Genomic DNA, 72,089 nt, shown 5'->3' on the forward strand with positions numbered 1-72,089 from the left:
TTATTGATTTGACTAAGATCATATCATTTGACATGACTCTACAGAATACTGAATTATTTCCATATCTACTCTCATTACCCTCCAGTTTCCACTATAGTCTAAATGCGCTGGTTTAATACTCTGTTGATTTAATTTTTAAACTCATCCACAGGCAACAGTGAAATAAGTTGTTTCACTTAATTAAAAGTAGCAATACTGCTGTGAAAATACTCTGTTACAAGTAAAAGTCCAATTCAAGATTTCATCTAAGTAAAAGTACAAAAGAATTAAAAGCGAGTATTAAAGTAAAAGTACTTGTTGGGCTGAATGGTCCCTTTCACATAGTTGTATTATTATATATATCATATTATTGCGATATTATTACTGATTCTTTAACACATAAGCAGCATTTTAATGTTACAGCTGGTGGAGGTGGAGCACATTTTACCTACTTTATATACTGTTGGATAGTCTAAGTACCTCAAAATTGTACTGAAGTACAGTACTTAAGTAAAAGTACTTTCCACCACTGCCCCCAGGTCATCTGAATGAATCACATCACCCAGACTGCAGTGTAATAAAATGCATCAGAATAGCTAACTGAAGAAAATACCAGCAAACAAAGTTTCGAAGGATTTCTTTGAACCTTCTGTTTAACATTGCACATCCTGAGAAACACCTGACAGTATTCAAATATTTTCAGTGTTGCTTTATACATTACAATCCATTTATCATGGCATATGTATTCACTGCCATTCATTTTAAAAGCTGAAGGGATCAAATCTTTGGAAGAAACCTGTATCCAATATATGTCATATATACTGTATTTTGTATCCCTCACATTCCCATTATTCTCCTAATGTTTCCCTTGCAGATTACCTTCCCAAGATACCTCACACTCAGACATCATTTCCCACCGGTGGTCTTGTGGAAAGCGAGAGTGTCTCTATTTAAAAAGTATTATTCAACAGAGTGTTACATAAGAAGCTCCAAACAGGAGTCAGGCCTCGCAAATGAATCATCAGCTCAGTCATCATGCCAAACAATGATCCTATGGCACTTACAGCACTTTATGACATTTTACACAATCTAAAAAGACTCATACACACCTAAATACAGGCACAAGTATCACTCAGACGAATATTAACACATTTTACTCTCAGCTTTATGTGTGGACATGCAGGAATGTCAATACTGAGAGCAGTAATTGTAAGCAACCCATTGTGGTAAAAGAAAATTGATCTGGTTTAGATTTGGTTATGGTACTTGGATAATGAGTATGCTTTTAACTACACTTAATATATATAATATGTTTTTCCTCCGGAAGACGGCCCACATCAACTGAACTAGATGTTAAGATCAACAGTTAGTCAATCAATCAAGTTTCTGAGGTCAAATATCTAGTTATAACATTGGACCCTCACCTGAAACTTGATAAACAACAATAGTAGAACTGTAAAGATCAACCTGGATACATTTAGGCTAATCAGAGACTGTCTGGTTTATCAGGTTTATCGGTGACTAAACCCCTAAAGAGGTTATACAATCGAACAAAAAAATATTGGACAAAAGGCCAATAAGATCACACCACTGTCACATCCTGGAAAACCTGAACATACTAAGTTTTGACACCTACATTGCATTTGCATTTGCAGATCTTATCTGCAAATGTTTACATGGCCAGAGGGTAGATGGGTGTTTTATATTTGTTATTTTAAAGGCCCTTCTAGGGACGGGCATTGGAAATTAGCAATAGCTATAAATGCTGTGATACATTGCATTAGAAAAGTGCTGTGCAATACTCTATGTAAATGTATTTGTCCTTATCAAATAAACATGAAATGAAAAAAAATTAAACTACTTCAAAAACATAAAAAATAATTTAGAGTGGGAAATGTAGATGCCATGATATTAGAGATCACAGACAAATAAATCCTGTTACTGAACTTGAAATATTGTATTGTAGACAATATGATGATTTTGGATCACTTTTCATTAATTAGAATAACATATTAGCATATCTTATCATTTACCTAATTAATTATGCTTTTTAATAGCAAAAAAAATGTATCTTACCATACAGATTTTGAAATGTAATTTATACAATAAACTAACAGACAGATTTGCAGACAATTTTCTTGTGTCTCCATGTTTAAAATGAAATAATAATCTGCCTCTGAAGACGGTGTTTGACTGCTCTGATTTCTGCAAATGTTTTGGACTGTGTATCCGGCCATCTGATTGGCTTTGAGAGGTACGTCACTCCGAAAAATGCTGCCATCTACTTTCATCTAAATAGACCGGTGAGATCAGCCAGCACCACTCCAGCAGTTGCAATAAAACAATATTACTACACTGACTTACCAGTTTATTAGGCCTGAATCACCTTAATACTTATTTTTGAAGTCATTAGTATTGAAAGGTGTTTCTAATGTTCAGTCCACCAGCAATAAAACATACAACAGGGGGACAGAATATTATAAACTCATCTTGTGTAGTTAATACAATATAATGAAGGCCTCAAATTCAGCTGAGCTGAAAGAAATGAAAGTCCTACAATCTCAATCTGTCATTTGAAACAAGAGTGAATGATTGGTGACGATGATAAGAGCAGAAAGTAAGGTCCGTCTCGTCTCTGCAAGATGTCTAACAACACACAATTCAATAATAAAAAACAAACTTTAAAGTCCTCAAGTGTTTGGTGAGAATTAGTACATCATTTAAAGAATAAAATAATTTAAAATGCACCAGGCTTTCAATTAACTACAATGTAAACCCATTCTGTGGTGACTGTGGTGATGTAGTTTAAAGCGCGAAAAACACACACAGGGCAGGCGGGAGGGGAGGTGGATGAGCCCAACAACACAAGGCCAGAAGACCGCTGTTCGTGTCCCGTGCGTTAAGTTTCACTTTCACGTTACAATCAGCTGTTCGTTCGTGTCCCGTGCCCACAACCTCAAGACACTTTTTCACTTTACAAACATAGTAATTTTAAGCCCAACCATATTGTTTTTTCCTAAACCTAAGTGGTTTTGTTGCCTAAACCTAAGCAAGTGTTTTTGTTTAATTCACAACATTGAGCACGTGTTTACTGTGACCCAAAAGTGACGCAGAGGGGTCTGACAAAGCATCAGTACACGATGAGTTCGGATGAAAAGGTTTTCATTATTCCTGTCCTTTCATACAAAGGTGTAGGCAGTTAAAACACACCTGTAGTTGTAACTTACGTTTTTGTATATAAAAAAAGTCATGGGAGCGACTGCAGGTGAAAAACATAAACACAACGAGCAAGAAAGCCTTGTTCGAGACAAAATGAGAAAAAGCCATTTGGTGTCAGGGGTGATGGGGTACATTTTTACAGTCAGGGGCAAACTTTATGTTATATGTTAAATTAATGGATAACCTGCACAGGCAGGAGATGATCATGATGGAGAAACCAGCCCCATATTGCCTTATATGTCCATAAACCACACCTTTGTGTGTTCTAGAGATATGGCCAATGCTGCAGGTCAAACACAGATTAATAAAGATATCATCATAATGGTTCTCTTCTCTGTCATGTTATGAGGTGAATGGAGTTTGACGTTGAATGTAAAGACTGTTGTCATAAGAGAAGTAGTTACACAAAAAAGTTGGCAAAATTTCCATATAAATACATTTTTGATGATGTAACTTCAAAGTACTGTATAATCACATACAAGTTTTGTTTCTCATCTGATTATAATTATATTGAAGGCTGTAACCTTATTGGAAAACTTCATGCTCTCTGAGTTTCATGCTAAGGACTTAATTGTACATAATTATTCATGAAAGGTTATGAGGAAAGATTTCCATTTGAAACACTTAATTTATATTAATTTGAACAATTATAAAATCTAGATTATCAGATTAATCTATTATTTGGTTTTATCATTTTGCAATTGAAAAGCCCTGTATACTGATTTTTCGTTGTCTGTTTCGAATGGAAGAAATTAACAACCAGAACGACTACTAACATAATATGATATTTTTCACTGGAGAATTATATTAATTGTATTAATTATATAAACTTTGTTGTATTTCAACATTTTACCATCACATTTATTTTGTTTAAATGTTGTGTGTCAATTTCAAATACAAAACAAAAAACTAATATATTTGTTGCCCCATTTTCTAATAAGACAGCACAACATTCTTACTGTACACTGAGCACATTATAGACCAATACTGTAAATAACTTTCATTAGTATCTCCCTCTGCAGGCTGTAAACATCCCAACCACGAACACTACACACTGAGCAGTGTCACCTATAATATTGAGAACAATTTAATGTAAGTTCCTCACTATTTGTTGGCCATTTATCAAAGGTTTTCTTAGAGATAACATTTAGAGAAAGATTTTTTAATCCTGTCCAGAAATGTAAAATCAGTGGCAGGAGGGATAGCTAATATGACAAATAAGATAAGCATTTTTTTTTTTATTGTTCTTTTTTTTGTATTTTTTGACTGTAGCCACAATAAAATGTATTTAAATCCTCAGTTTAAGCGTATGAATGCTGAGGAAAAAACATTTTCTATCAAAACTCCCTAATACAAAAATTCACATTCTCTGGTTTTAAGAAATTCTAGGATTCATGAGATTAATCCCATATTTACAGTTTTCAATAATCCTCTTTGGTGCATTATTTTATTTCCTCGAATAACATATTTAAGAATAAAGCTGCTACATGTTGCATTACGTCCTGGCGTCAATAGGAGCTCAATTACAGTTCAGCATTTTAACTTGTGACTGCTTTGTTGAGTCCACATCTTTTCTTTCATTGGTGTTGAAAGCACGCTGCAGCATTAAATTACATCTGCACAATGGACTCATATTAGTTTTTATTGTGCTGTCATTCTCCTCTTGCTCCCACTTCACAACACTTTGCTGACGGTTGGAGGTACGACGGAGGAAAGCGATGAGAAATTGCTCATCTTGCCGTCTCCGCTTCAGGCGCAGAGGACGTTAACTGTGTGCACAAGTTCAGGATATTTGGTGTTGTTTTGTCACAGTGATGTCGGAGGGTCACATGGAGGAAGGGAGCCATCAACAGAGGCAGATTTAGTATCGCCTCCCAGCAGCTGCCTCTGTTGCCTCCGGCTATAACGGTGGCTCTCTCCTCTAAACTTTCAATACTTCGCTTTGTGGTTTCATTTAAATTTTGGCAGTATTTTAATACATTTGAATGTCTAAAAATATAATCAGGATTTACCAGATTCTATTTTTTCATCTTTTTTAAATGTCTACTTAAATTAAATTAAATTTTATTTTAATTTTGATTTGTTTCCTTCAACAGCTTTTGAAATATTCACTTGTTCTTACATTTGTTTTACAATCTTTGCTGGAATTATTCTGATGATTTTTATAATAATAACATTTTATAAATGTACATTGTATTTTTTTTTTATATGTTTAACCTTAAATAGACTTTGCTGTTAGTGTGTTTTTACCAGTTTTAAATAAAGATAAATACAAATTTTACATTATTAAATTAAATATCCTTTATTACTATGTGGATAATTAATCCTTGGCCTTCTATTAAATATTTTCAGTGACCGTGTTCTTTCAGGCGAAAAATTAAAAAAACAAACTGAATAATCAGAAAAAATACAAATAGATTTAAATAGTTTATAATTTATAAAATGTATAATTTTTCATTATTTTTAATAAATGTTTTATCTTGAGAGATTATCCTACATTTCATCTCCGCAAGGTTAGGGGTTGTGAACATTTAAATAGTTACATATTTATTTGAAAAAATATAGCCTCATCTTTCAAAATTATATCATTAAATCATTAAATAAAATAAATTAAAAATATCTGATTATTATTCGGATGTAACCAGCTGTAGTTATAGAGGAATATTAATATTAGAAAAGTAATTGTGTGTACAGTATGTGATTTCTCAGGTTTACATTGAAAGGCTACTGTATTGAACACAAAATCAAATTCGTGAACAAAAGAAATTCATCCTCTTGGTGACAATCATAGTAATGATAAAACTGATTTTTATAGATTTACAATTTTGTCATTTAAAGCTGATATTGTCTGAATTACTGATTGAATATAACCTTTTTATAAACAACTGAAATGATATTTCGGGTTTAACAGACACTTCAGCAGTTTAGGAGGAGAACTGACGGAAGGCATATCTTACAGATGTTATAAATAATGTGCATTTGTTTTTGTGTGTGTGTGTGTGTGTGTGTGTCTGTGTGTGTGTGTGTGAATAAGGCAAAAGTCTAAATGTGCATGTTTTTAATCAGTCCCGGTATAACCTCTTGAAGCACGGAAAAATGGCAGAGGCATTAAAAACATAAAAGGGAAAAAGGGCAGTAATGAATTTAGAGGAAAATGGACATTAATGGTATTAGCATTACTCATGTTCCATATAACAAATTATTGGAAATTTGACAAGCACACCAAATTATCTCCTCATGCCTGACGGGAGTGTGGTGAAGTCCTCTCTACCTGCTGAGGAAAGACAATTTCTGCTCATTTTACTATTTTTAACAATAGAACCAACCCATTAAGACAAATTAATGTCATTATCAAGTCTCTATGAAAATGACAAATACCACCGTTTCGAGCAGCTTTAGAGGCTATTGACAATAATGAAATTCGCTGTACAGGTACTGAAAAGAAACACTCCAGGTAATTATTTTCTAGTAGCTTGTTTGTCTGCCATCCGTTCATTTGCTTTCAGCTCAATTATCTGACTCTGTGAGCATGTGGAGGCGCATAGTGCTCTGCGGCCCACAGAGCGAGGGCCCTAATTGGGCAATTACCGTTCTGTTTCGGGGCTTTTAGCTCCAGTGGAGAGTGGAGGTAGACCGCGGTGTGTAAAACCATGAGGACCTTACATGCACAAAACCACACATATACACTGTTTAAACAAAAACAAAACCCCACGTCCTCCATACACATAACACAGACGGACCTATACGGTGCAGCTTTAGTGCAGCTTGTGCAGTAACACTAAAAACATAGAAAGTGACAGGAGCTGCAGGCCAAAACACAGTCCTTTCAGCGACACGTAATGCAGGTGCAACACTGAATTATGTGCAACTGTTCTAACATGTGATTATGATCATGTACATATGCATTCTTCCAGATTTCCCCTTAAAACAACACCACATCTGGGTAACCAGCAGCTATAAATAGCTGAGAGTGCTTACTGTATAACCCTGCTGAGTTTTGGGGGTGGGGGTGGGGGTTCAACAGTGGGTACCACTTAAAAGTGTTGTGCAACATCAGAAAGCTGGAAACTACAAGACTCATTTCACAGCTTAATAATCAGGTTGCAGCAATGCTTTGGCCATCTGCAATAACTTCAACTGCATGGTAAAAAGTCAAGAAACTCTACGACGGATTCCCCTGTCACCACGTCAAAACTGCACAACTTTTTGGACACCACAGAAAAAATACAGAGAGATGGACAAATTAAAGGAAAGACCTGAATAATTGAGTGGAGAAACATAACGAATGCAGACGCTTCCACACAGGGAACAAGGGGTCATGAAATGGTTTAATGAGTATGGAAATGATGTGAATCAGATGCTATAGCCTTCACAGTCTCCAGATCTCAACCCAACTGAACACCTATGGAAGATTTTAGCCCAATGTGTTAGTAACTCTCCACCATCATCATTAAAACACCAAATGAGGGGAATATATTTTGTCCATCCCTCCAGTTGTGATCCACAGACTTAAAAAATGCAGCTCACGGTGGCTGAACACTTACTTTTGAACAATATGTTTAAATTAGGGCTGTCAATCGATTGAAATATTTAATCATGATTATTGCAAATGAATTGCACATTTTTTATCTGTTCAAAATGTACCTTAAAAGGGAGATTTGTCAAGTATTTAATATTCTTATCAACATGGGAGTGGACAAATATACTTTTATTTAGTGTAAGTTTGGAGCCTTATTTGTATTTTCACTCCAGCTATAAAATTGAGCCCGCTACAACCTAAAAACCACACAAATTGCGTTAATGCGTTAATGCGAAATTAGTGGCGTGAAAACGAATTTGCGTTATTATCGCGTTAACTTTGAAAGCCCTAGTTTAAATGTTTCCTTTAATCTCGATCTTTGGCCTTCTCATTGAAAGTGAGTTATTTGCAGGAACATTCACAGAATCTTTCTGTGCAAATAAAAAAAAAATGCGACAGGAAAATGACCACAAAAAACGGTCCACACAACCGTACAAGCGGTTGTTAGTTGACTTACAGCAGTAACAATTAATATACTTATAATAATATAATAATACTTAAATATGCATATTTCTTCGATTTACGAAAAAAATAAAACTTAAGTTAGCTTCTCTTACAGCGTCCACGTTGGCTGGAAATGGCATCTACAAGATTGAACATAAAGTCTGACTGATGACTGACGTGAAACAAATTGGTAATCCAGTCTGATCATCAGACCAGAGAAATTCAGCAGTTTTTGTTCATAATTTGCATTTCTCTAAAGTTCTGAAATAAATCAGATGCAAATTTCATCAGTGGCTCCTGAGCTGTTTTGAAGGGGAATAAAAAGGATTTTGATTTGATTTCACTTCATCATCAAGTCAAATATTGTAGGTTGTCAAAGTTAACGCGATAATAATGCGATAATGACGTGAAAATGATGCAATAATGACGCGATAATAACGCGATAACACGTTAATGCAAATTCCTTTTAACGCCACTAATTTCTTTAACGCATAAACACAATTTGCGATTATAGGTTGTTGCGGGCTTGTTGGGCTTGAGTTTGCCATGTTGTGATTTAAGCATATTGTTTTATGCTAAATGCAGTACCTGTGAGGTTTTTGGACAATATTTGTCATTGTTTTGTGTTGTTAATTGATTTCCAATAATAAATATATACACACTTTTGCATAAAGCAAGCATATTTGCCCACTCCCATGTTGAAAAGAGTATTAAATACTTGACAAATCTGCCTTTACGGTACATTTTGAATAGATAAAAAAAGTGTGATTAATTTGCGATTAACTATTGGCAATCATGCCATTCATCTCTATTAAATATTTTAATCGGTTGACAGCCCTAATAAATATGCATTTTGGTATTATCAAATTACATTCTGGTTCTAGCTGGCTTCATGATGATGTTTGTGACACAGACGCTCCTGCATGTGTAGTGATGTGTAAAAACAGACTTTAAACCTGTGAGATAAAAGTTGGCACCCCGACCCCCCTTCCCTCCCCATCTCACCCTCCTCCTCCTCACTAATTTTCATATTATCCCTGTGCTGTGCGCTCTCCCCCTCACTTTAGCATTCTGTCACGCGCTCCCTGGATCATGTAGCTTGTGTTAATTAAACCCTCTTTCAGATCATTTTCTTGCTCAAGTGGCCTCAGTGCAGCACCCATTAGGCAGAAAGCTCTGTTATCTGAATTTCCAAATGTAGCTCAACATTTATTAAAGTGAAATTCATCCAGTAATTGCCCGCCTCGGTATGCCCCATGTCTCCCTCTTACCTCCAGGGCCACCTGCTCAGAGACACCTCCAACTATTTACCAGCATGACGCAGGGTAATTAGACCTCTCTGACCCCGTCCACTAAGAGCCCGGTAATTGCGTTAATAAAAAAATTAACAGCAGCAGCATGAGGATCATTCTGCAAAAAATACCCAGTAATGAAGCATTAGCCTTGATTTTATTTGGATTAAAAACAGCTATAGGTATTTAAAGGTTACAGTGTCTGCTAAAACAATATCAGAGGAGAAAGTTATTATTTTTTCTTTTCATTAAATCTCTGTGTAACGAAGGAGCGGACGAGGTGAGATTTTAGCACAAATATTTAAGATTTCCACGCAACTCTGCAATCATGGCATCATTTGATATGTTTTTTCAGACATATGAATGACATGTTGTTATTTTACTGCACCCTACAATGCATCATCTTAGCGGCAGAAAGTAGGCAGCATATGACATATGCAGGTGGTCAACTAAACTATCAAGATGGTAGTATTAACCTGGTCGGGTGCGTCTATCAATACAGTTTGGATATCAACAGCCTGCACTTTATTTTCTTGAAGAAATTTGTCCCTTATCTGCACGACTTTTTCACAAAACCTCATACGGTGTCATCAGCCCACTTTTTTAGAATGACTAAATAAAATCACTTTCTATTGTAATAATAGCATCATTTATCTACAGTACCAGCTTTATGTCCACTCACACAAGTGAAAACCATTAAACAGAAGGTTCAGTATCCTTCAGTTTAAGTTTCATATTCTCAGGAATTTGTTGATTTTCTCGGCTGTTTTCTTGCTAAATCAACAAAGGGGTCTCGGATGAAAGATGCAATTAGGGCAAGGGCTATTTGCTGTTCTCATTATGTTCTTTATTTTGACAGAAAGGTGTATTATCAGGGACCGATATAACTGTGGGTTTAGTGGTGTTGGATGTAACTATTTGTTATGTTTTCAACATATCAGTGAACTTGTACAAAAGCTACATGGTCTGTTATGTAACATCTCTTTCCCTGGTTATTTCCCTGCACTTTGATGGATGATCAGTTGTGTAGAAAAAAACAGTTTCGAGGAATATAACATCATTATTTTAAAAGTGCCACTAATACAATATGGTGCTTAGTGATACAGGAGAAGTTATTTTTGATTATTTCACCGAAGTGCTATTTATTTCTAAATTGAATCAGAGTTAAGACTAGATTGTGCCATAAAGCATTGTACATGTAAATATGTAAATGTGAATAAGTTTCTCACTTGTTGTATGTATTGTAAAAAAGGTATGAATTGACTTGGTGAGAAACTACCAAGTTTGATCAGCACTACATGAATTTGCCAGACAGAAAAGATGTTTTAAGATAATCATCTATATAGTGACATCCGATGGGCAAATAGTGCAACTGCAGTTACTCAGTGACAAACCTGATTACTGATAGAAAGTGCCGTCATTTGCTTAATAGTTTAACAGACTAACTCCAAACTGATACACTGTTTGGATCCTCCAAGACTGCTGCCTGAGTTGTTTTTGACTGCACTTCACATCTGTTATTACAATGTTGGAGTAACACAAAGCGATGCAGTGTTTTGTCAAACCCATTGCACTGTAGCATGTCAAAAAAGATGAATTCTAGCAAACTTTCTCAGAATAAGCTTTTGGTTATTTACAAGTCTGGTTTTATATTTAAATCTCCTCTGTCAATGTGTACTCGTTATGTTAAGCTCTGTTTTGACAAGACTAAGCTGCATGTCGTCCTGGTTAAATCCTGTTGTCTGCATGACCATCTGAGGTCTCTGAGAGGTTCAGCTGTTCAACACAACTTTAAGTTTCTTTAAATACCTGGTAATGAAGCATGCCTGCAGCTAAATAACCTATATCTGCTTTTTTTAAAAACCCAGATAAAATCAAGACGAATGCTTCATTAGCATATGAAGGTATTTGTACATGAGCCTCACACTTCATTTAACATCAGTCCTGCAGATCTCCACAGGCTGCCTGCGGTTTTGTCACATCAAAATGAAAGCTCAAGTGCTTCAACATCAAAGCTCCACCCACGACTGTTTCCTCTCACCCAAACAAGACATTCATTCACTATCTTCTGTCATATCCCAGAAAGTCGTCTTAAATTCACTTTGAGTCATGGATAGTTTACAGTTTTGAGAGGCAGGAAAGGTAGAGAGAGAAAAAAATTGGGGGATTAACATTAGAGACAAAAGGTCACAAGTCAGGCAAAGCTGCTGAATTCCATTATTCCTTGTGTTGATGCTCAAATAGGCTGCTGTTGTGAAATAAAGAACAATCATGTTGTTGCCCCTTTTTGCTCTCACCTTTCTCTCATACACAGTCATCATAGTAATGAGGACCCTGACCAGGAACAAAGGGATCCATGGTTGCCTGTCTTCATTCAGTTTTCATATTGATTTTTTTAAATTATATTCAATTGTAATTAATTCTCTGACTTGCAATATATAAACTAGGACACAAAGTCTGTTTGGTGTTGCAAAGAGCAGGACAAACACTTTTAGGTGAGGCAGCTTTTACTTTTTATGCTCCAAGCCGGAAGAGCAGACTGCCCAAGGATCTGAAATTAGCTATAAGTCATTTAATTATATTCTTGTTTTAAATATTTTTTATTGCCACTTATCTATTTTTAGCGTCTTATATCTATCATTTAATTTATTTACTGTTCATTTTCGTACCGCCTTATCAGCTTGTCAGTCACCTGTAAAGCACTTTGAATTGCTCTAATTTGTTTGAAAGATGCAATACAAGTAAAATTTGTTTGATTGATTGATTGATGTTTTGTTCAGTCCATTGCCATATACAGGACACAGTGGCTTTGACCATGCAAGTTTTTTGGTGGCCTTGTTGTAGGTGGCTATAGAAAATATATCAGGTAAACTTATCTGCAACATCTCATTAAAGATGTGGTGATGACATAACGTATAATAAATATAAATATATAGATTTTTTATCCTCATCGTGATGTCAACTTGCGTGATAAGCACATGGCGAAAGACTGAGATTTTGCACTCGGAGATTTTTTGATGATCAGATAGGCAGAATTAAGTACACTTTAATATCTGTTTATTTATCGCAAGTAATATCGTTATTGTGATAGTCAACAACGTTAGCGCATATCGCATATTTTCCTCATATCGTGCAGCCATAGCTTTGCTACAGTAGCCATAAATTTAAGTTTAAGGGTGAAAATCATCGAGTCCACAAACCCACTGATATAGCTATCCTTATATAAATATTGACTTGTAAATTTGCATTAAAAAAGTCAAATAAGTGTTGTCAGTTACCATTTGCAACAAGCCTATTATACATGATGATTTATTTTCTTTTAATGCCTTATTATTGAACAAACACTGACACATTTTTCCCATCACATTCTTGATGTGATAATATATCACATCCAATTAAACCGCAGGCTTTTATTATAGAAAAATGTAATGCGCCAGCTGTGAACAATTCAAATATTATTTAATTATGTATTAATGTATCTTGATGGGGTTATCTGCTTGTCTTGGTCACTTTATTGAAAACTACTTATAAAATCCCAGCAGCTGAAGTTACAGAGAAGATTAAAGTGAGATCAATGATAATTACTTTCTCATTTTGTCTTTTGTAAATATATCTCTTTTTCTGTGTATCTTTGTTAAGGAACAACACTGTTCTCTGTCCAGTTTCTTTGGTTAAATGGTTGAATAGAGAGCTGGGCCGCGGTCTCGCTCATTACCAACTGGTCCTGTTAGTATTTACAGCATCATGGCGGGTTGACCTCACACCCATTCACTGTTAGAAAATAAACACAGGCTGCATTGGCCCCCCAATAAAGAACCGTTTCCTCTGAAAAGATACAGAAGGTTCTGTGGCTTAACTCAACTTATTTGTTGGTTTGTTGCGTCAATGTGGGATGCTGCACGAGGAAGCAGAATCCAAACGCTAATTGGGAAATGAGGAACATCGCCTTTCCCATCTTGAATGCTCTTTCGGGCATCTTTTTATTTCCGATCGGTCAACCATGCACAATCATCCACCTGCTACATCTAAATGATGGACTTTTTTTCAGATTCTTCCTTAAAGAATTCAAATGGGTTTTCAAAAATGTGCACTTTGTGCCCAACAACACGGGAAGCCCTGCCAGGCCACTGGGGTGCTGGATCGTTGTGTTTGGCGGCCTACAAAAACTTGCCAGTGTAAACGCTTTAGTGTGTGCTCTTCATTACGAAGTTGCTTTGATGACCAAATTAAAAGCTTACAATTCAAATAGTCTAGACAATTTGGAGCGGATACAGAACGCTTGGAACAAAATGCTTAATTTGGTTTAAGTCTAACATTTGGAAATAATTCACATATGCTATTATTTAAGTATCCTGTTACTAAAGAAACATAAAAAGATACTCTGAAATTAGAAACAGACTCAATAAAGGAACCTACAATTAACCATAATGGAAATATATCAGTTGATTTATGGCTGTACTGAGAACAAACACAAGTCTGATGCTATCTGAGCCTCAAACCAAACTTCTCTACAAGCTCCAATCTAAATTTTAAACAAACTATGAAGCAAAACTACGAGGAGAAACTGAGAGGACACCTGTGTGACGAGCAGGTGACGGCGCTTTATTTAAAACAGTTGTTTAAGACACTCCACTCCACTGCTTGGCGCTGAGGTTAAAGCCACAGAAGAAAGCAAAGATTAGACTACCTTTGTGCCGAGCAGCATTAAACATATTAATCTTTTGCTGTTCATTTGACTGTGAAATCTTTGGAATCACAGCTTCTAAAGACCAATGAGTGAGGCTTATCATTTAACCTGCCTCATGGAAAGTTTACTGACATTTGGAGTTCGGTAAAAGTGGCAAAATTACAGCCCAGCGTATTACAAATCAACTTTAAATTATTTAATAAGATACAGTTTTTAAATGTTTCAAAACATCTAAGTTAAATTAACAACAATAGCCTCTTCATTCAAGCCTTTAAAAAAGGCTTTTCCTTTGAAGGCCGGGCCGAGAGAAACAATTCTGTCAGACCCCCAACCTCAGCAAAGGCCTACAAAGGGCCATTTCTGAAAGGACGAGGAGTTCGGAGAAATAATAGAAAAGCAAATGTTGAGAAATGAGAGCTTAGAAGACTAGAATTTTTTTATAGAGTCTGTAGGGATAGTATTAAATGCAATTCCCAGGAGTGAACGTGAAAACAAAAAGCCAGCAGAGAGGGGTATCAGCCGAGGTCAAATTGTGTCAACCTGAGTTACGTTCAGATGAGCGCACTGAAGCTGACCTGTGTACCAAGTGTAAGCCTGCACCGGCCTGTTTAAAAAGCCCGCTTTCATTGCACTCCTTGATGTCATTATATCTCCAGTGGGCCATGTGCCTTCAGTTGACAGCCTCCTGGTTTGACGACATTATTTTTTCACAGCCACCCATTGGTGAAAGCGTTCCCAAATCGGCTGCATTTGTGATCTGGCAACAAATTAGGCCTTTCATAAATGCGGAACAATGACAAGAATTCCAGTGTTTGGACTATAACTTTCAATGGCCTGTTTCAGTGAAAGGGCGCAGAAATGACTGTCACCTGTGTATGAAATAGTTGAGTTTATTATTACAATTTACAATAATTTACAATTATTGTTGCCTTATAATAATGAATTTCTTCAATGATGATTAAGTGTTATGCGATTGAAAGTGTAGCTCAAACTGATTTTTAGTGTTCAATTAAGATCATATTGGTGTTCAGTCAAGATCCACAATAACTGTCAAACTCCAGTCTATCACCTGATATATACAGACAGCTGCTGTTGTACCTCATCAAAACATTATGCAATAAGGTACTCTTTGGTTAGAGAACCAAAAATAGATCCAACTGCCAAAAATAAAGAAAACATGTGCAGAATGACAGATACCAAGTATAGTAGAAGCAATGGCTTGCAGACAGGGGTTGTAGTACCTGTGATAATTAATCTGTTGACATCTCATTATTGTAATGGTCATGTATAAAATGCCAAACACTCTCAGCTGCTGTTATTTATTGCTACCTTGGCCCAAAGAGGAGACGAGGGCCGCTTGCCTAGAATATTTGGCAGGAGCTTCAGTGACAAAGATGAATAACTTGCTGAAGACATTATGATTGCATGTGTAAGTGTAGGATATCGTCTCATAGCCCAATTACATTTATATATATTAAAATATTTAATCACGATTAATCGCATGATTGTCCATAGGTAATCATGATTAATCGCAAATTAATTGCACAATTTTTACCTGTTCAAAATGTACCTTAAAGGGAGATTTGTCAAGTATTTAATACTCTTAACAACATGGGAGTGGGTAAATATGCTGCTTCATGCAAATGTATTTATATATTTATTATTGGAAATCAATTAACAACACAAAACAATGACAAATATTGTACAGAAACCCTCACTGGTACTGCATTTTGCATAAATATATGCTCAAATCATAACATGGCAAACTCAAGCCCAACAGGCAACAACAGCTGTCAGTGTGTCAGTGTGCTGACTTGACTATGACTTGCCCCAAACTGCATGTGATTATCATAAAGTGGGCATGTCTGTAAAGGGGAGACTTGTGGGTACTCATAGAACACATTTTCATTAACAGATCTTGAGGTCAAGACGTTTTCCGTCACCAAAATTTAGCGTCACTTTGGAGTTTTATTTAACCTCCTTCATTACATGGTTGGTACCAATGGATTCCTTAGGTTTTCTAGTTTCATATGATACCAGTATCTTCACTCTACCTTGACAACTGAGCCCGCTACAACCTAAAAATCGCAAGTTGCGTTTATATATATATACACACACTATATATTATTATTATTATTATTATTATTATATCATATATTATTATATAATTATATTATATATTATATATTATTATATATTATTCTTCATACTGTCCATAGTTAAAATGAAAAACAACACAAATGCAGCTCTGAATCCGCTGACTGCATGTGTCAACCCAACCTCAGAATTTACTCTCAGGCAGTTTCTTCTAAATTGTTCATTGTGGACTTCACAAAGAGCTTCACTTTGCTCATGTTGTGGGAAATAAAACTATTATCATGCATAATAAATCACGTTTGCTATAGACTAGAGAAGCATTCGCTGAATGCCCAGAGATCTGACACTAATGACTAGGGCTGTCCTCCACCAAAGTAATTCTTAGTCGACTAGCACTCATGCGATTTTGTTGAGTAATCGATTAGTGGATTTAATCGACAGATTTGTAAAATTGAGTTTCTGAGTTTTTCTTGTGTTTACCACAGATGTGCTCATAAGTTTCTTTGAAATAAGTCATTCAGCATGAAAAAAGCATAAAAAACGACTAAACAACTAAAGAAATCTTAGTCAACTAAGACCAAAACAACCGATTAGTCGATTAGTCGACTAGTCGACGATGGGCAACAGCCCTACTAAAGACATATAGTCATATTTTCTCTTCATCAAGAGAACGGAGACTAGAAGGCCTGAATCTAGCATAGATATACACAACGAAGGACACTGTGTGAAAAGGAAAGGCCTTAAAGCCCACATGTCCTGTATGTATTTCACACTCATACCACATACTCTGACTTTTTTCCTCGTGGTAAACAGATTTTGGTGCCCAGTCAGACATAAACAGTAAATGTGACAGCACATAATAGAGACAATATCAAGAGTCTGTATCAGGAGAGAGTTGAGCGGCTGGCAATGTCCATATCCCTTCCATGAGATGTACGGGCATTGTATTTCAACTGAAACTTTCACTGAAACCCTAAACTGGCTGTTTAGTGCAAGAGATATAACATATCATAGTTTGCATTCATATTGACCGAGGCCTCTTTATGACTTCAGTAGCAGAGGTTCACATTAACTGACAGATTATCTTAAATACCAAAGATTAAAGAAAGAGCTTTGTTTGCATGAAGGCATGAACAGTATCCACTGACAATTAAGTGTTAGGGTGTGACTCTTAAATATATTCCTTGTATATAAGTCTAAAAAATAAGTCTTGCAAAAAATGTAAAAGTAAAAAGGATAACTGCATTAACTCTTACTATTATTAGTACATGTTTCTGAATCAACAGGTATTACAAGGAGCCAGAAAGTGATTGTATAATAAAGAAACATTTCCACCTTATCATGATGCCCAATTCATTTAGTTAGATATCCACCTTGTGGTGAAAAAGTAGTACTACACCATTTACTGTTTTTATGAGCCTGCATGTGTCAGCATGTTGCATGCATAACTTCATCACTCCAACAAACTAAATTCTTGTTGAATATTGCCAACAAAAAATAATACTAAATTAATTATCAGTGGCTGCCAGCTTGTAATATATTATAGTAGATGGATTTAAATACACAATTCAATGAGGAAGATATAAAATGACATGAACATTACTGTTGCCTCTGGGCATAACAGATCAGCAACGCATCTTCAATCACAGTTATTTTACATCATTGATCTATTCTGCTGGTTTACCATGGAACTGGACTTTATATAAAGTCTGTAGTGTTCTATCAGTAAGATAAAGAAAAAATGGCTCTCATATTAATGTGGACAATAGAAAGCATCAAATGCTAATGAAGCACATATATAGAGATCCTGCTCTCTGGTTTAATGTCATTTTCCATCCGACATGGAATTTGGTTAATAAATGTTAAACATTTCATGATGACACATACGGCACTCAAAAACCAGGTTAACGCAGGATAAACTGAAAGGAAATGGCCCCTTAGTTTCATGTATAACAGTCAATTATGAGGTTGATTTGCTTTGGTGCTGCTTTTATTGGTACAATTTTAAATTATTGAGGTAAAATACACATGTGAATGTTGTGATTACTATTGTCTTTGGCTGCAAGAAGCCTCTGGGTGTTGCCCCCCACCCCCCGTCTCTTGGGGGGGAAAGCATTTCATTTGTTAATAGTCCTTAGAGAGAAGATGCTTTGGGGCTCAGGAAACCAGTCTGAAAACGTGGTGGCTGTTCCAGATTTCCTTTTGTTTTATGACTGTGTGAATACAGCCAAAGTTTACCTGCCTAAACTAATCTGGATTGGGCATCAAATAAAACTGGCTGCTCATTCTCTCCTCTTTATATCTCTATTAGAATTGAAGTGCTGAAAACTCTCAGAAGCCTCGCGTGGCTGCACTTTATGGCCTCGTCTACTTTGCAGAGATATTGTCCTTTCTTCCTACCACCCAGCACACACGATGAGATTCCTCGGCGCACACAGTCACACAGGCTTTTAGACACTCATTAGCCCCTACTAATACAATAAGTGTCACCTTCCATTACATGGTGTAGGGTTGGATATCAGGATTGGAAACCCACCAAATCTCCACACAAGGGGCGCTACCCCCTCATGCACGGCATTGTCTTTCAGCCACAATGTCGAATTGTTTTCTCTTAGCTCTTTCATGCCTAAAATATAAATATGTACATTCAATATAGATATGCACAAACTGAAAGTTTTCACAGACATATAAACAATCTTGTAGACTATCTTTGAGGGTAAAAGTAAAGTGACACGCATTCCTTCATCGTGTGGATCTTCATGTTTAACTTTGGGTTTTGTTTCAGAGCAGGCAGCTGTTTAAGGATCCACCGCACCCCGCCCTATACAAGCCCGTTGTCTCGCATATGGACAGCACATGCGGAGTTGTAAAAAATCTTAATTAAGACTCCTAATTCTCCGTGCCGTCGCCTGACAGAGGCTGTGCGCTCACGTGAAGCGTTGCTGAACACAGCGTGAGAGAAGATGTTGTTGGACAGGGACCGTCACTTTCCTGGCTTTCACAAAACAGGGTTTAAATTAGTTAAGCTGATATTTCATTGGCTGTGTAGATATTTGGCTTTATATGCAGTAATTGTTGTGCTGCTACTGTTGTGCAAAATTGTGTTGGTTTCTGTAAACTTTACAGCCAAAGAGCCATTTGAGTAAACATTTTTTTTCAAGAAAATATGGAATTTGAGTAAGCATGTTTTTCATTTGTGGTGTTGAATTTCTCTTAACAACAAACATGATCTTTCACTTCTAGAGTCTAAGAGAGTCAGATTAATAGTCTTCATGCACATGTTCCTCATTATACCGACACGCTACAGTATGCTGTACATCACCACATGTGTAAAAATGTGAAGTGACAAGTGTTTGCCACTGTAAAGGTGATTTCAGCTCTGGGTTTTGTATGTAGCCCTTTGGTTCGGAGGCTTCTCCCTCTGAGCGGTGGCAAAGGGTATGTGGTCCTCTGCGTGCAGCAGATGCCCCGAAGAACACTTGCGACAGATGAGTCGAAAATGAGCGTGACATGTGTTAAACAGGCGAAGCCCCGCAACACTGACATTTGACAAGATGATGGGCGTAGGCAATCATTATTGTCTCCACTTAAGCAAGCAGGAAATATTCAGGGCTGATGCCTGTGAAAGCAAAAGCCATAATACAAATCAGCCTGAACAGATTTTCATTAATGATTGAAGTGTTTGAATAGATGGTGATCAGACGTAAACGCAATGGGCTGGTTAAGTGAGATCTAGAGATTAAATGTGCAAATATCCTTATGGATCCATATTACAGATTTTAAGACTACTATTAGTCAATAATATCTTTATAATTTAAATATTAAGTGTCTGAGTTTATGAATTCTTTCCTCAGACACTTTTACTCGTCTCCACACCCTCACAGACCCTCGACCTCGGTCCTTCCTGCCTGACAAAGGTGCCAACGATGGCGAGTCAGGCATGGGGAGGAACATGCCAAGGAGGTGCCCCCCTCCTCTCCTCCCCCCTCTACCCACCCTCCAGAACCATTTGGACCACAGGGAATGGGTTAATCACATTAGAGGCCCAGAAGAGAGATGGGAAGTAGACAGTACCGTGACAGCCGGGGTAGCACTGGCACGACTAATCCCGTTAGGCCGAGGAAAAAGGGGGACGCCATCGCGCCTACAAGGCTGAGAAAGAAAAAAACATTTTCCCAGGAATGAGTTCACCTGTATGGTAACACAGAGAAGTTGGCCTGTTGATGCCTATTAGAAGAAACAATTGCACTTGGCACATACAAATGTTTTTTTCATGCTGGGCACCAATTTATTGTCAGCGCGTGAAAAAAAATCAGCAGCAGACAGTGGCATTGCATGAGATCCTCTTTCATGCCACGGCGAAGCAGCCCCTTTCAACCCAGTGCTATCAGTCCCCCAAACAGTGAGAAGATGGGGAGGGGTGCTGTAAGAAGGATAGAGCTTACTTCATCTGCCATTGTAAGTGCACCCGAGTTCAACCTTAATGTAAACCTTTGCAGGCAGGATATGAATAGGATGCTCTCTATAAAAATATATCCTGCTGGTTAATCCGGCAGATGGCCACAGCGGCGGACACTACAAGCGCGGCTGGCCACTGCAGGGGTAACAGGGAACGTCCGATGAGCAGCCACTCCTCAGCCTGGGAGATGTGGAATCAAGATTCTTAACTCCCCTTAGCAACGCTGCGAAACAGAGCCGTCAGTTTAGATCCATCAAGTTTCTACTTAATCTCGCCCACCAGTTTTTTCTTTCCATTTTCTCCTTTTTTGTATCTCTCCCTTTTGTTGTGGGGATTAAGCCAAGTGGTAAAACAGTGATTTAATGATCTTTCCATGGCTATGTGCACCACTTAAACCATGAGACAAACAAGCTGAGGCATTCTAAGAGTCACCCCCTCTAAAGGCGGCTGCTCAGGAACTGTGAGGCTTTTGATACGGCCTTAAGCTCCGGCTGATTATTTTTCCCACTGTCGTGTGATGTGCTGCGCTCTACTATGGGAAAAATTGTAGATTTTGTGCTTTGTAAAGGCCCATTGTAAACAAGATGAGAAAAAAACAGTTGGATAATTTCTTGATGATAGCTTTATAATAACAAGGTATGGTACATTTTAATGATTTGTTAATGCAGAAGAGAAGCGGTACTGTTAATTATCACAATACAAAATAATTAAAAAATTAGATATCTATTTTTACAGGTATAGGTGTGGTTAATTATTTTAATCAATCGACTAAACTTTAGTTATAAACAAATAACTAAACAAACCCCCAAACGATACATGTGATATGGTTGAAAGCTCCCAAAAAAGCTAGTAAGTAGACGTTGACTTGGGTTGGGATTATTACTTATTCTTCTTATTATAGGCAAATTCAAGAATGAACTTCAAAGCATAATTTAAAAAGGTGCTAAATGAGGGATTGGGAGTATTTCTATTGCCTCCACACAGTTCACAACATGGCGACAGCTGAACCGGCAGCTCGCGGCTAATGGTGCTAGCAGTGAAAACAACGGAAACAGTGCTGACAGAGCTAACAGTGTTAACCTGAACCGGAAGGTGGGTTATACACTACACAACCACGCGACAGCGTTATCAGCTGTAACTGCCTTATGAGAGCAGTCCAGAGCGTTTGTCTTTACATAACAAATAGTTGTTTGATGCTATATTAATGCTCTGGATGTCGTATAGAGAACCTTAAAGGCCACACAGATGAGAAGTCCTAAAAGTGCTATGGATGATGTGATAACAGCTATTGAGACAACATGACAGAGCAAACTCCTTCTGCTGATGAAGACCGTGTGAAATGGTCGAAAGCTATGAAAAAAGCCAGGATCTTGTTTTGAAATTGTTTTGTCATATCCCCAAATACAAAAGGAAAATGTGTTTTTAATGGCACTATACTGTATATTCACATTAAGTTTTAAGTCTTATAAATGTTTTTATAAAAGTGTCAATGGAGTATTGGGAAGTCGTTCTCCTACCTGGGATTTCTGGTTGTCTGGTTGTCTGAGGGGAAGAGTAGGACTCGGTTAACTCAAGTGCTGCTCCTTAACTTTCTCTTCATCGCTCACAGGGCTGATCAGCAACAGGATCTATTCAATGGAGAAACATATTCATTTGGACATATCTGTCTTTGTGCAAGCCTCAGATACTGTGTTACCCTAGACAAGAATAACAAATGAATGAAATACACACATTACATAGCCAGATAGGGCAGCTCCTGTCAACATTTAATACATATTCATAGAGATAAGAATCCTTTTAAACTGCTTACAGCTCTCTTTAATGACATATTTAGAAATTCTTACAATCATCTAAAAGGACATACAGTATATTTTAACCCACAGATTAAGTGCTCATTCACTTGTGCTACCAACGATAACCAACAGATGGCACCAAGTGAAAAGTGAAGGTGAACAGTATGAGCATCAGATGACTAATTTTTAACTTAATGACAGATAAATAAAGAAGTTAAATACTACAGTCTTACGTCATTTTTTTACTTTTCTTTTCAGTGGAGTTTAAAAGGGTACTCCAGCGATTTAGTATTTCCATAAAGTTGGGGGAGTCACAAAAAACAGATAAAAAATGTCAAAATCAAAGCAGAAAAAGCTGAGATGTCCTGACTTGTAGTCCCTGATATGGATCAAATAACGCTCCAACCTATATTTCCCATAATGCAACTTATATTGTCAACTTTCATTAGATTAGAAGACATCATCAGGGTTATTTTTTCAAACTTTGGAGAGCTCCCTTCAGAGCCACAGAAGACATGCAAGTAGTCCGCTTTGTAACGAGTAAATTAACTTAAATAAAATGATGATACATGAGCAGGGCTGTTATGGAGACACAACTCTAAAGACTAAAGTTCCCAACACACTGAATGGAGCATTTAAATGTTTAATGACTCTGCCAGACATGGATACCACAAGTAAAGGGATCCTGAATCACTTATTCAACTGTGGGTGCTTGTCTGATTATTCCCACTTTGCTTCAAATCTACAGACTCCACAGACAGCATCTCTTTAAAAGGTTATTTGTGGTTTTATACAAATTATACTAGAGAATTATTCTAACTTCAAAGCTAAATATGAACACACACAAACATGAGGATTTATACACTGCTGCACATGACACTGCCCGGTGTGTGTAAGTGTGTGTGTGTGGCGCTCACTCACTGGGTAATAACTGGCAAGGCATTGGCAGTGATCAATATGGAGTAGGACTAGAAAGCCATAATAGGAGGACAAATATCAGAGGAGAGGCAGTCTGGGCGTCTGTGTGTAATGGATGATAGAGGTGTTAGTGTTAGGGCCGGTGTGCAGTAAGTGGGTAAGCTGGTGGTTGGCTACATTGTGTGATGTGAAACCAGCAGGGTCAATGATGGCGATAATGGGGAGGGTAAGTACTGTATTGGGGTTAATACTTCTGAGCTGGCCAAGAGATTATGGCACTGTCTAAAATATGGAAGACCCCTCAGCGAAATGCTTAATAGCAAACTGACACCATCAAGAGTACATGTAGAAAAGGACAGACAGAAATAGAGATTATTGTATGTGACATATTGTAATCAGTTTTGTGTTGATACATATACTGTAGTTCAAATAAAGCTTTGGAGCTATAATCAAATGTGAGGCTGCTCTGCTGTTTCTTCCACTGAATTTCCTGCACCTGCCTTAATATAGAATATCTCTATTTTAAAACTTTTATGTTGTGGGTTGCATACTTGCTTCTTCCAGTTTTATATACTGTCTCTTCTGCCCCCCTTCTCCCTTTCTTCTTACACTTGTGTTTTGAAAAGTACCATGTAAATAAAGTTTGCTTACTTGCTTAAAATTCCCACTTACAGCAGCACTCATGCAAATGAGTTATTTTGCATTTTAAACCCATCTCTAAGGCAGATGACACCAAGATAGTTGCATTAAACAATGTCTGTGTGAAGCAAGCAATACTCCTGTACCAACTATGAGTTATAGTACTATGGCGTCCTACATATTAAGATTTAAGCCCTCATATCTGGGTTACACTAGTCCCTCCCACAATCCAGATGATGCCATCTGTGAGAAAAGAGCAAATCAAATGCTGAGTGCAATACATGAGGAATAATCAAGAGTACAAGGAAGGCTGCGGAACAAGATGTCTCCTACTTTTGGACCTTAGAAGTACATTCTGCAAAAATGAAATGCTCAATGAATTTAATTTGATTTTAGTGCTGAAGCTATAGTGAATTAATCAATTTGTAAATCAACAGAATTTGTATTTAAAATAGGGCTGTCAAAGTTAACGTGATAACGCAAATTTGTTTTAACGGCACTAATTTATTTAACACATTAACGCAATCGATCGTTTGGAGGTTGTAGTGAGATCAGTTTTAAAGCTAAGGCGAAGCAAAGCAAAGGAGGCTAAATAACGCTCCAAACTTACATTAAATTTTGCCGAGGAAAGGGGTCCCTTGACCTCTGACCTCAAGATATATGAATGAAAATGGGTTCTATGGGTACCCACGAGTGAGGATTTCTGAACAATATTTGTCATTGTTTTGTGTTGTTAATTAATTTCCAATAATAAATATATGCATACTAGATATGCATAATAATGTAATATCTATATATAATATGTCATAATAAAGCAAGCATATTTGCCCACTCGCATGTTGGTAAGAGTATTAAATACTTGCCAAATCTCCCTTTAAGGTACATTTTGAACAGATAAAAAATGTGTGATTAATATGCGATTAATCATGATTAACTATGGACAACCATCGGTTAATCACGTTAATTAAATATTTTAATCGATTGACAGCCTTAATTTTAAAAAATTGTCCGCCAGGAAAAATGCCAAACATCCACTGTTTACTGCTTCTCAAACAGTGAGGATTTGCTTTTCTCTGTTCTATAATCACATTATAAATTGAATATTTTTTTTTCTATTTGGGACTCTTAGTCAGACAAAATAAGTAATTTTGAGACCTCTTGTTAGGCTATAAATCGATTAATCGAGAAAAACAAGCCCTAATCAGCACATTAATCAATAATGTTGCAGCCATGATTTGATTATTGTTACTATTGATAATTAGAAAATACTACATTAATATCCAATTCATAGAAGGCAGGGAATGACTTCCAGCGCATTAAAACAGGACTAATGTATCACTGGCTGTCGGACGGCTGGCATGATGACAGCGATTGGATGACGGGAGTAAATCTGCTGGCTAAATCCCCTCAAGGCTCAAGCTGTGATTTGGACCAGAGGGGTTTGTTGTCAGAGTGAACTCCGCCCTGCAGAGATGACTACTGACAATGTCCAACACACGACTGCAGCAGGCCAGCAAAGACTTTGTTTGATTTGGATAAAACCACTTGGACCCGACTTTCACTGCTCCCTCCCGGCGTGCTGACGTCACAAAACGTACGTTAACAAGCTAACCCAGCGGCAACTCTATGGTAGGATAGATACTATTGAGCTTTTTAGAATCTTCTGATGCCGCTGACACATAGTTTTATATTGCCGTGTTTCGTGTACGTGTATTGAAAAAGTTACCTGCTGTATAGACGTTTCAACTTTGTGTCAAGAAGAACAAACAGCTCTGTGATTGACAGCCGCTTCACAGAGCCTCCAGAGCAGAGGACCGACGTGCTAGCATATAGCTAATGCTAGTAGCAGAGTGCGGTTAACGCTCACGCAATGAATTATGGGAAATCGCTCACCTGAAAAAAATAATTTAATATTTTATTATTTTTAATATTAATATAAATATAAATATTATTATTAATAATAATAATGGTGATGATAATGATGATTTTGCATATTCATAAATGAAGGATAGCGTATGTAATTTAAATAATTTTAACAAGATAATTGAACTTTTTTGTGAATAATTATTCAAAGCAGAGTATATGTCTTAAAACATGTTTAGGGGGATCTTTAATTTGTCTATTTGTTTAGACTGTAGGCTATGTAGCTCTAAAGCACTTGATTTGCTCGTAAAAAAAAATAAAAATATGTATATATATATATATATATATATATATATATATATTTATATGTGTATATATGTATATATACATATATTTATATGTGTATATATATATTTATTTATATATATACATATATATATATATATATACAGCTCTGGAAAAAATTAAGAGACCACTTCAAAATTATCAGTTTCTCTGGTTTTACTATTTATTGGTATGTGTTTGAGTAAAATTAAAATGTTTGTTTTATTCTATAAACTACTGACAACATTTCTCCCAAATTTCAAATAAAAATATTGTCATTTAGAGCATTTATTAGCAGAAAATGACAACTGGTCAAAATAACAAAAAAAGATGCAGTGTTTTCAGATCTGGAATAATGCAAAGAAAACAAGTTCATATTAATTTTTAAACAACACAATACTAATGTGTTAACTTAGGAAGAGTTCAGAAATCAATATTTGGTGGAATAACCTTGATTTACAATCACAGCTTTCATGCGTCTTGGCATGCTCTCCACCAGTCTTTCACATTGCTGTTGGGTGACTTTATGCCACTCCTGGCGCAAAAATTCAAGCAGCTCGGCTTTGTTTGATGGCTTGTGACCATCCATCTTCCTCTTGATCACATTCCAGAGGTTTTCAATGTGATTCAGGTCTGGATATTGGGCTGGCCATGACAGGGTCCTGATCTTGGGGTCCTTCATCCACACCTTCACTGACCTGGCTGTGTGGCATGGAGCATTGTCCTGCTGGAAAAAACACTCCTCAGAGTTGGGGAACATTGTCACAGCAGAAGGAAGCAAGTTTTCTTCCAGGACAACTTTGTACTTTGGCTTGATTCATGCGTCTTTCACAAAGACAAATCTGCCCAATTCCAGCCTTGCTGAAGCACCCCCAGATCATCACCGATCCTCCACCAAATTTCACAGTAGGTGCGAGACACTGAGGCTTGTAGGCCTCTCCAGGTCTCCGTCTAACCATTAGACGACCAGGTGTTGGGCAAAGCTGAAAATTGGACTCATCAGAGAAGATGACCTTACTCCAGTCCTCTATGGTCCAATCCTTATGGTCTTTTGCAAACCTCAGCCTGGCTCTTCTTTGCTTCTTTGGTGCTCTGACAATGTTCCCCAACTCTGAGTGCTTTTTCCAGCAGGACAATGCTCCATGCCACACAGCCATGTCAGTGAAGGTGTGGATGAAGGAACGCCAGATCAGGACCCTGTCATGGCCAGCCCAATATCCAGACCTGAATCCCATTGAAAACCTCTGGGATGTGATCAAGAGGAAGATGGATGGTCACAAGCCATCAAACAAAGCCGAGCTGCTTGAATTTTTGCGCCAGGAGTGGCATAAAGTCACCCAACAGCAATGTGAAAGACTAGTGGAGAGCATGCCAAGACGCATGAAAGCTGTGATTGTAAATCAAGGTTATTCCACCAAATATTGATTTCTGAACTCTTCCTAAGTTAAAACATTAGTATTGTGTTGTTTAAAAATTAATATGAACTTGTTTTCTTTGCATTATTCCAGATCTGAAAACACTGCATCTTTTTTGTTATTTTGACCAGTTGTCATTTTCTGCTAATAAATGCTCTAAATGACAATATTTTTATTTGAAATTTGGGAGAAATGTTGTCAGTATTTTATAGAATAAAACAACAATTTTAATTTTACTCAAACACATACCAATAAATAGTAAAACCAGAGAAACTGATAATTTTGAAGTGGTCTCTTAATTTTTTCCAGAGCTATATATATATATATATATATATATTTCTTATTTCTGTCATTGTTACATCTCAAATGAGGAACAAACTGCTTGCTAGGCTTCAATTGATAAACAGGTGGAAACTGTCTGCTGCGGTACACTGATAAGACAGCCAAAGAATACACTGCTGTCCTAGAAACCGATAAATTGGCCCCTGTATTTATGACTTCATATCATGCTTCATATTTGTTAAAAATGTGAGGATGTGAACTTCATTTTGGTGTTACAGCTCCAAACTGTCACTGTCAGTGAAGCAGTGTAATCAAACATTCAGGGGTCTCTCTGATTAGTTTGCCAGAGTGCACAGAATATGAAAATGATGGTAATTATGGCAAATTGATGTTCTTATTGTTACTAGAGTGCTGGCTCGCCCCTACCTGTAATTACTGGCAAACACTCAATCTCTTGTTTCAAGTCCATTCAATAAAGGAGTGCAAAGTGACTTAAAAGTCTGTTTTCTTCACACCTCCTTTGTCACAATAAGCTCGCCAAATATAACAGCTGTTGTGGAGCATGTTTAATCCTTAAAAAAAAGCTCAATAACATACAATAGGTGTACCACTTTGATAGGTGGTGATAAATTGTGACATTCAACAGCAAGTGACACAATATTCAATACAGCAAATGTAACAAAATCATAAAAGGTTTAATTCTGATTTTGATGCCGTCTACACTTTTTATGACTCTTTTTAAACTAATCAAAACAAAAAAGGATAACAGACTGCTTACTTAAATGTTAAATTCAGTTTTGATAAAATAGACAATTACAATAGCTTTTTATATATTTTATTAGTGTTCATTTGTATCTGATACCTGTGAAATTATAGAGAAGGTACAGAAATACTGGAAATCATTAATGATACAGTAACAGTTTTGTGCATTAACCTGGACTCAATGCTTAATGCATACTGTAGGTCAGTGTAACTTGAATGCATTTAGAAACCATTTGTGATTACACTTGATGTTGTTTATGAATATGGATTAATGTGTTACTATTTCTACCCTCAGGTTGTACTGTAGTATACAATGAGCTGTCCTCTGACCCCCGGCAGGTGCTGCTGTGGCTGAGATGTGAGCGGGGGTCATGCCTTTGGTCAAGAGAAACATTCAGCCTCGGCACCTGTGCCACGACGCAGTGCCTGATGGGATTGGCAACGAGCTGGAATGTGTGACCAACAACACGTTGTCTGCCATCATCCGCCAGCTCAGTAGCCTGAGTATGATCACAGTAACTCATATTTATCAATGTTTGTGTCAAATCAAGTTCAGGTGCTTCTTTAATGTGAACTCATTACAGGAGGGAAGCTGTATGACCTGCTCCAACCTTTGAGCAAAATCACCCCAAATTAGCATAAAACAAGTTCTATACTGTGTTAGGAGTGCTTAAATTTCCTTAATCCTTGGAATGTGATTATCAGAAAACAATTACCATATGCCAGTTTTGATTGTTTTAGGCTTTTAACAAACCAAAAGACACATTAAAAGTAAAGCAATTATCATCTAACTTTTTGAGTAAATGTACATTATTATCCTACGCTGACATCTATACTGTACACTCTAATCAATCGATTTGTACAGAAACAGAGTGGTTTAAATAAAGGCTGGGAAATATATCAATATTATATCAATACTGTGATACGAGACAAGATATTGTCTTAGATTTTGGATATCGTAATATCATAATATGGCATAAGTGTTGTCCTGGTTTTAAAGGCTGCATTACAGTAACTTATGTGACCGATAACTGTTCTATTATTTGCCTTTACCCACTCAGTTTTTATAGCTACATTACTGATGATTATTTATCAAAAATTGCATTGTGTAAATATTTTGTGAGAGCACCAATAGTCAACCCTACAATATTGTTACAATATCAATATTGAGGTATTTGGTCAAAAATATTGTGATATTTTTATCCCTATTGCCAGCTGTAGTTAAATGGTTAATGATGTGTGGCAATGTCTATAAAAGCATTGGTATACCTGTGTGTGTTTGTTGTGAAGGTACTACAGCGTGTGCATTGAAATGTGTGGAGCACAGAGAGAAAAATGTAGAGGGATAGACTATTTTGGGAAGCAAATTTACTCCTGGACATCTGGCCCATGGATGCTCTGATTAGTGTGTGTGTGTGAGTGTGTGTGTGTGTGTGTGTGTGTGTGTGTGTGTGTGTGTGTGTGTGTGTGTGTGGATTTAGTGAAGTTACAGGAGCTTAGAGCTTACCGTAAAGCTTTGTATCACAGGCAGATAAGACAGAGAGTGAGTGGGCGGAGACACAAACAGAGGCAGTCTAATGTTAGCTTCCACATTAAGTGGATCTGAGCTGTTTGACGTGTGCTATTAATGCTGTTATGTGCTGGGACCAAACACTTAATGCTAGTGTATAATCCAGAGACATAGAATGGATTCAGAAATGCACAAACATGATAAGATATAATATTTTCCTGTGTCATGCAATATGCTGCACTTCTTTCTTTTACCTCAGAGGTTTGAAACACCTTTCTATGTATTAAGAGCTTCCTTCCTTTTCCTTCCGGTTGCAGGTACACATGCAGAAAACGTTTTTGGGGAGCTTTTTAACGAGGCAAACACCTTTTATGGCCGCGCCAACTCTCTCCAAGACCGCATTGACCGCTTGGCCGTCAAGGTCACCCAGCTGGACTCCAGCGTGGAGGAGGGTTAGTACACTTGAAATCTGTTGATGTAATGTCTTATTTTCATTTTCACGGTCATTATATCAAACTTTAAATGCCTGTCTTTCTGTTTTGTAGTGTCTCTTCAGGACATTAACATGAGGAAGGCGTTCAAAGGCTCGACCGTCCAGGACCAGCAGGTTTTGTCCAAAGGCAGCACTCCGAACTCAGTGGCTGAGATGCACAACAGCAGCGACAGGCCTCCTCCCCTCAGCACCCTCACTGCCTACAGGTACTGCATGTGTTATAAAAACTACAACATCAACAGGTTTTCAGTTGTCTCAGTTCATGTGCAAAATAGTTTTTTAAATACAGAGAGGACTCCACTGATGCGATGAAATTCTACTCAGACCCGTCGTACTTTTTTGACTTGTGGAAAGAGAAAATGCTTCAGGACACGGAGGAAAAGAGGAAAGAAAGGCGGAGGCAAAGAGTGAGAGCACACTCTAATCACTGCTTTATGTTTATGTATTTTATGACAAGTGGGGTTTCATCTCCTTTCCTGTCCCTCAATCCACTTTTCCCAGGAACAGAAACGATGTGTGGAAAACAGCACCCTTCCGCGCGAGGTGAAGAAGGTCAGAAAGGCTCGAAACCGCCGGCAAGAGTGGAACATGATGGCATTCGATAAAGAACTTCGTCCAGATCACCGCCATCCGCAGAGTCTCCGCCGAGAGGCGTCGTCTGAGGGCTCGCTCTCCCCAGACGGCAGGTTAGTGCTTATTTTCTGACACGAAGTAGAGATGCAAAAGGAGAATTTGTGTATTTGCCTGTGTCCACAATGAAAATCATCAAGTATCGGGATAATACTGTAAAAATGTGCAAAAATTAAAGCAGCAGCATGTAGGATTTAGCAATTTCTAGCAGTGAGGTTGCAGATGGCAACCAACTTCTCCCATGTGGCAAGTGTGTAAGAGAACTACGGTGGAAATGCAAATGTCCCTATCTAGAGCCATTGTTGGTTTGTCTGTTCCGGGATACTGCAGAAACATGGCAGCCGGCTCCGTGAAGAGGAACCGCTCCGTATATGTGGGCTACCTCCAGGTCTGAAAAGTGAAGCCAATGCTGAAGTGCCTTAAACTTGTATTCTTTCTAATAGCCAGCAGGGGGCGACTCCTCTGGTTGCAAAAAGAAGGCTGATTGTATAAAAGTCTATGGGAAAATGACTCTACGTCTCACTTAATTTATTACCTCAGTAAACATGGTAAACATGAGTTTATGGTCTCAATCGCTAGTTTCAAGTCTTCTTCAATACAGCATGATGTTCTTTAGTAAATTATGGTCCCATTTAGAGTCAAATACACCATAAAGCAGGGGATGCTTTAGGGTGTGGCTACCTTGTGATTGACAGGTCACTACCAAGGCGTTGTCTGGTCTGGGAGTTGTCCGTGTGTTCATCTTACAACTTTAACCCTTTCACAGTGTGGTTTCTGTTCATGAAAGTTAATTGTAACAATTTGGTCGACTAAAAATGTCTTATTCAGCATTCGGTTGTACCTAGGTCCACCCTCTCGTGTAACTTCTGATTGCAAAAACAAGATGGCGACGGCTAAAAACCAAGATGGCGACAGGCCATTTCTGCCAACAGATCTCCCTAAATGTTACACACTGTTCCTTTAAATATCATAAGAATTGTCCTGGTGACATAAAATGTCCCTTATCTCTCTGTCCCTATGTTTCCTCTCAATCTTTAGTTTTAAATATCTTTAAATATCTAAAAAAAAAAAGAAGGCAACATTTATCTTAAAAACCTACCTTTGAAAGATTGTATAACTGTGTTATATAGAGAAATATGATAATCCAAATGTAGATTTCTGGAAATTGCAGTGAAATTAAAGACAAAGATTGGGAGGAATAAAATATACACTGTACTTTAGTAGAGGGGGTAGATCCTATTTTCATGGCTCAAAAAGTAATATCTCTGTTGTGTAAAAGCTTCAGTTTTGATTTTATAACAACAAATCCACCATCTGGATATGTGTAGGCATCTGCATGAGAAGCTCTCTGTTTTTCATTGTTTATCCAGGCCTGACCTCCCAGACTACCCCGTCCCTCCACTGCCTGCCCACGCTGCTTGTAATCGTGCCAAGTCACGTGATTACGTGCCTGGGAATGCACACCCCTCGCCACCTGTGGAGCATGAATACCACAGCATTGATGTCAACTACAACAAGAGAGTAACCTACGCCGCAGCGGCAGAGCCTCACACTGCGGACAGAATGAACGGCTCAATACGTCCAACTGCAGATTACAAGTATGCTTTTGTTGCATAATCAGAGAACAAATTAAATGTAATATCTCTTTTCCACTGCAGCATAATCCTCTTTCTTTCTCTATCGTCCAGCTCTCTCCCCCCACCTCCTGCCACGGGCCCACCCATCCCATCAGCCCAGACAGCCTTTGGTTATCCACTGGGTGTACTACCACCAACACCGCATAATGGAGTTCTGCACGTAGGCCCAGGCTACCAGCTCCCACCTGTACCTCCTCCAGGGCTGCACATGTTCCCTCCTCCCCCAGGTCCCCCACCTCCACCCCTCCCTCCCCCAGCTGCATTCTCACACCTAGTAGGCGACAGAGCTGAGACTAAACCTGTGAGAGATGGGAGAAGTGATCTGCTGTCCGCCATCCGAATGGGTGAGTCAGGGCGCGGTTTATTCTGCATTGTTTTTCTGCTGGTCAGATAAAAGCAGACATGATTGTACAAAACTATAAACTGACTGCGTATGCTCTGCGTTACAGGTGTACAATATGTGATCTTATTTTAATATACTGTATGTGTGCCCTTATTAGGCATCCAGCTGAAGAAAGTTCAAGAGCAGCAGGAGCAGCAGAATAAGCGGGAGCCGGTGGGGAACGATGTGGCCACCATCCTGTCCCGACGCATCGCCGTGGAGTACAGTGACTCTGATGACGACTCTGAGCTGGACGAAAACGAGTGGTCAGACTGACCAAACAAAGTGTAGCACCTGGCTGAAGTTTCGGTTTTTACTGCATCTTCAAACTGTGAATGACTCTCTTTGGCTCCACCCAGTGGACTCTACACACCAACCCACCGCTGCCAGAGCACCTTTACTTCATCTTGTATTATTAATGTGCTACATTAATTTTTGATCAGGAATTTGCATGAGTGTGCAGTCGGCACCATTCTTCTGAAAAACAGCTGAATTTTCAGATTCACATTAAAAAGTGGTGAATTGTAATATAACTAAATGTTTAGTTTTCTACCACGGATGAAATGCGAACCATTACTTTTCTCACTTTGTCAATCTAAACTGTGCGTTCTAATAAAATGTGCTCTCCTGATAAACTGACACCTTGAACACACCATACCCATTGATGAAATGTGCAGTATGTCCCACTCCTACTGTAGGCCTGACATGTCGCAGTAGGAAAAGTAATAAAATGATTGGCTGCATTCCATTTAGCTGCTTTACTTTCAGGATCCTGGTACTGTGCATGCTGGCTCACTGTCACACTGTCATGGCTTACTGGAACACTTGAATAGAACACTTGTACTTTTCATATTATAATAAGTAAAAAATGTCTGTTGTGGAAAAGGCCTATTATTCATGAATGAGTGCAGCAATATGAAGTAAATCTTTGAAGGATTTCAGTATATATTTTCATAATCCTGATAATATTTTGGACTAAATGTACCCCTCCCTATATTATATGAATGTTTGGGGAGTAATTCCATTCGATATTTTGTAATTGCTACCTCAATTTGTGACCATTTCACTACCCCACGGTATGTTTAGTAGGGTATCATGATCAATCTGAATACAGATTTGTTCTGCCATTCAATTATTTGTTGTGATGTGTCTTTGAAAATGTTGACATATCATTAAACAATTCTTCCTCCTCATTTTCTTCTCTCTTAATGTAAATTCTCTTACTGGGCACCATAATCCTATAGTATAGTAGCTGTATTTATAGTATAAACTAAATACATAGTATAAGAAATTATGTTTGTATTTAGTTAATATGCAGCATTGTAGCTGTTGTGTATTTTTTTAATAAGTTATTTATTACAGTCATAGCTGAAAATCCCATGAGATGCCACTCAATGATTGATTAAAATGATATAGCCTATAAATCACTTTATATTTACAGTTGGTATTTTTCTGTACAATAGTTATGAAGTAGTTAAAGTAAAGGGCATGGTTGCGAAAATATAAATTAAATTGTAAAGATAAAGTGGTTGTATCTTCATTTATTTAAACACTGAAACAATCCTAGTTGGTTAGTTGAGGTGAACGTTTCATTTATATCCAGCAGAGGTCAGGGATGCGCCTGGTGGACGTGTTTACACCGGCGGAACTTATCGTCGACTGAGAAACTGTAGAGCCCCGGACGCCATGTTGGCTCCACAGATAGCCAATCAAGTTAGAGCGGAGGAAACCGGTTGAGCCACAATGGTGATGTTTTCTTCCCGTGACAGTCCGGTGCCTGGCAGGTGATTAACACAGAGGGAAGCTCCTCCTCAGCCTGCTACGTTACGACACAAACCTGGACAACTGTGTATTCAGACAAGGTAAGATATTTAACTGGATTTATTACACTTTGATATTTCCTGCCAGTCTTGGACCAGACATTTAGCGAATGAGCGTTAATATAGCTCAACCTGTGTGTGACGATGATGAAGAAGATAGCTAGTGTTTGCTAGCCAGTAACCTTACTAAGACGCACACAAATCAGCTTTGCTCTCAACGGTAAGTGTGTGTAGTAACAACCATTATGCGACCATATGGCTAGCGGACATGTCCTCAACGGTGGACAGTAGTAACTTACTTTACCTTCTCTTCAACCCTGAGTGGAAGAGGAACTATGTGCAGCTTCAGCTCAGTTAGCTTGTGACCTTCCACTGCCAGACATGCTCATCTATTCTGTAGACAGCACTGTGCTGTCACTCTGTCCATCTCATCGTGGAGTGTAAAGTCATAGACTGCCATGTTTGCAACTATCATTAACTAAGATGAGGTACTGCATGATATGTGTGTTAAATGATGTTAAAGGTGCCTCTGCTGAGTGTATTCACTTTAAATTAACAGCATCTGTGTCTCATAGTCTTTCCTTTATCTTTTGCAGGACATAAACTATCAAAATGGATACCTCAAACCTTCCTAAGATCCAGGATGAGGAGCGAGAAAGCCAGTTTGGATATGTACATGGAGTTTCTGGACCAGGTCTGGTTTATATTGCCCCTTTCTTTTAAATGGCTAGATTGCATTGTTTAGGATCTGTTAGGCCAAAAGCCACTTACCATTTTGTATTAATAAAAAAAAAAACGCATTATTGTATTAAAGCAGCAGTGGGTAGAATTGGAGCAAATATGATTTTAAAAAAAAGTTAATTTTATAAAATGGTCACTGTATCCTGACAGTAGTGCTTGAGACAGGTAATCTGAAAAGAATCATGTGCACCTGTATCCTCCGGTGCTCCTAATGGCATCTGCAAGATTTCACAGACCGGAGGAAAACAACCAATCAGAGCCGAGCTGGAGCCTGCCGTCTCTGAACAGCTGTCAATCACTCGCAAACTCCAATCAAACAGTCAGACTAGGCAGCGCTGATCAAATATGAATCAATATTCTGTTACTGTATTGCATATTTCTCACCTTAAATGTTTTTGGAAACATCTTGTAGTGTATTGTTTAGCTGCAAAATGAGAAAGTTTGTGACCCGGCAGCCATGTTGACATCAGTTCAGGAAATACCAAGCACCGCCCACCAGCCGGAGAAAACTTTCTCATTATACAGCTAAACAGACACTAACAGATGTTTCTGAAAACATTTGTTGCGACAAATAGGCATTACAGTTACAGAATATTGATTCATATTTGATCAAAGCTGCCTAGTTTGACGGTTTATCGGAGTTCACGGGTGATTGACAGCTGCCTCCGTTGAATGAACAGCCAGCAGGAACGCTCTCTCAATGAAATGACCTGTGATTGGTCAAAGTCTCCTGTCACGGGCTAGATTCTTTACAGCCTGAAATCAGAGCCATGAGAAGGTGCAGAAGTATAGTTTTCTCTCAGAGCAGTTGAATTATAATACGCTGAAAGATTATTATAGAATTTTTGCCCAATGATGCCAAAAGCAGTTTGAATGTTCCAAATACAAAAAGTAAACAAAAAAAATTATTCTGTAAAATATGAGGATGTGATAATTTTCAGCATAATTCCTTGTCCAACAGATTTGTTCATTGTATCAATTTCTATATTTCTATAACAGTGGTGACGGCTACTGCAATGGCAGGAGCAGCCATGTACGAGCTGGTTCGTGTAGGTCACAGTGAGCTGGTGGGAGAAATCATCCGTTTAGAGGGAGACATGGCGACTATCCAAGTCTACGAGGAGACATGTATCCTTTCCGCTGCCATATTACCTTCCTCTGTAGCGTCAAAGTGCCTGAGGTTTGTTTGGTTTTCCTTAACTTGATGCCACAGCTGGTGTGTCTGTCGGTGACCCTGTCCTTCGAACGGGAAAACCCCTGTCTGTAGAGCTGGGACCAGGAATCATGGGCTCCATCTTTGACGGTATCCAGCGTCCACTAAAAGACATCAATGACCTCACTCAAAGCATCTATATCCCAAGAGGAGTAAACATCGGTGCTCTTAACAGAGACCTCAAATGGGAATTTTCTCCCGGCCAGAGTCTTCGGGTAAGAAAAATACAGTGTAGTGTGGATTTCTCTCCTCTGCAACTGTTGTAATTTCACATAATCTCCTCTCCAGGTCGGCAGTCACGTGACAGGTGGCGATATCTACGGCATGGTGTTTGAAAACTCCTTAATAAAGCACAAGCTGATGCTTCCACCTCGCAACAGAGGCACTGTCACCTACCTAGCCCAACCTGGAAACTACGACATTTCTGTGAGTGTTTGTCCAGAAGCAAAACGCTTGTTTGTTGGATCAAACTTTCTGTGAGACTTCATTTTCTGATCTCGTTGCATCCAGGATGTGGTTCTGGAGCTTGAATTTGAAGGCGTGAAGGAGAAGTTCACCATGATGCAGGTGTGGCCGGTACGACAAATCCGCCCCGTCACAGAGAAGCTGCCTGCTAATCATCCGCTGCTGACCGGTCAGAGAGTTCTGGACGCACTTTTCCCGTGAGTAGTCCATGCCAGTTGAGTTGAACAACTTCAGCCTCTATTTTCACTTGTGCTTTTACTTTAAACTTTAATAAAATGAGTCTTAAAAGCTGTAAGCTGCAAATGAAACTGCATGACCTTCGTGCTGTACAGTTGTGTGCAGGGCGGCACCACTGCTATACCCGGCGCATTTGGATGTGGAAAGACGGTGATCTCGCAGTCGTTGTCCAAGTACTCCAACAGTGACGTCATTGTCTACGTTGGATGCGGAGAGCGTGGAAATGAAATGTCTGAAGTGCTGCGGGATTTCCCTGAGGTAGGTGGAAGAACAAAAAGTTTTCAATTTGTCATATCTGTGATTTCTACTTTACCGGGCCACTTTCAGCTCCTTTTTAAGTTTAAAAAAGAACAAAGGAGTAAAGAGAAACTAATGATTTCAGTTGTTGTTTAGAGCAAAAAATCGTCAATAGACTGTTTCAATAGAATTGCATTGCTAGGCAACAGCTTTGGTCCATGTTTACTTCCTGTCTTACTTGCTGATGTCAATCGCATACACTACAACAGGAAATAAACTGGGGTTGCGTTAGAAATTCCATATCAACATACTATTTAATACACTAAAACAGTATGTGAGATTTTTTAGTATGTATGAAAAAAATAGTACATGAATTTCATACTATTTCCGGTGAAATATTAAAGTATGCAACGCTGGACACTACGGCGGCATTAAAAATCCTACGATGCAATGTGGTAGTGACGACAACTTTCGCAACAGACGTTGACAGACCGCTCTGTAAGATTTCACTTTGCTAGGTGTAATATATACTTTAAATGAATTCAGACTTTAATTCTCACAAACCGTTGTTCTGGTCACATGAAGTTGGCACGGGTTACCATGGTTACACTTCTCTAACTGGCCAGGAGGCTCTCAGGAAGTGACGACGTAAATTACTCATCAGTGCGTCCGAAAAGATACATACTACTGTTTATTCACACAAATATATGTTGAAAGATAGTACACGTATTTGGTATGTAGTGCATAGTATGCGATTTCGGACGCAGCCAGGGACACATTTGGGATGTTTACGTTTACAACTGTAAAATGGTCTATACAGCACCAGCGTTCACATTGTATTATGTTATCACTGCTCGTACCCAACAGCTTACTATGGAGGTCGATGGCAAGACTGAGAGCATCATGAAGAGAACAGCGCTGGTTGCTAATACATCCAACATGCCTGTGGCTGCCAGAGAGGCCTCAATTTATACAGGTACCAACCACTCACTTTATAGAGAACATTTTAAATACCACTATATGACAATTCAAAATGAAAAGTGAATTTTCCCTTTCTTGTTTATTTATAAGAAAACTGCCTGAAATCCCATGTTGAATGATGTTGGAGTAGTTAACATTTAGTAAATGCCTTTGTTTCTTTCCTGTTTGTAATTGTTGGGAGACTCCAATTTGTCAATTGAATGTAATTATATCTGCAGGGATCACACTGTCTGAATACTTCAGAGATATGGGCTATCATGTGAGCATGATGGCCGACTCGACGTCTCGATGGGCCGAAGCTCTGAGAGAAATCTCTGGAAGATTAGCTGAAATGCCTGCTGGTAAGTTCATAATAGATGTGATTGATTGATGTGTATTTGTAAGGACACTGTGAGACAGTTTGTGTATGTTGTTGTCTGTAGACAGTGGATATCCTGCTTACCTGGGTGCCAGGCTCGCCTCCTTCTATGAGCGCGCTGGCCGTGTGAAGTGCCTGGGAAATCCAGAGCGAGAAGGCAGCGTCAGCATCGTAGGAGCGTGAGTTGACTTTCATTAAAGCAGGGATGGGCGCCCCGATAGATCAGTTGGTAGAGTTGGCGCCCATATACTGTAACAAGGCTGAGTCCTAACCGCGGCGACCTGGGTTCGAATCTGACCTGTGGCCAATTCCGTATGTTTCCCCCTCTCTCTCTCTCTCCCCCTTTCTAGAAAATGTCTTTAATGTCTTGTAGCTGCACGTTTTTGCGCAGTTGAATCTGCCTTTGGTGGTGAAATAACCATCTCCACCTATTCTAAGTTATTTTTATTTCTGTATGATTTTTAAAGATTTGTGCAAAACAGTGGGTGTTGAAAAGGTATTTGACAGCTAGACATTGTGATTAGCTTTACATATTTCTCTAGTTCCTTTTTCATGGGAATAAGAAAAGTATGCAGCCTAATAAATCAAACCTAAACACGCAATGTACATTATCAATTATTGGACTGACTTTTCCCTAAATACTGTGCATTCCTCATAGTGTGTCGCCCCCTGGTGGAGATTTCTCAGACCCCGTCACTTCAGCCACATTGGGCATTGTTCAGGTAAGCAATGGCTCTTCAGCCCACGATCCTAACATTTGACCTTGCAGTCAATATTTCTTTCTTGCACACTATTTTTTAAGGCTGCGGTTGAATAGTCTTTTTAGCTTAGGAAGGTTCCTAACTCAGTGAAATGACCTGGAAGTATCTAAGTGGCAGCACTAAATACTAAGGAAAGGTGCTTCAATGCTTCCTTTCTTATCTCCTTTAGCAAAAAAAAGGAGATAATGCCGTCCAAGAATTCCTTGCAGCAGCAACATTTAAAGCGACGCACCATTCGGCCATCAATGACATCCGCCATCGCTGATTAATTGTACATTGTGGATAAATTGAAAACATCCTTCTTAGGAGGTGTGATTCTGTTTTGGACAGGAATCCTTACTTGAATTGTACAGCATTGAGTTTGTAACTGTACTCATTTTCTCTGTGTTATAAATAGTTACTCGTGTAAGTACAGTTGGATTCTCTTAGCACCGCGGTTGTCTTTTCTTAAGTCCTTATGAATTCTCGTTTTTCATCAAGGTCAAGAAAAAGTGGTTAGGAAAAAGTTTTTATGACTATTTGACCACAGCCTTAGTGTGTGTGTCAATCTTCTTTGTTTTCTTCTTTTTAGGTGTTCTGGGGATTGGACAAGAAGCTGGCTCAGAGGAAGCACTTCCCTTCAGTAAACTGGCTCATTAGCTACAGCAAGTACACACGAGCTCTGGATGAATATTATGACAAACATTTCCCCGAGTTCGTTCCTCTCCGTACAAAAGCAAAGGAGATTCTACAGGAGGAGGAGGACTTGGCTGAAATCGTGCAGCTTGTAGGCAAGGTGAATCCAGTTGAGATTATATAACATGGTTACCCCTGAATTTAATTTCTAAAACATTTTCCCCCAAATGCTCACATTTTTACAGCCACTTAATCGATGCATTTGTGTGTGAAATCTGTGTTGTATAGAAGAGGTTTTTGTTAGAGATGTAGAGTTAATCATTTAAATCGTTAGCAAGCCAAACTGGTTAATCAACAACTCTGAAGAAAATAAAGTGGGCTGATCCACACGATCTTGTTTTGTTCACAGGCTTCTCTTGCTGAATCGGACAAGATCACTCTAGAAGTCGCAAAGCTCATTAAGGACGACTTCCTGCAGCAGAACGGTTACACCCCCTACGACAGGTGAAGATAAAACATCTCACCAACCTCTTTTTCACAACAGGAAGTTAGCAACATTTTTAGAAAATATAGCCATGAGCTACAGTAATTATATATATATTGGAAATGAATGTATTTTAAGACCTCAAGTGATTTCTGTGGAAACAATGGAAAAAGGTATGAAGGGGAGATGTCTCTAAATATTTTTCCGTCACTTGATTATTACATAAACTGTGAGCTTAACATATTTTTCTGTCCCTACACACAGGTTCTGTCCCTTCTACAAAACTGTTGGCATCCTCTCGAACATGATCTCTTTTTACGACATGGCCCGACACGCGGTGGAGACCACAGCACAGAGTGACAACAAAATCACCTGGGCCATAATCAAGGAGAACATGGGAGAGATCCTGTACAAAATGAGCTCCATGAAGTTCAAGGTACACGATTGTTCCTCATTTTGTGGAGGAGATAATTAGAGATGCACCAATCAATCACCTGCCAATCAGTCTCATATTTCAGATCACATTTACACAGATGTGCTGACGCTGTCGCATGACACACACACACACACACACACATACAGGTTGGTTACATTGCATTATGATGTGTTCAAGCTCTATTCAGTAAAAAATAATATCGGACGAAGGTAAATTATAACGCTATCATGTTATGTTCATTTGTAATCTTGTAAAATTTAGTTTTTGGCGAAAAACTTGAGTAAATACAGTTGTTTGAAGATGTTTTCACAACAATATAAAATAGACACTAGTGCTAAGCAGCTTATGATGCATAAAACTACTAATGCCAATATTTTTTTTAATCAAAGCAAGTATTTAAATAAAAATACAATCATTTATTTCCTAATCATTTATTTGTTTTTATGCAAATAACTACTATAGATGACAATAACGACTTAAAAGGATAACATTTGGAATTTTGGACGGTTTACACTGACTTCGGGATGGTTTAAATTTTTTTTTAGGATAGTGGTAAAAAAAAAAATTCATCTGGAGCCCTGCTGTCAATTACAGTTGTTAGAAAGTAAATCAGAATCAGCAGGTCAGACTTTTAAAAAATTGGAAATCAGAATCGGCCAAGAAAATTGCAATCGGTGCATCTCTAGAGATTATCTTGTTCTTCATGTTTGTTTTTATGTTTGTGTCTATTTCTCATCAGTCAAAATACATAATTCATTCTCTGATTCTTTAGGACCCTGTGAAGGATGGCGAAGCTAAGATTAAAGCAGAATTCGCCCAGCTGGTGGAGGACATGCAGAACGCCTTCCGGACCCTGGAGGAATGAGTTTCCTACCTCTCACTTCCTCTCCCACATATCCAAACCCCAGTGCAGTGCAACATAGTGCAGATTGAATGGCCCGTGTTCTTAATGTCTGCCTCAGTCATGTGAACTCTTTTATTCCTCTGTGTTTACGTCCCCTTAAACATTCCTGCACAAATTTCCATTTCATTTAGTTGATTTTTGTCTCATCTACTTCAAAATCACAATACTGGAATCCCCTAAGAAACCTGAAAATACCGTTTGCTCAGCATATGTAGCAACACCTTCACTCAGCCCATTGCATAGCACTTATAGATCACTCCACCATCATGTTGTGGTTAAAATCAGTGGGCCCCCAATCAGGTGCTTTACTTGCACTCAACCAATAGCTGCAACAGAGCGTGGAAAGGGATGTTTCTTTTCCCCCAGATGTGACAGTGTTCAATACAGATTATTAATCAAATGGGAACATGCACAAAGGTAAAGGGACAGATGCACTGCGTTACTGTATATCAGGGGGTTAAAGGCATTCTTCCTCCTCTTACCTCTTACGTGTGACAGTGATGTGGTGGACAATATACTTGATATTATGTGCAAAAAATGTGAATGAATGAGTCTATTAGAGTTGTGTTGTAACAGATGTCTCATTATTATATTCGTGGTACGTTGCTGTCTCCTGAAATAAATGTAAAGAAATGATTAAAGGTCATTGTGTCAGTAAGATTTTGTTTATCATGTTCATGGGGAGTTTGCTGAATTAGTGTTCGTCACTGCTTAATATATATAGCAAACTTTCATTTACAAAGCAAACTTCACTTCACTGAAAGCCCACTCTATAAAGGAGAGGATAGATACATTTGATTATAAATAGTAGCAATCTTAAAACAACTTCCTGTTCGCAACTGATGGGAACAGGAAAGCGATATAAAGTCTACTTTTACTACTTTATTACTTTTGCTGCAACTCATGAACACACAGATGTTCAGTGAATGACTCTCACCTCTAGGTGGCACCCACAAGTTGTTTAAATGCTGCAGGGTGACTGTTAGGAAAAGGATCTTTTCAATTGACTAACCTCTTGAAACCTAATTTTCCCCATAAATGTATTTTTAGTAGCTTTGAAGAAGTGAGGAAGAGGAAAAACATTTACACAGTAGACCAAACACTGTTTGACACTACTTGTTTCAACTCTTGCTTGAAGCTACAGTACAGTATGATTAGGGTGACCATATTTTCAAACCCCCAAAACCGGGACCCGTAAGTGTACCACACGTTCATGCACATGCACATGTTTGCGCTTATGCACTCACCATAGACGTACTATTGTATATTGTGGTGAAAACCGGGACAATTTGTTAGTGAATGTTGAAAATCGGGACATTACAGTGTTTTATAGATATTTGTCGGGACTCGGGACACCCATCTCAAAACTGGGACGATCCCGGACAAACCGGGATATCTGGTCACCTTAAGTATAATGCCTTAGACTGAGTGAAATATTTGAGTCCAACACAACCAACTTTTCTTACGCCTGCACGGTCACATCAAATATGATATTCTAAACATAATTTTGTACTATTTCCCTAAAATTCAGCCTGACATATTTGATATTTTTTAAAATCCTTACCAGCCCAAGAGACAATGTTGTAAGGCGCCCCACGTGTTTAGAATTTATTGGTAAATCGGGCCAACAAATTATAATTTTTTTAAGTAATGATTAGATTTTCTAGCAAAGCTGCAAAATCTGAGCATTAGAAATGGCTTTTTTTTTTACATTTAACAAGCTGTGCCCTGTGAAAACATTGTTTCAAATCTTGAAAACATTTAATATTCTAAACTAAATGTGCAACAATCAAAGTAAAAATTTGGAAAATAACATTTTATATTATGAGTTAAAAACAAAAACTCAGATAATATGCTTCATCAGGACTGTGTGGATGTGGTGTGGTCAGATTTGATTGACACAAGCAAACAACTCCTCAAATGTCGTCATATTTTGATAAGTGTTTCTAAATTTTGATTTGTGCACATTAGTATCTGACATCACCTTTCTCCAACAAGTCCCACCCACTTCAAATTAGAGCTGCAACGATTAATCGATTAGCTGTCAACTATTAAATTAATCAGCAACTATTTTGATAATCGATTAATCGGTGTGAGTCATTTTTAAAGAAAAATAAGTCTAAATTCTCTGATTCCAGCTTCTTAAATGTGAATATTTTCTAGTTTCTTTACTTTCTCTATGACAGTAAACTGAATATCTTTGAGTTGTGGACAAAACAAGACATTAGAGGGCGTCATCTTGGGTTTTGGGAAACCCTGATCAACATTTTTCACCATTTTCTGACATTTTATAGACCAAACAACTAATAAAAAATAATCAACAGATTAATCAACAATGAAAATAATCGTTGCAGCCCTACTTGAAATCATTGAGAAGCACACAGACAAAACATTGTTTTTTTTTTTTTTTAAATCTATCATGAAATAACTCAAACTGTTTGAACTTTGGCAGAAAGTTGGGTGCTCATATAAGACCCAATTACTCATAGTAAGAAGCTAATTGAGAAAAAGATGTTCAGGGCCTTTGAACTAGGACTCAAGCAATGTCAATCTACTAAAACATGTGGAGGATGACGCGCATAGGGCAGAGCAGAGGGAAAGGCCAGAACTATATACCCCCTTCTCTACATTCACTCGTCATGCTTTGTTCATTGCGAGTACAGCATCTGTTGTAGTTTGCTTTGTAATCTTCAGCATGTACTCTTGGTTCAGCCTGACTCCCAGCATTAATTCCTCCAAAATAGATTAGAGCCGGTATCTCTGGTTCTGGGCTCCATCAAGACTAATGGAAGCATAACCCGCAGGAGCAAGAGCAGCATCTTTTCTCTGCATTGATTCAGTCCATCCAGACTCACACTGGTGCGGACACATTAAGAGCTTTCAGTTTGTCTCAGGATATACCGGCCTATAGCTTACAATGCACCTGCCTCTCTGTCTCTCATTGTTCGGTTTGTGATGACTGACCGACGGGCAGCATGTGTGTGTAAGAAACACATTAACGGAACTGAAAGTGAAATAGAATAATATATTTTGTATGTAATTATTGAAGTCTCTAATATCCGCCAACAGTCGATTCTTGAAATTGCTGCATGTCTCCGACCACTTCATGAACTTCAGCGTATTTAGCTGTTGGTAGGTAGCAGTCACTTCTGATGGATCAGTTTTTAAAAGCTGTATTTTACCACTGCTTTTTTTCCATTTAGCCTCCATATTTCTTTGATATTCCCTATGCTGCAACCTGATATCAAGCCAAAGCGTGTAATAGACCCGCCTGTCCACCAGAGGATAGCGTGTCAGTGTCACCTTTTGCCTCGCCGAGGTGTGAAAATTACACACGTGCAGGGAATGAAATTAACACCTGCCACCTGCCAAATACAGGGTAAATGTTGGCCGTGGCAGGTAAAAAATTCAGGTCATCTGCCACCATGGCAGCCAGGTTTTCCTTATATTAAGAAATATTATTTTTAAAAAGCAATTCTAAAGCCTAAATTAAATATAGTTATGGATTAAGGTTACATGATATATTCCAAATTTCTACGGTCTGGTACCACTGACTCAGTGTTTACAATTTTAAAGCGTTCTACCTAGATTTAAAAAAAAAAAAATGTAGTGGCCGGTAGAAATGTTCAGTGACCTGTCACAGTGGCAGGTGAGGAAAAAGGTTAATTTCAGACCCTGCACACGTGTATTAAGGTGCAGTACCAGCAAGGGACAACAAAACCACTCACTTAGGTTTAGGCAACAAAACCACTTAGTTAGGTTTAGGAAAAACCTCATGGTTGGCCTTAAAATAAGTAAATAAACTAAGTAAAATACATACAGAAACAATGTAACATAAGTACGGCAAACACGTCACAAACGTAACTTACAAAACAAAACATCGGTCTCAAACCACTTAGTTAGGTTTAGGAATAACGTCACGGTTGGCCTTAAAATAAGTACGTAAACTAAGTACAATACGTAACAACATAACATCAGTACGAAAAACAAGTCACAAACGTCACTAACGTAACTTACAAAACAAAACACCGGTCTCATAGTTGAAAGTCCTGTGTTTGTTGGACCCATCTACCTCCCCTCCCACCCACCACTTTTTATTCACTAGCTCTGAGCCTAGCATATTTACGCGGATGCATTTACATTGCAGTCAGTACAGACTACATACGTACAAATGACACGGCAAAAGCAAGAACAGCGTTCTTATTGCACTTATTTGCCTTGCACATTATCGTGTCATTCTTACACCTTTTCGTGCGACCGAGCTGCAACAGCTAACTGTTGAAACCAATAGGGGTGAGAAAAAAAAATGTATTCCCCTATGTATCCCGATTTTTTTTTACGATTTTAAAATCGTTTTTTTTAATGCCAGAATCGATATAATTGCTTAATTTAAGTCTATGCGGAGGTACAAGGAAGTTGGCACTTTTATAGTAGCTAAAGCGAGACTTAGCGAGAAAGCAGAAAAAGATGGAGGGTCCGTGGGGATACAACCGGCACCCTCACATTTTAAATCCAAAGTGGTAAACACTACACATACAGTAAAGTATTGAAACACTTTGGGTTTCACACATTGCCAGAAATAACAGATCTAAACATCATGGCAGCAGGGTAAAGAGTGGATTCAAGCTCAAGTGTTGGCAAACAAGCTCCCTGCTAAAGTGTTCATGAGCAAGAATCTGAATCTAAATCCCAAACACGTGCACAGGAGCTGATTTGTATCTGACCCTCTGCAGCTGATCAAGTTATGACATTGTCACTGTTAGTATCCACTGTCACAAATGTGACACAAAGAGTGTAATAATGTACAGAAACACAGGAGTCCCCTGGTTTTCCCTCTGATCACTCACACACACATGCACACACACACACACACACACACACACACACACACACACACACACACACACACACACACACACACACACACGCACACAAACACATACAAGCACCCAGAAAAGAGCAGCAAGGTCAGATTGCTTGTGGGAGGAAATGTGATGCCAGAGGGTGGGGCTGCCCTCTGGATCATCGCTCAGTCTCTCATCTATGAGTGCCTGTCATGTTTCTCATACAAGCCGTCGTCCAGCTCACGGTGGATTGTCAGAGCTTTTGAACACCTCAACATAGCCTGTCAGCTGTGGAGAGAGAATGAAAGACTGCTGGCTCTCTGCCTTCCTCAACTAGTTGAGGTAGCACCTATATTTACCAAGCGTGCCAAACTTCAAATGGTAACTGATAGAAGCTGTAAAGAAGTAGGCTATGCAAGAAAACGTCTTGTGAACTACTTCATGACATGCGAGGAAGATAGTCTTGGGGAAAAGTGAGCCGGCAGATGCAACAAAATATCAAACCAGTTGTCAGGAGGAGTCCAAGTTGCCTTCTGTTGGGACACTTCCACCGGAGGAATCCAAGAAATGAAAACCATCCCACTGCACTGATTCGGTGTCGCCGCTGCATCGCCAGAGCAGAAACATGCCAATTTCCTTTTTTCAAAACAAATGACTGATGAGAAAGTAGGCTGCTGTTTTTCACTTACAGAAGGAGCTTGGTGACAAGGGGTCATCTTCTTAATCATTTTCCTCTTCATCGCTTGCTGAAGATCGCATTACTTTTACCTGGAGAGAGTAAATGTGACATTTCAGCCCACACGTGTTGATGGTTTTGTATTTTGGTTGCAGAGACAAAAGGTAAGTTAAGAGGGAAAAGATTTTATCTTGGGTTTGTGAAGGTGGATTTTCTTAGTTACACAACTAGAACATTTGGATAAAGAGTTAAATAAGTCATCATTATTATTGTCTGATATAAAGTAATACATACACTGTGATAAGACAATCAAAAGTTGACTGAAATATAATATAATATAATATTTATTCTGTTAATTCCTGTATAGCTCTGGATCATGCTCTGTATGACAAGATAAAGTAATGACTCACACTGACAATAACTCAAGTACATCTCTGAGTGTTGAGGTCTTGGGTTTGCTGGCCCAGATAGTTTGTCCCTGTGGACACAGTGGCCTTGTTTCAACAAATTACATTAGAAGCTCTTGGGGACTGAGAATCCTCTGATTTGGGAAATTATTAATTTTTCATAACAAACAGAAAATCGTGTAGTAAGTCACGGTAGTTAAGGTACAAGTTGAGTCCAGTATAATTTGCAGTAACCTGGATAATACTGTATTGTGAGTTAGGGTGAGATCTTTATGTGTGTGTGCGTGTGTGTGTGTGTGGGCTGCATACAGTGACTCCAATACTAACTGCAGAAATCTTTTTGTTCTGAGTATTGTTATTAGTTGTGGTAGGTAATACCTTTTCAAATGCAGAAGCAAGTTACATATTTTTAACATTTCCCCTGTGTGCTGTAACTGTGTAGTTCTTTGCTCATTGAGTTTTAAAGTGACGGTCTTTTTGTGTTTGAAATGACAGCTTGTGAACTTCAGATTCATCTTTAGCAAGCCATTATGAAATGGGAGAAGTTAAAGCCTCCAGAGCCAGATGATCCTATGTGTTGCTGTGAGTGTGATGTCGACCAGTACGGATGTTGCTGTGACTGTGAAGATCTGGATGAAGCTTTTACCAGGTATGAAGGGTTTAAGGAAAAGGGTTAGTAGTACTGAGCAGAATATACTGTATTGGAAAGTAAAAGAAGCTAGAAGACTTAACTGTTATTCACATGTTTAAAAAACGTTTAGTGTCTCTTTCAAAGGCTGCTCTAAGTAACAATCTTTTTGTTGTGTATGACCAAGAAAGATTGATACCACTCTCATATCTGTCAGTGAAATATGAAGCTACAACCAGCAGCTGGTTAGCTAGCTTAGCATAATGACTGGTGACAGGGGGAAACAGCTAGCCTGGCTTCTTGAGCTGATCGATATCGTCAAAACGATATAAAAATGAAGGTATGTTGTATATATTTTTCTATATGGTTTCTATCGGGATATAGGCTAGGCCAATATATTTTTTTCTCTCTATAATTTCACTTGAAACTGTAATGTTCATTTTGCACTTAAGTTCTTAATAAAATGAGAAAACTTCATTTGTACTTTTCAACTATTTAATTCACACAGGAGTATACATAAATAGGCTTTACCATGTGGTTATTTCATAAAGACTATTTATTTATTGAAATACCAGAAGACATGCTTTATCATGATATTTACCGTTATCGAGGTATGAAGTGAGCTATATCGGGATAGAAGATTTTGGCCATATCGCCCAGCCCAACTGGCTTCTTGAGGTCGTGTCTAGATGGTTATCCTAAATTTGCAAAAACGTGCAAAAACTCTTGCAAGATTCGCTGCCCGACCACTGTATCCTAACCTTAACCATTCAAGGTCAATGCCTAACCTCAACCATCTCGCGAGAGTTTTTCAAATTGAGGATTACCAACTAGACATGACCGCTTCTTAGCTGGGAGCAACAAAATCCTGGGATCGCAGGTTGCCTTGCAACATCTCCCAGCCAAGAAATAGTCTGTCACATAACCCCCTGTAAAACAGCAAATTGTAGTTTTTACCATTCATTTTTTTACACTAGATTAAACACATGAGGGTTCAGACAGAGCCAGGCTAGCTGTTTCCCCCTGTTTCCAGTCTTTGTGCTAAGCTAAGCTAACCATCTCCCGGCTGTAGGTTCGTATTAAACTGGCAGACATCAGAGTGGTATCAATCTTCACATTTAACTTTAGTAAAGAAAGCGAAAGTCAGACAGTGTCAAACTATTCTTTTAATGTGACACCAATTCTGAGGCCCTGTCTTGTATTGCAGTGTTTCCAAAACTTTTTTCTGTGGACACACTTTTTTAAAAATGACAAACCTTCGCGACCCAATTCACAATAGGCCTCATCTATAAATCATGAGAAGAGTGAATTTCTACATAACGTAACGTAACGTTCCTGACTATTTTTACTGACATTTCCACATCACCCTATCTTATCTTGAATAGGTAAACCAGCCATTTCGAAGATAAAAACATTTGATAAATCACAACTTTGTTTTATGCATGTGTTATTGAAACATATAAAAATGTTAAATACTTAATAAATGAGACAAATTAGGCAATTAGGCGGAGTTAACAGGCTCTCTTTTTTTACCTCTCATCAGTAAAACAAACAGGATGAACGCTAGCCTTTCATATTAGATTCAATGCTATAAGAATTATCAGAACGATACGAACATTTAGACTCTCATGTGGCTTAAAGATATACTGCAAATGTTAAAAAAAAAGTCTATGGAAGAAATTCTGCAAATTTATTTGGCGACCCTAATAAAATCTCCTGCGACCCCCCAGTGGGTCCCGACCCATTCTTCGGGAATGACTGTTGTAGAGGGGCCCCAAATTAAAATCTAGATTTCAAGCCCTTATTATTTCAGGGTTTGTTGTGCTTACATGTTGCATATTTCTTAATAAATGCTTTATCAAGTTACTACAAACAAATTAGGCCTACTTTTAACTAAGTAATGCATATGTAACACACAGACATACTGTATAGCCATATTCATAATTACATTTGTTTGTAATTATGACTCTATGATCCCTGTTCTCTGTAGGTGGCTGAAAGACAGACCCCCTAAAGGTGGATGTCAGTCTCCTGTACTCGGGGCCATGATTGACAAACTGGAGATCTCAATGATCCCGGCCCTGGTGCTGCTACCTCTCCTGCTAAGGGTTGCAGCGCTACACTACCTGCTGGGTATCATCATCCTGACAGCTCTACCCGGCCTGGTGCTGTGGTACTACTATGCCACGCACAGAAAGAAGAGACGCACCCTCTTCTTCCTCACCCTGGCGCTCTTCTCTCTATTCTACTTGTATTACCTCTTCATCACAGAGATTTTACCTCGTGAAGACGTCAGCCAGCTGCAGGTGTGTACTGTGACCACTGGGGTGATTCTCACTCTTGTCTCTCTTATTCACACCAAGAGAGGCCCAGGATTGGTGAACGCTTCCCTACATGAGACACGCAGCCACAGTCAGGACGCCAACAAAGACTCCACACACCTTAATGGATCTATCCAATCAGCAGCCTCCTCAGGGACAACAAAAGAGGCCCTGACCGCAAAATGGAACAGCTGTCCTGTGTGCAAAATAACACGACCTCCACGGGCCGGACACTGCCGAACCTGTGGATCATGTGTCCAACGTCTGGACCACCACTGTGTCTGGTGGGTTGGATATAACATATGCATCTATGTTTGCTGTGTAGCCTGTGAATCACATCTAAGTCAGTTATACTTCTCTGCATTGTGAATTCACAACAGATCATGAAAATGAATATGGAAGATGGATTAGATAATGGCTCTGTAATTACACACCAACGATCAAATTTAGCAAAAACTCAGCATAAAACACTATGCCATTAGATTACACAATCATCAGCAAATTTTTTTGCACTTTGTAAGGGGCACACTTTGATTAAACCTGTTGATGTCCCTTGACAAACTGAATTTGTCTGGGCGTGACCTCTACGATTAGACACATTCCTACTGGTCAACAACATGTCAATTAAATGGACATGAATCAGCTATTAAAAGTAATTTCAATGGATTATAAAAACACATTTTGTGGTGCCCAAAAGCATTGAAAACTGACATTTCAAAAACAGTGTGTATTTCCAGAAACAATGTCCCGGTTATTCAGGATAATCCTCAGACCTTACTGTGAACGGTTGGGAACTAATATCTTCCAAAGGTGAAAAAAGGTGAAAACAGTTCTCAGCTAAACTATCTTGAAATATAAACTTAAACAAAACCTTAAAGCAGGTTCACCGAGGTCCAAGCACCCAAAGACGCACCGTTTCGGGGCAACCAGGAGGACGAGGCCATCACTGAATGAGACTTTAACAGCTGCTTTAATATGACTAGGAATTATACAAAAGTCATTCAAATGTAACCTTTAAAATCTTGCTATTTCATCATTTTAGTGTGTTGTTGCTTTAATCTCTAAACTGGTACGCTGTGCTGTGTGTCTGTGTTATGTCTATATGTGTTGAGGTGTTGTAGGATAAACAGCTGTGTCGGACAGGCAAACCATCGCAGTTTCTTGCTGACCCTCTCTGTGTTCGTGTTGACCTCTCTGTATGGGATCAGTTTGGTGCTTTGCAGCCTCTGTCCTCGACAGTACCTGATGACGGCTCTCCTCTACTGCCCCGGTGTCTACAGTCAGTCCAGGTACGGCAGCACTCTTTTATGATCTGTCTCCATCACGAATGCAAGTGACTGCAAGCACAGACTGAGAATGCATAATCCCCTGGGCACAACATCTTCAGTAACATTACTTTTATTACTAACTGTTTGAAACACCTGTACCTTATTAGGGCTGGCCAATATATCAATATTATATCGATATTGTGATATGAGACTAAATATAGTCTTAGATTTTGGATATTGTGATATCGTAATATGGCATAAGCATTAATTTTCCTGGTTTTAAAGGCTGCATTAGAGTATGGTAATGTAATTTTCTGAATTTACCAGACTGTTCTAGCTGTTCTATTATTTGCCTTTACCCACTTAGTCATTATATCCACATTACTGATGATTATTTATCAAAAAGCTCATTGTAAATATTTTGTGAAAGCACGAATTGTCACCACTACAATATCGCCAAAGTATTGACATCGAAGTATTTGGTCAAAAATATTGTGATATTTGATTTTCTTCGTATCGCCCAGCCCTATAGCTTATACAGGATTGACACTGACAAGCTATACAGCTATAATCACAACCTTGAGGACAACATCAAGACCTGTAGATATCTTCTATTATACAGGATTTACACCACATGATCGCAACAATACTTTCCTGGACCGGCTGCAACAATATCATTAGCCTACAGTGTGGAGCTCAATGGCATATGCAAGCACATACTGCTCACATACTGCCCAACCAGGATTACAACTAAACAAAGCTTTGAGCTTCATTCATAATGTTGACATTCAAAATATTATTAATAATAATAACTTACAGAAACATTGCATGCAATAATCCACCTTACACCTTTTCTTCCCCTCTCTCTGTCTCTCTCTCAAACACACACACACACACACACACACACAGCAAGAAACGCAACGCTCAGTCCTCCTTTCTGTAATTATCTCAGTCCAAAAGTCAAAACTGATTGAAAAAAGATAGTTGTTTTATGGAACGAAATATTCTGCTTCAATCCATATTTGGGGGGGTTAGCCTTTCAAAAACAATTTTTCCACTGCAGCAATGTCAAAGATTTGAATGTAAAAAAAAAAAAAGATAACATTTGATACAGCCCTGCTCAGAGCCTTATATTAGAGATGAACCTCTATCTGAGTGGTGTTTAAAATATGAACACATGGCTTTCCATTTTTAAATTAACAACTAGTATTCTTCTTCTATTCTTCTATGGATTTACTCAGCTTTTAAGGCTTAAACAGGATATAAACATAAAGTATGAATAAACAGTTGAAATCGTTGTTAAACGTACTGTAGTGGTTACATGGTTGAAATAGTTAGCTAAAGGTAGGGTTGAGGCCCTTTTCATTTTGAAATAGAATTGCAGGTGTAATTGATCAAATTAATTATGGTCCCTTTCTATTTAGTGTGTCACAGTCATACCAGTGAGACAACATGCACAATACCAGGACCCTGGCCCATCTAAAGAAAACAGGGCCATCATTAATGTTATTAATTACACCTGTGTTTACCCTGCCATGACATGTGTCAAAATAGCTGCTGTGAAAAGGGCCTTGGTAATAGTGATGGGTTGGTCCCGAACGAGCTGGCTCAAAGAGCCGGCTCTTTTAAGTTTTTTTTTTTTTTTGTTTTTTTTTAATTCAAGGCAGAATGATAGGACTATCTTCTCCACGCCACGGGCACTCCATGCACTGACTGTGACTGAATGTTGTGTTAATGACGTCCATGCAACCAATCAGGTGATGACAGACAAGGATCATACCATCAAGCAGGGAGGGGCGGGGGTGCGCAGCAGGCTGACGGTCTACAGGTACAGAGCACGAAGAAGCGGAAGAGACAAAGAGAGAGAGGAGTGTGGTGCGCAAATAGCAGACAAGATGAGTGACAGTCAGAAACGAAGCAGCATGTAAAATTATGGTATTCAGGAAATTATAGGGTTTAGTATAATTACATTGAATAATTTAAGTGATATAATGCGCAAACATACTAATCAAAAGTCAAAACAGCGCTAAATTTAGCTGAATTATAAAAAGCAGAAGTGGTAAAACGAAGAACCGTTTGGGAGCCGAAAGAGCCGGCTCTTCTTAGTGAGCTGAGCCAAATGACCTGGCTCACTAAAAAGAGGCGGAATTCCCATCACTACTTGGTAACTTACCAGGTAGCCGCCACATGGTCTCGCCATCAGCTTCGATGGTGGCTGTCATCCTGATGCTCAGGTCCTCTTGGATGCTGGTATGGTTCAAGTCGAGGTGGACCAGCTGAACTAGCTAGTAGTGGCTGCTGGGTTGTCCTCCTCATAGCTATCGATGCTATTATTAGCACCGTTCTCCTCAGGCTCTTTGCTAGCAAGCCAACTTTTAAAAATAAGTCGAAATAGTTGCTATGTTTTCCTGAAGCATATGTCTTCTTTATCTTTATAATTTTTTAGGCTTTCGCTTTGCTGTCCAACCGTTTATTATCCATGTTTAGTTAGCAACTAGCTAGCTAGCATAACTTCTATAATATTGTAAAACAACCGTTTAAACCCTTGCTGCTAAATAAATTCTCAAGGTCACCTGACGCATCGTCATCACCATCACACAGCCAGCTAACCAATCAGAAGATTTGTCTTATTTGCAATTAAAGTAACTCTGCATTCTTTGGTTCTTATTTCAACACACACAGAAGTAAACACTGTAAAAGTTCTTGAAAGTAATATTAAAACAAAAACCCTAATCTTTCCTTGTCGATATTAAATAAGTATGATCAATAGATATTTTCTAATAAATATTAGCGAATACATCAATAGCATTAGCAAGGACATGAATTATGCAAAAATATCTCTTTTTACTAATCATGTCTTTTTTTCAGTGCTTGAGTGAAACTATTTAAAGATTATTTTATTTATAAATTATAGACTGACAACTGTTTATAGCAATATTTGACAAGAAAACACACATTTTCTGCTTGTGTCATAGTTAAATTGCAGTAATAATTTAATTTATATATTTATTCTTGTTCATTTTGTCTTAAGAAACTCGCATGAACAGAAGAAACACTTTTGGCAAGGTGTGCATGTGTATATATACATTTTAAGCATTGAAATCCCCTCTTTTTGCCTTGGATTGTGTCGTATTTACTATAAATGAAGATTGGTGACACTGATTATCGGATCAACAATTAAAACATGTTCACAAAAATTAAACAACAGGGTTATAATTACATGGCAGATATATTACAAACACTCACAAGATTAATGATTTTACAAACAGTAAGGCAAAATCATTACAATAACAAAGTTATCATCCTCAAAACTGAGCAGATATCACAACAGACAGAAAAACATTTACACAGACAATAAAATAAATAAATAAATAAAAGCATGACATGAATAAAACAATGTAAAAAAAAAAAAGGGATTAAGCGATAGTTATAGGGTCAGATAATAAAGTAATATTAAGAGATCTTTGGCATATATTGATTTAATTAATTTCAGGGACTTAATATAGAGTTGTGTTTCATTATAATAGCACATGAAGATGGGTGGGGTCTTTAAGAATTTTGCCTTGTGAATAAAGAATTTGGCTAAAATTAGTAAAACAAACGCTCAGATAAAGTGATCAGCTGAACCAGTTTAAAAAACAGTTCAAAATGCTGTACTTTTAAATACATTTCAAACATTATATTTCTGTTATGTCACATTCACTTTCTTTATCTTCACAGCATGGCACTGTGCTTCACCTGTGCTTGGTACAGCAGCATTGTCACAAGTGGACTGCTTTACCTGCTGGTGGTACAAGTTCTGAACATCAGCTTCAATGTGACAGAGCGAGAGGCTCAGCTGGCTCTGAGGAACAAAACGGGCCAGAGGCGCCTGTGGGGACTCGTCGTCGACACAGGAGAGTATTCACGTGGCTTCTGTCAGAACTGGGTTGAGTTCCTCACCATGGCAGATGCTTCGGTTTCTCCTCGCTCCAGCCTCACCGACTTGGTCTAGTTTCACTTTGTACTCTATAGTAACACCATGATAACAGACAGCATGTGTGAAGAATTACATCTCATGTAGCCATTTTCTTAGGAAATATCAGCTGATGTCTTCCATTGCATTCAAGCCTCTTCATACAATACATTAAAAACTACTATAAAACTAAACTACACATGATAATTGTTTTGGGGTTGGAAGTTGGAAATAACATACAGGGATAAGACTGCAGGCTCTGCCATGCTACTGTACATATTTTCTCTACCTGCAGAATATGAACATCATTTATGCTGCTGACTGAATTCAAAATATTGTTGACCGTATGTCAATTGAAAAATGAAATAAAAATCTTGTAATAAATGAGAGACTGTGGGGTTTAAGTAAAAGAACGGCCACACTTTCAGCTCTATATCTGAGGTATCTGCATTTGGATGCCTCCCTGTGGAGATCTTCTGAGTCAAACTGGGAGAAATCCCATATAATACCCCCATCGCTTTAATAAAACCTTGTTCTAGTCTGTTTATTCAGCGTTTGATATGACAAAACAGGCATGAAGAGCTGGCACAGACATATAGAGCCCTGCATCTGACCCCTGTGAATCAGTGGTGGGTGTGCAGTCATAACTTCCTGGAGCAGCTTCAGTCATCTTTACTGTTGTGACTGATGCAATCTGTATTCATCTGCAGTGCTCTCATTGATTTTTTAATGCAATAGTCTTTGTCCATTGTTGTCTGATAGTGCCAGCGGTGCTCCTTTTACACTGTCCAGACCTACACATTTTAAGACATGCAGGGATTGTTTCTGTAAATACTGAATTACAAGTATTATTTATTTATATTAAGCTGAAGGCCACAGTCTGTATAACTAAATCTATTCACTCTTATATAGCATAATAAACAGCAAAGTGAAAAGTCTATGTGTACTCTCCTGTAGTGTCTAGACTCTGGTGTTTTACTCCATACACTTCCCATTATTTCCCATTACCAATTCTCATAATGCACTTCTTGGTTGGAGCAATCAATCAAGCTGTTCAAATCAATACATCTCCTCCATTTAAATCAGTCTATCGGCACTATCAACCCCTTACTTCCATAGCAGTGTCTCTGCAGTCTGGTCTTTTCCTCTGGCGCCACCCTCAGGCCAGTCTGTGCAATTTTCCCACCCAGTAAGCTGACTCTCCACCTCCCTCTACCACTGTGGATTTCAGGCGTGTACTAAGCATTAACAGGGTGCCTAGTGCCCATCTGATGTCTAGATGCACATCTGTTGTAAATAGGTCATTCAATGACATTTTCATAATTTCTAATATCTTACATTACTGCACTATGACCTGCGTATACATCCCCGTCAAGTCCACAAACATTTGACATAATACAGCCCGTCCTGACTGCCAGGACAATATGTAAAAAGATGATTTGTTTCTGAATAAAGTGCTGCAGTTTGATCACAACATCATACACTCAAAAAATAAATGATCTGGTCCAAGTTTTGCTTTCTTTTTCGAGTATCTTAAGAGTGACCCTGTGAATGATAACTTTTGCTGAGACTCATATCCTATTCAGTGCTTCACCCTCATCCTACCAACATCTTATGTTTATGTGTTTATTTACTTTTTGTAAAAATTAAGACTTCACATACATAACAACAACAACAAATATATATATGTAGATATATAGATATATACAGTATATATACTGTATATATCTATATATCTACATATATATATTATGTAGTTATAATGTATATAACTACATAATAGTGATGACAAACAATTAGAACAAGATAAATACTGTATAATAACAACAATAACAATACAATATATCAAAAAAAAGAAAAGAGATATTATACAAGGACTACCGACTGGGACCCCAAGAATGAGCTACTGTAAGATTCAACCATCATAGCAAAAGGTTAACTTATTTCTTCTCAAAACGTTATTAGTTATGTAATTAATGTTATCTGAAGAGAAAAAAAAACAGATTATGAATATTTTAGGAAAGCTACAGTTAATTTGCATATTGCATGCCCCTACACCCTGATAGTGTGTGATGCTTTAAATTAGGACCCATAGCAAAACATCAACATCAGAAAACAATGACATGAAGTCATGAGTAACAAATTGATTAACACTTGAAGTCATGAAAAATGGAATGATAGAATCGAGCACCTGTGAGATATGACAAAACCGACTGGGTTCTGTGGGGTCGATGAGGGTTAATCATGTACATTTATATTACTGTTGTGTTTAATGCAAGTGTTACCCACACACTGAATGATGAGACAGGTGTTTCTCATCCAGGTGCCAGGTACCTTTATTAAGCTGTAAACATAGTAAAAAGAACAGTCAAGGATGAATGCCGGCTTTGTTCTCTACTGCTTTCCTGACTGTTATGCTACGACTGCGCTGACTTCCGGCTACAGAAGAATAACTATACAGTAACTAAATATCACTAAATCATTATCAAGTAATACAATGGAAGTATTCAGTACACAATATACCATAAGCTAAATCTATCCTGAAACTATCATTACCAAATCACCATGGCAACTGTGCAGCCTCTAATACACACTCTTATTATATCAACCACTGAACATAAATTACTAATTATATCAACCTCTGAACATATTATACTAAATATATCAACCTCTGAACATATTATACTAATTATATCAACCTCTGAACCTATTACAGATTAATTATATCAACAACTGAACATTTGTTTACGATGTCACTGCATCTTAGATGGGAATACATTTACACAATCAATACACAACCGTGAACTGTACCGTTCCCGCGCCACGGACCTAAAATAGCTATTCAAGCTAGCCTTTGTTAGCATTAGCTAGCGGACTAACTCCGTGACGTACATCACACTTATAAACATAAACACACGGCCCCATAAACGATAATAAACTTAACACACAATTATCAGTACTATATATGGCGCTTGTGTACGTCTCTCATCTGTAAACATAGTAAAAAGAACAGTCAAGGATGAATGCCGGCTTTGTTCTCTACTGCTTTCCTGACTGTTATGCTACGACTGCGCTGACTTCCGGCTACAGAAGAATAAGAGCGCCAGTCGCTGACATATCAAAGCCACTACCGCCACCTACTGGTCAATACAAAATGTTGTCATAGAATTACTTGACACTAAAGCAGGTGGGTTTACTGTCCTTTGTACTGTCTTTTAAGTGACACCAAGCGCTTTAAAAATAATAATGGTAATAATAATAATAATTACAAAAATAACCATGGCGGGGGTACCAAAATAATGACATACAGGTTTCTGGGCACAATCATTAACCCTAAAATGTCCAGGGTGCCACACCCTCCCCTACTTAAGAAAAATAAAAAAAATGTATTACATTTTTTTTCTTAACTCCATACATAACTGTACTACTGGTGTCTCTGCTTGAATAATCACCGTGGTTACATACACTAATAGCAAATACCTGTCCAATTAAGGTATTCTTCACACCATGTTCAATTAGACACAGTTAAAACTCATAGAAGAAGTTAGTACTGATCAATTGATACACAACACAAAATATTGTCGAGGGTAACTATTCTTTTCCATTCAAGATCCATAAACATGTCCACCTCCTTAGGAGGAATTCTCTACTGTAACTAGACTCACTTATCGGCCAACATTTCACTATAGTCTGTTACCACCTTTCTCATGTTTACATATTAAGACACCATAACGTGTGTTTGTCACCATCTCAGTTTCAATTTACGACACCACATTATGTACTTTAAGATGCGTGTTATATTCTTGTGTGTTGTTTACGATGTTGTTTTTTCACATTCTTGCTCTTATCCTATTTAACCTGTTATGAGTTTGTTACTCGTCTCTAGCGTATTGTCTTTATGTCTGTGGGCATCCAAGGTCTCCACAGTGTCTGGAAACAAGGTGTTGGTGTGTCCACCTCAATACTGTCCATACCAGCTTGTCTCACTGTAGGTTGTCCCAGTGCATCATACGTCAGCATACTTGGCGTCGCCGCTCTCTCTGAGGGTGAACATGCCGTGCCACAGGTGATGACCCCTGTTCTGTGTCTGAGTCTCTGTCTCCTTGTTGATGTTGTTCTACATCAGATGTCTGCTCATGTAGGCTGTGTTGATCCTGTGTTGTCTGCAGCTGAAGTTCCTCCTCTCCTCCAGCATCCAGTCTTGCTTCACAGGCCTCTGTTTCAGGATTTGGAGCATTAACTCTGCCGTCATGGTTGTCCTGATTTGGCTGAAGTTCCTCCTCTCCTCCAGCATCCAGTCTTGCTTCACAGGCCTCTGTTTCAGGATTTGGAGCATTAACTCTGCCGTCATGGTTGTCCTGATATGGAACCCGCCACACAAATTCACCTTCATCCTCACTTTCTATATCCATGTCCTGAGGTAGTAGCTGTTGCTGAGTTTTCCCTCTGTTTTGTCTCAAGCCCCTCTTTCTTTTGTCCTGCTCTTCTTTCTCTGGTCTTTCCACAGGTAGGCTGTCACACGGAAGCAACAGATTTCTGTGTACTGTGCGGCTCTTACCTCCTCTCTCCGGCTTGACCTCATAAACAGGGATGTTAGGGCTCTTTTGACTGACCACCACATACACTGTATCCTCCCAGTGTGAACGAAGCTTGTCAGGCCCTCCTCTTTCAGTGAGGTTGCGGAGCAGGACTCTGTTGCCAGGATGAAGCTGGGCTCTGTAGGTCTTTTTGTCGTAGTATGTTTTGCCTCTAGAAGCTTCTTTCTGAGCTGCTGTTCCTGCAGTTTCATAGGCCTCTTTCATCCGTGACTGCCATTTAGCCACATACTCCTCATAGCTAACTTGTTGCTCCTGTGATGGTAAGTTGAACAAGATATCCACAGGGAGTCTGGGAGTGCGGCCGAACAACAAAAAGTAAGGGGAGAACCCAGTAGCGTCGCTCCGAGTGCAGTTGTAGGCGTGCACTACTTTCGCCAGTGAGTTCTTCCAGTCAGCCTTTTCAGCATCAGTCAGTGTTCTCAGCATGGACAGAAGAGTTCTATTGAAACGTTCCACTTGTCCATTGCCTTGTGGGTGATATGGAGTAGTGTGAGAGCCACGCATGCCACAGACCTGTTGCAGCTGGGAAAACATCTTGTTCTCAAATTCCCAGCCCATGTCGTGATGGATTCTTGCTGGGAAGCCGAAATTGAGGGCAAAGTCATCAAAGACTTTTTCCACCACTGTCTTAGCTGACTTGTTTTTTGTTGCGTACGCTTGTGCGAAGCACGTAAAGTGATCCATCACCACTAGAATGTATTCATAGCCATGTTTACAGGTCTCCAGATGTAAAAAGTCAATTGACACAAGCTCAAAAGGATAGGTAGTGGTAATGGGGGTCAGTGGGGCTCTGGTGGGCTTACTTGGCCGTTTCCTCTTCAGACATTCACAGGCATGCATCACAAAGTGTTCCACATCACTTTGCATTCGGGGCCAGTAGAACCTGTCTCTTATTAGTCCCAGTGTTCTTTCTGCCCCCAAATGTCCCATTTCTTTATGCAGTTCTCTGAACACAGTGTCATGGTGCTCTTTGGGAAGGAGGAGCTGATCTCTGCCATTAGCTCTCCTGTAGAGGACTCCGTCATCATTTACATGTATTCTGCTCCACTGTCTCAACAAGATTTTTACATCAGGTGACTCTGCTTTTAAAGTACGACCTTTTGGCAGATAGTTGTTGGCTTTGTAATGCATGACACGACCAATCACAGCATCTTGATCTTGACTCACTCTGATTTCCTCTTGTGAGAGAGACTTTCCAACAGACGGTGATGTGGTGTCTTGCACTAGGCTGATGGCATTCTGGCTGACTACCGTTGTCTCGTGAAAAGAGCTTTTCCTCTGTATCACAGTGCTCTCCACGGCAGCCCTGATCACATCCTGTTGTACCTCTGCTGTGCACTGGTCCATGTACTGGTTGATGTTGAGTGGTAACCTGGAGATACCGTCAGCATCTGCATTCCTCTTGCCTGGTCGGTACCTGATCGTGAAGTTGAAGTCAGCCAATTCACCCACCCACCGATAGCCTGTAGCATTTAGTTTTGCAGTTGTGAGGACATATGTCAGGGGGTTATTGTCCGTGTAGACGACGAAATGTGGGGCATAATAAAGATAGTCACGAAAGCGTTCACAAATTGACCACTTTAAGGCCAAGAATTCCAGCTTTCCAGAATGCATATGATAGTTTTTCTCAGGGGATGTTAATGTCCGTGAACCATATGCAATCACCTCCATCTTGCCTTCTCGTTTCTGGTACAACACAGACCCCAAGCCCTCTTGTGAAGCATCACAGTGGAGTATGAATGGCTCTGCAAAATCAGGATAGCTCAAAATAGGTGGCTCTATTAGACAGTCAATCAACCTATTAAAAGCATCTTGGTGGCTCTGGGTCCAACAAATAGGTGTATTGGGTGGTGGTCGGCCCCTCTGTTTTGCACTAACCTTTTTTCCCTTTGTTCTTAGCACAGGTGGTGGAGCTCTGTCTGGAGGCAGGGTCAGAAGCTGGTACAGCGGTTTTGCTAACTTAGAGAAATTTGGGATATAGGCCCTGTAATAGGAGAGGAAGCCAAGGACTCTGCTCAACTCCCCTACTGTGGATGGTGGTCGGTCTTTCAGAGCTTGAACAGGAGCTATTTCAGCTGGATCCATGGTGTATCCTTCTTCTGACACCATCCGCCCGAGAAAGCGAACTTTCCGCTTGAATACATCACATTTCTTTGGACTCAATTTGACACCATGTTTTTGGTATCTCTGCAGGACAGCACGGATGTGGTCTACATGACCGTCAAATGAAGGAGAGTGAACTAGGTTGTCATCTAAATATGGCTGACAGGTGACATCACGAAGGCCCCTCAGACAGTCCTCCATACTCCTTTGGAACTCTGCTGGAGCTGAGCTAAGGCCAAAGGGTATGCGGTTCCATTGGTATAAGCCCCAGGGTGTTATAAAGGCTGTGAGGTGGCGACTTTCAGGGTCCAGGAACCCCTGATGATATGCTTTGCCCTGATCAAGGACTGAAAACCAGGAGCTGCCGTGCAGGGAGTCTAGCATGTCCTGGATCCTTGGAATCGGGTGTCTGTCTGGTACAGATTTCCTGTTGAGTTCTCTGTAATCGCAGCACAGCCTCAATTCACCTGACTTCTTGCGAACACAGACGATCGGGGAGGAGTAGGGTGACCTTGACTCTGAAATCCACCCACGATTCAGCAGATCTTGGAGGTATTCCTTCACCTCTTGGTGCAGCGGTTTTGGCACTGACATGTAGGTTTTTCGAACAGGTGTGGTGTCATGCAGTGTGATGTGCACATTTAAGGTGGGAATGCATCCAACATCCTGGTCATCATAAGCAAAAGCATGACATTCCTCTTGTAACATCTGTCTCGTAATCTGCTGCTGCTCTTCACTTAGATGGTCTAGTTTAACTGGAGGATCTCACTGGGATGGCTTTTGGCTGTGTTGTGTGTTGCTGATTACCTCATTTAGCTGAATGGGAGGCTGTGCTGTATTTTGTCCAGCTGTCTCCGGTGTTTTATCAGCTGTCTCTGGTGTCTCGTCAGAGGACTCCACTGTGATGGGATATACTGCCTTTATTTCCTCTAGGTGTCCCAGAATGGTGCGAGGGATTAAGGTGACATCAAACTTGCTGATGTTAGCAACTGAGACAGGGATGTGTACTGACCTTCCCTCACTGATAGTGACCAGTCCCTCTTGGATGACTAGACCCTCAGGCAGCTGTGACAGCACATCAGGAACAAACAACAGACTTTGTCCTGCAAACTGGGCTCCAACATGTGCACGGACATAGGTAGTGGTTATCTGTTCAGCAGCCAGGTGTATTCCCCTCTTCCCTGTCTGCACTGTCCCCACACATGGGCTCTGATCTGTGTGTAGTACCTTTAGCACTGCCTTAGCTGTTTTCACTGACACTGAGAAAATGCGGCTGATCCTCTGGTATTGTTGTGACCATGGCTGTCGCTTTCCCCACTTACCCACTACTTCTTCTATCACGTTGAATCCTATAATGGGTTGTTCTGCCACGTTGGGATCACTGGATACTAACATGGGAACTAATAGTGTCTTTTCTGGATGAGTGTCACAGTCCAAATAAAACTCAGTTTCGATCCACCCATCATATGGGATTTCACTCCCATTTGCAGCTAATGCCACCAGCGGTTCTGTCCCCAAAAGCTCAGTAAGCGGCCTGACAGTGCTGTGTGGAAGGTGTTTTTTTCGCCAGTCATTATTGATGAGACTTGCCTGAGCACCAGTGTCCCATAGAGCCTCAACAGGTACATTGTCTAGATGGCACTGGACCATGCATCTTCTCCCGATGAGACTGATGAGCTTGGCTTGACGTTGTGAAGGCACATAACTTGTGGATGTGTCACTTCTGAGGTTGCTGCTGTCTGGCAGAGGGGTGGCAGATAGAGTGTCTGTGTGATCATTTCGCTCTTGAGAAGGTGAGGAGGTGTTTTGCAGAGAAACAGAATTTACCTGGGACCTGGAGAGTGGGTGGACTACTGTGGGTCCCGCATCAGCAGCCCCCTCCCGTTTCCCTGCGTGAATCTGCCCTGCCTGCAACCACGAGAAAGATGGCCTTCTAGCCCACAGCGATAACAGTGTCTACATGTGTCGCCGGCCTGAGCCTCTCTGCATGCCTGGCATCCTCTTGCCCACCTTGCAGCTGATGGTGGCCGGTTGTCTGTACTGGGTCTTGGCTTTGTTGCTTCTAGTGTCTCCTGAAACATTTTCTTCACCTCAAGAAATTCAGCCTTGAGGCCCTCAATAAGCTTAGTAGTCTCTGGATCAGGCCCTTTACTCTGTCCTTGTTTTTTCTTTGTGGAGACTACCACATCCCCTTTTGACTGTGTTTCATCATTTGAGTCTGTTTCATTGTTCAGAGGCAAGTGACTGTTGTTAGGTCGCTGTTGTTGTTCTGTATGGATCTCATTTACTCTGGGAGGCTTGACTGTGATGTTTCTCCTAAGCTTATTTTGCCTCTCTAACTCGAGACTGGCAGCCTCATTTATCTTTTCTATCAGGACTTCATCTGTGACTTTATGGTTGCTAAGGTGAGGTTTCAGCTGAAACTTCACTGCCTCACTAAACATACCAGTCTCTAATGAGCGCAGAAACTTACGCTGGATTAAGTCTGGACTGAACTGTTCCCCTCCCTCCTCATCACCAGACTTCCAGAGCAGTTTCTCTCGGAGCTCGATTGCCCGGAACAAAAAGGCTTGAGCTGATTCCTTGGGATCTTGGGATATGTTCATAAGTCTATTGAGCAGGTCAGATGATGAGTCCACTTTGTAATGTCCTCTCAGTATGGTTCTCAATATGGAGAGTGTGAGGTCCCGCTTAACCTCCAGCAAGTCTCGAAGGTGAAGGCCAGGACTTACTGCTTTAATCACTGCCTCGATGATTTCAGTCTCTGTGTAGCCCTTCTTCCGCCCTGATTCAATCTGGTTGGTCAGACTGGTGAAAGATAATTTGTCCCTCTATCCAGCCTCCCCTATCTGACCCCAAATCCGGAAATCTTTTCTCAAAGTCACTTCTGGTGCTGTGATGGGTGCAGGCTGAATGGCCTCCCTCTCTTTTACCACTGTTGTGTTGCTCAGCTGGGTCCCCAGCACCTCAATCTTCTCCTCCAGAGCACGACGTGCCTCTGCCTGAGCCTGCTGAAGCTGTGTGTACTCTTGTCTCAGTCTCTCTAGTTCACTAGGCTCAGTTTGTTGTTTTTCTACTTTGTCACCGTCATTTCTTTGTAATGATTGTACGTATAAAGAAAGTTCACTCAGAAACTGCTGGAACACGTGAGATTCCTCACTCTCTTCAATCTCGCTCAAAGTGCTCTCTGTTAACCGAATCAGGGCCCGACGGGATTGTCCTCTAAATCCCTCCCCTTTTGGTTCACTGCACTTGAGACGCTGGCACACATTGATGAGCTCTGGTTGCCCAAGTGTCCACAGCACTGCACTGATGTTGTCCTGGAGTTGCTCCATCTTTATCTTATCTTCACTTGTCTAGGTTCGTCTCTTTAGAAGGAACTGCATCTCTTTCTGCTGTCCAAACAGTTCCTCCTGGCTAGCTCGCCAGATTATGTTACCCACACACTGAATGATGAGACAGGTGTTTCTCATCCAGGTGCCAGGTACATTTATTAAGCTGTAAACATAGTAAAAAGAACAGTCAAGGATGAATGCCGGCTTTGTTCTCTACTGCTTTCCTGACTGTTATGCTACGACTGCGCTGACTTCCGGCTACAGAAGAATAACTATACAGTAACTAAATATCACTAAATCACTATCAAGTAATACAATGGAAGTATTCAGTACACAATATACCATAAGCTAAATCTATCCTGAAACTATCATTACCAAATCACCATGGCAACTGTGCAGCCTCTAATACACACTCTTATTATATCAACCACTGAACATAAATTACTAATTATATCAACCTCTGAACATATTATACTAATTATATCAACCTCTGAACCTATTACAGATTAATTATATCAACAACTGAACATTTGTTTACGATGTCACTGCATCTTAGATGGGAATACATTTACACAATCAATACACAACCGTGAACTGTACCGTTCCCGCGCCACGGACCTAAAATAGCTATTCAAGCTAGCCTTTGTTAGCATTAGCTAGCGGACTAACTCCGTGACGTACGGCTACAGAAGAATAAGAGCGCCAGTCGCTGACATATCAAAGCCACTACCGCCACCTACTGGTCAATACAAAATGTTGTCATAGAATTACTTGACACTAAAGCAGGTGGGTTTACTGTCCTTTGTACTGTCTTTTAAGTGACACCAAGCGCTTTAAAAATAATAATGGTAATAATAATAATAATTACAAAAATAACCATGGCGGGGGTACCAAAATAATGACATACAGGTTTCTGGGCACAATCTTTAACCCTAAAATGTCCAGGGTGCCACACAAGCACTCACAAGTTGAAGCCTTTCCAGCAGCAACCTGTGACAGATAGAGACTATGATTGCTTTGGGCAATGAGCTGTTAACTAAATATGCAGTTGTGTTTTCTCTGTGATGATTTACAGTTATATTAATAGTTGAAGCCGTTAAATGGGAAGTTTCAGTTATTCATAGCCAAAGTCACACATTTCAAGATTAATGCTGCGTTTGGGTTATATCATTCAGGCTGTAATTATGAACAACCAAGTGGGAGAAACTGTTTCTGACAGCTTAGTGTCAAAATGACTAACACCATCACTGGCAGTTACATTAAAATAAAATCCAGTATTAACTCTAATTCAACTGATTTAGTTCATCAAGAAGAGGCTGCGTTGTTTTTCAGTATCTGCTTTCACTTGTTAACGGACTGTTACAAATTTGTTACACAAATGCTTATGGTGTGGGAATGCTTCCAAGTTGGAATAACTGGAGGATTTCTTGTTTTTCCCATTTTGCCAACATGGCATGAATTAATTTTCACCCCACAAGAGCTATACTACATTTCAGACACAGAAACTTTAATTTGAGTTTCTGTTAATCTGCATGATGCTTAAATAACAACCCAATCTATTGTCTAAATGTAAATTAGTTTTAAGAATTAGTACATTTCTGCACTAGTTGGGACAAATGGTAAAAGCACACTATGTACACATGCCTGCAGCTGCAGAGTTTTGTATGAGCCTGTCTGTGAAATGTGCAAATATATAATACTTCTCTTGCACAACATTTCTTTACATATATGTATTCTCAGGGTAAAGGCATACCTGTTTAAACTGGCATGGTATGTAGGTCGGAGGAATCTTTACACTGCATGCATCGGCCTGCACCTGCAACTCATTACACTTAATTCATCTCCTCATCATCACTCCTGGATTCATATCTGGCTCTGTGCAGCGGAGAACAGATCCTGCAGACAAAAGTGATAAGATCAGAATTACAGGCATCCTTATTCTATTGGATAGGTTTTCAATAAAAACATAAAACATGTTGCAGCCAAGGTGCAGCTAGTTTTAACTACGTCATATACTGCTCTTCAATTTAATCTATAATAATAAATCATAACATATTTGTTGATTATATTTTGTGTCAATACTCTTTAAGAAACTTTAAGATAAATATAGTGGAGTACAACATTTCCGTCTGAGATGTAGTGGAGTTGTTTAAAGTAACATGAAAGGAAACACTCAAGTAAAGAACAGTTACCTCGACATTGAATACAGTAGCCTACTTAAGTAAATGTACTTAGTTACTTTCCACCACGACAGAGCTATATTTATACCAGGGTAGTGCAGGAAATAATAATAATAATAATAATAATGATAATAGGCCTAATAATTAACTCCAAGAGACCCACTTAGACCCGTTTTTATCTCAGTATATGTCACAGAAGTGGTGTACATCATCTGAAAGCTGGGAACCTGAAGATTAATTTGATTAGCTGCTCAGCGCTGTGTGTCAAGTTGTTCTAGTCATTAATCAGAAATAAACTAAAATTAATTAATTAATTAATTGAAATAAATTGTGAAAGTGTGTAAGGGTTTAGAACATTATGACAGAAGTATATGATGGCCATTCCCATGCGCCTATTATGCCTCATAAATTATTGCAACAATTTTCGGGTTCCAAAAAACTGCATGGTTTTTGCCCCAAACTGCATGTGATTATCATAAATCGCCATAGAACCCATTTTCATCCAGATATCTTGAGGTCAGAGGTCAAGGGACCCCTTTGAAAATGGCCATGACTGTTTTCCCTCACCAAAATTTAGCATAACTTGGTACCAATGGATTCCTTAGGTTTTCTGGTATTTTTTAGAGATGCTGAGATGAAATGTAGGTGTGTATGAGCACCTCTAAAAACAGTCTAAAATCACCACTGATTTATAATCCATTTTACTTCCATTCTTCCAGTTGATAGACTGAGTGACTTTGTGTGATATGATCAAGAGCACCAGAAGAGCTACTAAAGGTGAGATTGTTGAAATGTGAAAGCAGTTCTCTTATTTTCTGTGAGGGAGCTACGAGCTGCATACAGAACAAGTTGTTATTTTCATCCATGACATGAGGAGGGAAAAGTATTTTGACTTTAAACCCATAAAAGAGACACTAAAGTGTCCCAGGAAAGCATTTCAGCTCACCACATGGTGATGCATGATTAGGAATCCAATCTGCAAGGGCATTTTGTGTTGTCTCTGTGTTTTACTGCTGACAGGTGACTTTGATTCTGTGGTCTGTGCCACAGAAAGCACTGGAGGGCAGCCACTGCTTTTGTTTACCTCTTTTAGCTACTGTGTTTTTACAGCATATGCTCACAAACAGGAGGCTGCGGAATGAAACTGCAGTTTGCATTATAATTTCCAGATCTAACTGTGTGAAAGACAGGACATAATCCGAAACCACTACTTATTCAGATTATATTGTTTCTCCTGCCTGCTGATTGAGTTCTGCCCTGGCACGGCTAAAAGTTTACCTTGTGGCTGTGAAACTGTGTGTGTATGTGTTTTTCTGAAGCTTCACGTGTTTGAACCCATCCTAGCTCCAGGGTTTGTGTGGGTGTGGGTGTGGGTGTGGGTGTGTGTGTGTGTGTGTGTGTGTGTGTGTGTGTGTGTGTGTGTTGGCTGGGAGGGAAAAGGTAATCTCACCCTCCCCTATATAAAGGATTGTCAGCAGAACTTCAACAACAGTTCTTCATCCACACTCTACTCCATCATCATCGTCTGATCCTGCTCCTCAGTAGCTATGACTTTACTGCTCAAAGTGCTGGGAGCCGCGCTCTGCGTCCTGACGGTTTCCTCTGAAGTCGTACCCCAGGCAGACTTCAACTTACAGGGGGTAAGACACATGACTAAAGCAAAATGATCTCAGTCACAATATCTATTTATGGTGCCTGTATGCAATTTGTTAAATTCCTCCTCACAACTGAAGGATTTTGCAATCGAGTGCCACATTTACACGATTATTAGATTGTCAAAGGAAGTTATTTGATGGCGTGCATAAGATTAGCTGAAATACATGGAGGTGTTTGACTTTGATTGATGTTGTAAACTGGTACTGGATAGTTTGTAAATTTCATTTAAACTTTAATTTGTTGTGTATTTGTCACATTTTGGGTTGGGGGGGGTCGCGAGGCCTTCTTGATTTTAGGGAGTGTAAGACAACATTTTTAAAAATATACAGATGGCCTATATCTCAGCATTTCATTCATTTCTGTGAAGAAAACTAAATTAAATTGTTATTTTTTATTTAGGATAAGGGCACACAAACTATATTCACAGAATAAACAGAAACACAGAATTTGTCAAAAAAAAGAAGCTTATTATAAGTATAAATTATTGTTAAAAATTAAAAATATATATATAATTGTTAAAAGTTTACTCAATGATAGAGAAGGGGTCTCTTGAGGGAAAAGGTTGGCAACCACTGAAGTGCAGACCACAGTGAGTTTTACTATAAGTATAGATGGTGTTAATGTTTTGCCTTGTGTGTGTCCACAGATGACGGGGAAGTGGTACCTGATTGGATTTGCCACTAATGCCCAGTGGTTTGTCAGCCGCAGAACCAGCATGAAGTCGGGCACAGCCCTGTTGACCCCAACCGCTGACGGGGACCTGGACATGTCCTTCGCCAGTCTCAAGTGAGCGTGAGAGAGAAAGAAAAGAGGTTAAAAAAAAAGGAGATCATTGGTGTTTTTATCATGTTTCAATGTTTTTTACTGTGCAGCTCTGACGGCTCTTGCTGGAGACTGAACAACCTGGCCAAGAAGACTGACGTGCCCGGAAAGTTCACATACACAAGTGCGCGTGAGTGCACCCACACACACACACATATAAATACTGAACACATAGAGGCATGCATTCACAATTAAACTATCCATTTCTGCTTTCACGTGATCTGTTTTTGCCCTCCTCCCTTCGTCAGGCTGGGGGAATGAGAATGACATGAGCATGGTTGATGTGATGTATGACGAGTACGCCCTGGTTCACACCATTAAGGCCAAGGCGAGCGATCCCACCGTTGTCAACAAACTATACGGTAAAGTTATCATGACCCATGATGCTACGCTCTTTTTTAAATGTTTTTATTGTGTTATAAAGTGATTATAAAACAAGTGAAGACATGTGCAGGGACATATATAAAAAAAGACCAAAAGATATTAAACAGAGAAAGACAAATAACAAGGTACAAAAAAAACAACACCAGTGGACAAAAGCAGGTTGAAGAATGTGTGTGTGTGTGTGTATGTGATGTGGATAATGGGTGTGTGTTTGGCATTGAATGAGGCTAGATGGTAATCCATGACATATATCTAC

The 72,089-nt window shown here is 39.1% G+C and overlaps 4 protein-coding genes across 12 annotated transcripts in view; all 4 read left to right on the top strand.

Annotated features, from left to right (window-relative positions):
• The first annotated feature begins 21,780 nt into the window (after positions 1–21,780).
• wasf3a (WASP family member 3a) lies at positions 21,781–34,591 on the top strand. Of its 5 annotated transcripts, none has more exons than XM_037748700.1 (9): positions 21,781–21,848; positions 29,092–29,256; positions 30,580–30,714; positions 30,808–30,961; positions 31,045–31,162; positions 31,257–31,441; positions 32,756–32,983; positions 33,074–33,366; positions 33,523–34,591. In XM_037748700.1, the coding sequence occupies exons 2-9, from the start codon at positions 29,124–29,126 to the stop codon at positions 33,678–33,680; spliced, it is 1,404 nt and encodes a 467-aa protein (XP_037604628.1). In that variant the 5' UTR covers positions 21,781–21,848; positions 29,092–29,123; the 3' UTR covers positions 33,681–34,591. The 5 variants fall into 5 exon arrangements, with proteins under 5 accessions (XP_037604628.1, XP_037604626.1, XP_037604627.1 ...); XM_037748698.1 differs by lacking the exon at positions 21,781–21,848 and adding an exon at positions 25,483–25,735 and having other exon boundaries at positions 29,048–29,256; XM_037748699.1 differs by lacking the exon at positions 21,781–21,848 and adding an exon at positions 25,483–25,735.
• A 505-nt stretch (positions 34,592–35,096) lies between these two features.
• LOC119475724 (V-type proton ATPase catalytic subunit A-like) lies at positions 35,097–42,675 on the top strand. The gene is made up of 15 exons (XM_037748693.1): positions 35,097–35,266; positions 35,821–35,918; positions 36,965–37,093; positions 37,179–37,393; positions 37,467–37,604; positions 37,689–37,840; positions 37,976–38,138; positions 38,985–39,093; positions 39,317–39,439; positions 39,521–39,635; positions 40,115–40,178; positions 40,789–40,992; positions 41,242–41,336; positions 41,581–41,752; positions 42,525–42,675. Exons 2-15 carry the CDS (start codon positions 35,837–35,839, stop codon positions 42,615–42,617), a joined length of 1,854 nt encoding a protein of 617 aa, XP_037604621.1. The 5' UTR covers positions 35,097–35,266; positions 35,821–35,836; the 3' UTR covers positions 42,618–42,675.
• A 5,028-nt stretch (positions 42,676–47,703) lies between these two features.
• Positions 47,704–57,693, top strand: LOC119476355 (palmitoyltransferase ZDHHC23-A-like). Of its 4 annotated transcripts, none has more exons than XM_037749792.1 (5): positions 47,704–48,340; positions 49,079–49,232; positions 51,202–51,816; positions 52,741–52,821; positions 56,521–57,693. In XM_037749792.1, exons 2-5 carry the CDS (start codon positions 49,114–49,116, stop codon positions 56,792–56,794), a joined length of 1,089 nt encoding a protein of 362 aa, XP_037605720.1. In that variant the 5' UTR covers positions 47,704–48,340; positions 49,079–49,113; the 3' UTR covers positions 56,795–57,693. The 4 variants fall into 4 exon arrangements, with proteins under 4 accessions (XP_037605720.1, XP_037605718.1, XP_037605717.1 ...); XM_037749789.1 differs by having other exon boundaries at positions 47,707–48,340; positions 52,654–52,821; XM_037749790.1 differs by lacking the exon at positions 49,079–49,232 and having other exon boundaries at positions 52,654–52,821.
• A 12,754-nt stretch (positions 57,694–70,447) lies between these two features.
• Positions 70,448–72,089, top strand: part of zgc:153704 (uncharacterized protein LOC767759 homolog) — a 2,078-nt gene continuing 436 nt past the window's right edge. The window contains exons 1-4 of one of the 2 annotated variants that reach the window (XM_037748883.1): positions 70,448–70,611; positions 71,274–71,413; positions 71,500–71,579; positions 71,698–71,811. In XM_037748883.1, coding sequence (XP_037604811.1) covers positions 70,519–70,611; positions 71,274–71,413; positions 71,500–71,579; positions 71,698–71,811 — 427 coding nt within the window. In that variant the 5' untranslated portion in view covers positions 70,448–70,518. The remainder of the gene's footprint in view (positions 70,612–71,273; positions 71,414–71,499; positions 71,580–71,697; positions 71,812–72,089) is intronic. The other variant, XM_037748884.1, reaches the window with a different exon arrangement.

This window comes from Sebastes umbrosus, chromosome 17 (assembly GCF_015220745.1).
Source record: "Sebastes umbrosus isolate fSebUmb1 chromosome 17, fSebUmb1.pri, whole genome shotgun sequence".
Lineage (NCBI taxonomy): Eukaryota > Metazoa > Chordata > Actinopteri > Perciformes > Sebastidae > Sebastes > Sebastes umbrosus.

Coding starts and splice junctions, on each gene's coding strand:
- wasf3a (XM_037748700.1), top strand. CDS start 29,124: ATGCCTTTGGTCAAGAGAAACATTCAGCCTCGGCACCTGTGCCACGAC. Junction 30,962..31,044: donor AGCACCCTCACTGCCTACAG/GTACTGCATGTG, acceptor TTTTAAATACAG/AGAGGACTCCACTGATGCGA. Junction 32,984..33,073: donor CGTCCAACTGCAGATTACAA/GTATGCTTTTGT, acceptor TCTATCGTCCAG/CTCTCTCCCCCCACCTCCTG.
- LOC119475724 (XM_037748693.1), top strand. CDS start 35,837: ATGGATACCTCAAACCTTCCTAAGATCCAGGATGAGGAGCGAGAAAGC. Junction 40,179..40,788: donor CCACATTGGGCATTGTTCAG/GTAAGCAATGGC, acceptor TCTTCTTTTTAG/GTGTTCTGGGGATTGGACAA. Junction 41,753..42,524: donor TGAGCTCCATGAAGTTCAAG/GTACACGATTGT, acceptor CTGATTCTTTAG/GACCCTGTGAAGGATGGCGA.
- LOC119476355 (XM_037749789.1), top strand. CDS start 49,114: ATGAAATGGGAGAAGTTAAAGCCTCCAGAGCCAGATGATCCTATGTGT. Junction 51,817..52,653: donor CTGGACCACCACTGTGTCTG/GTGGGTTGGATA, acceptor GAGGTGTTGTAG/GATAAACAGCTGTGTCGGAC. Junction 52,822..56,520: donor GGTGTCTACAGTCAGTCCAG/GTACGGCAGCAC, acceptor TTATCTTCACAG/CATGGCACTGTGCTTCACCT.